This window comes from Lampetra fluviatilis, chromosome 27 (assembly GCF_964198595.1).
Source record: "Lampetra fluviatilis chromosome 27, kcLamFluv1.1, whole genome shotgun sequence".
Classification (NCBI taxonomy): Eukaryota; Metazoa; Chordata; class Hyperoartia; order Petromyzontiformes; family Petromyzontidae; genus Lampetra; species Lampetra fluviatilis.
The window spans coordinates 11,385,152-11,457,240 of record NC_136301.1 but is presented as its reverse complement, the minus strand read 5'-3'; the positions used below and the strand labels follow the sequence as shown (position 1 = coordinate 11,457,240).

General features: G+C 47.9%; 1 protein-coding gene across 1 annotated transcript; it reads right to left on the bottom strand.

The window, feature by feature from the left end:
- Positions 1-38,575: 38,575 nt before the first annotated feature.
- LOC144942492 (uncharacterized) lies at positions 38,576-44,182 on the bottom strand. Its single transcript, XM_078869352.1, has 5 exons — positions 44,156-44,182; positions 43,825-43,969; positions 42,805-43,032; positions 39,604-39,686; positions 38,576-38,806 (listed from the first exon to the last, which is right to left on the bottom strand). Exons 1-5 carry the CDS (start codon positions 44,180-44,182, stop codon positions 38,576-38,578), a joined length of 714 nt encoding a protein of 237 aa, XP_078725478.1.
- Positions 44,183-72,089: the final 27,907 nt, after the last annotated feature.

The following is a 72,089-nucleotide window of genomic DNA, read 5'->3' as shown; positions in this document are numbered from 1 at the left end:
TGTCTCAGCCGGTGGCTGGAGCCGAACTCGAGAACGCGTACAGCGCTGTCGGCGTTCAATGCCCTGGGTCAGTTGCAAATCTCTGCAGCGAGTAGTAGCAGGTTAATGCGCAAGGGAGACCTGGGGTAAAAGCAAATAATGCATAACGCAAGCTGAAAAGTGATTGACAAAATCTCGAAACCAACTAAAGGCACGAAACTAAGATGAAGTATACAATTATTAGAGCAAACTGTGTGTGTGTGTAATATGTCCAATGCAATGGGCATTTGTAAACGTGACCTTTAATTTTCAGATAATTGCAAATTCAATCTGGCTTCAGCTCCTCCATCAGTCGCGATGGGGAACGCTCCTGAGCTGGTTGGTGCTCAGAACTATGTGAGTGAGCTGTGTGAGTTTGTCAAACACCCCAGCGGGGAGAGAGGTCAGCTGGTTGTTGTTCAACCACAGCTGCTGCAGATTCACCAGGCGGTCAAACACCCCCTCGGGAAGAGCCTGCAGCTGGTTGTCAGCTGGATCAGAACGTGAATAATCGGAGAGGGTACTCATGGCTTACGATTATGCTAGATATCTCTTATTTAAAGTGATATCGGTTCATTATCATGACATTAGTTACGCACAGTGACATGCGTTACATCTCATTAAGATGTATTACAGCTCAAAGCGACCGGATAGCTATTCACATCACAGTAAAAACCGATTGATAACCGCCTTCAATCGCTTTCATAGACAAGTATATCGTTAAAGCAAATCCATTCGCTTTAATATGCCTGAAATAAATATAACTTCTTCCACTGTCATCTGTTAGTTAACACGAACTCAATTCTATTCACTTTCTTAAATAAATTTACATAAAGCTAGGCACATTTACATTTATTAAGAACTGCTAGTTTAAGTGACCTTGATTCAGAATCATCTATAAATATTTTGTTAAAGCGACCTCTATTCGTCCTTGACGCTGTCAAACAGCCCAGCGAATACAGCTGTCAGCTGGTTGCCGTACAAATGCAGCTCCTCCAGATTCACCAGGCGGTCAAACACCTCCTGCTTGAAGGTTTTGTTAAGTGACCCGGGAAATTAACTTAACGTAACAACGTTCGCTAGGGAGTGTCATTGTGTGATGTTTGTGTGCTGTTCTCCGCTTGCAACTTCATGCAGCGATTATGATGATGTTCATGAGGATGATGATGAGTGGTGGAATGATGATTGGTGATTAACAATATTGATTGTGTTGATGTATGATGCTGCTCCTATTTACGATGATGTTGCTGCTGTTCATTGTGCTGATGAGAGGCATTCCTCCATTGGGTCGCGCTCGAACTCAGTGTCCTCACGTTGGCAAGTGGAAGGGAAAATTCTTGAGCGTGGCTGCTGATTGTCCAGCTATCTGAGCTAAACTCTCTCGCCGTGACCACAGTGATCACCAGATCAACAATCGCTGTGTAGGGCGCGTACGAGGCACTGCTGCTGATCGAGGCAGCGTGCGGGGTTTTGCTGCTGAATTAGAAACCGGACTCCTTGTTTTTGTCCACGCAGCACAAAGCTAATTACAGCATCAGACGTTCAGCACGCTGACTCCGCCATCTTTCAACCACATTTGTTATTTCTGCTCTGGATCCATTGACTCTGCAGCCAAAGCAGAGGAAGCGCTGCTTAGATGGAGCGAAGAGAGCAGCTCGTGTGCAGCAGCGAAATGGACTTTGGCAACGCAGGGCCAGCAGTGAAGCTGGCATAGGGAAGCCTCAATTCAGCAGTGGATAGACCATGGCTCATGAGGATAATGATAATAACGCACAATAATAATCACACAGTGTAATTATATTTGGTAGGATATTCCAGGACTGAATTCCACAAATTCATGGTGGCGCGGAGAGGGCACACAGACAAAACAGACACAAATAACATAAACCTATCCTTATAAAAATTGTCCAAACATGTCAGGGCAGGGCCCTTTTTTTAAATGAGTCTTGAATCATCTCCCCATGGTATTTGTTCTAACTCCCGTTACAGCTATTGGTTGTATGAGCGGGGAATCAGAGTAGAGCACAGATCTCACTTACAGCATAAACAATGATACCGTCGAGCGAACGTGGTTACGTTAAGTGAGTTATCGCATCATCTAAGGCATCTTTAACCAAGGGGTGATTAACCACCTGGTGAATCTGAAAGATTTGTACAGCTGACAGCTCTACCTGCTTGGCTGTTTAACAGCCTAGCCCAGCTGACGATTCTGGCTTTTGAGAGAAACCAGCTGCAGACTTTGAGCAAGTGTTTGACAAACTGACGCAACGGATCGGTTTTGTTCTGCACAGCAAGCAGCTGAATGCCATTTTCACTCATGCCTCTCTGTGGGTTCACTGGGACCCGCGCAGTCACACAGAGAACTCGTGTTCCTTCTCGAACACGTGAGCAAGGAACTCATTAAAGAGCACTGAGAAAAACATCGCAAGGCTCGCATCAGCAGGAATGTGCTTTTGAATTTGGAGATTATGAACCAAGGCCGATCCTCTCGGAGTGTTTTTCATTGAAAATATGAATATGATGGCCGAAATATTTGATGATGATGAAGCTGATGATGACGACGATGATGAGAGACATTCCTCTACACAGTCGCATTTTAGATCAGTGTGAGTGCGAGGAAACCATATCTTGGGGTTTCTGTCAGACTGGACTCCAGTCCTCAAAGATGGATGGCGAATGTATAAGTCATTGCTGTCAAGTAGCACTTAGTGTATATAATGGTGTAATAAACGACTCTGTCAGGCTCTCTTGGTCTCCATTGTCGTTTATTTAGGTTCTTCGTATCGCACCCCGCTGGTCCCCACCTGGACCCGCGCCGCCTCCGCGCACGCCCCGCGCACGCTCCGTGTGACCCGCACCCGCTGGTGGCTGCTCCGTTCTCGCCGTGTGCCCCGCACACGCCGCCAGCCACACCGCTCGCTCCGTGTGCCCCGCACACTCCGCAAGTCACTCCACTAGCCACGTGTACCCCGCACACTCTGCTAGCCCCTCACACTCTACTAGCCCCGTCTTCCCCACGCACACCGCTGGCCAACGGTGTGCGTAGGTCTTCGACCACGTGGCAGATGGCGCTGCTCCTCCCGCACTGCCCAACGTGGCTTCCCCTATTCTCGCTCCGTTCCAACTCCCCGATCTCTTCCGGCTCTCTCCCTATATCCTCCCCATCACGTGACCCTGACTCCTCCTTCCCGTACTGCCCCCGTCTCCGCCCCCCGTTCACCTCGTCTCCCATTGGAGCCGAGGTGAGCAGTGGCTCCTCACACACGCTCCGCTGACCAGGCTCCGCCCCCAATACTCCGGGCCGTGTGATTGGCGCGGAGGCCAGCAACAACCCCGTTTATGCTCGCATTACAATGGTATGAGAATACTCCCATCAGAACATCAATGAAATCGCTGCACGTAGCACGTGTCTGATGATTGCGAAGCAAGTTGCACACATGTGCCAATTAAAATTAAGATTGCAATCTCAGTTTGTATGTACACGTGCTCCACATGTGTGTTTGTGTGCGTGTACAGGTGTAGTGTGGTGAAAATACGTGGCGCACACTGTTGGCCAAGGGCAACCGAGGATAAACACGTACGCGTGTGCAACATAACGTTGCACGGGCAACCCGCCACCTAATTACGGGGAGAAGCAGGTGCAGACCCGGTCGGCCCGGGGTTACACGCTGGCACCGGAGGTGTTGCCAGGGAGACGTGCGATAAGGGGTGATTGATGGCCTGACAGGCGCCAGTCTGTCTGGCCCTAAAGAGACACAAGGGAGGATCTGGACAATTGGGAGGGGGATATAAAGACGGCTGTGAGAGCGGAGCAGGGGTAGGTGTTACGGGGAGCAAGAGAGAGAATATGTCTCGCCGCTGCCGCTTCAGCCGGAATTGGATCTCAACCCTCACGAGTCGCCGGGTGGGTGACATTTCACCCCACGTTGCGATGAGGGGTCCCACTCAGCACCACCCTGGAATGCTCTCTATGTGACATATGGTCGACTGTAATATCAAAAGCGCCTTGCATGTCATCTAGAACGTGTCCATGTGAGTAGTATCACCAGAGGTGGGACAAAGTCATTGTTATGCAAGTCCAAGTCGAGTCGCAAGTCATCAAATTCATGACTCGAGTCTGACTCGAGTCCAAGTCACATGACTCGAGTCCACATCTCAGAGGTGGGACAAAGTCATTGTTATGCAAGTCCAAGTCGAGTCGCAAGTCATCAAATTCATGACTCGAGTCTGACTCGAGTCCAAGTCACATGACTCGAGTCCACACCTCTGAGTATCACTGTTTAATCCTCCAAAGTACTGCACGATGGTGCTAATGTAAAGGCTGTCAGGGAAGCCCTTCAAATTATGTTTCTACAGACTCAGTGTCATGAGCTGGCTGAATTTGTCAAGACACCCCAGCGGGGACAGACGTTAGCTGTTTTTATACAAATATATCTCCTTCAAATAAAAGATGCGGTCAAACACCTCGGCAGGTAGAGCCTGAAGTTAGTTGGTGTGCAGACTTAAGATAGTAAATTTTGTTATTTTGTCACAGATCCCGGCGGATAGTGCCTGCAGCTGATTCCTACTCAAATACAGCTTCTGCAGATTCACCAGGTGGTCAAACACACCCTCGGAAACGACCATCAGCCGATTTCCAGACAAATACAAGATGCATAAATTCATCAACATGTGCTTGGATTAGAGTTCGCCACAGCCAGACCACCAGTCCCATATTCTACAACCATGTATTTAATTAATTTATATTAGGAACATTCTTGCAAACTTAAGAAAAGGTGCAATATTAGGATTATATATTGGGGGTTTCCTCCAGTTTATTCTAATTGTCATATCAATGTCAGGTCAAGATGTGATGGTTCAATTCGAAATTCTCTCAGAGCCCTGCATCACACAGGCTGCGAGGCATCCTGTAAACATGTGTACATCTGGTAATACGACCAGTAAGCATTTTCACCATTGGTATCTCATTTGCCAGTAAAAAAATTATGATAATTTGTTTTTTACCCTTTAATCTGGAAACAAAACTGACACCATTTTTTACGAGGAGTCATGTTTGCATAGACCACAATACCTGCAGTCATAATGCAAACAAAAAACATAACTCTGATGGTGCATTGTCTTTGAGTTGTGCGCCTTTTGGCGTCATCTGGTCCAACCCATGTGAGACTAGGCTCTAAGGAAAGCTGTCTCGGGTGTGAACCAATCAACTTTAAGGACAGTGCATACATTATCAGAGTTATGTTTTTTGTTTGCATTATGACTGCAGGTATTGTGGTCTATGCAAACATGACTCCTCGTAAAAAATGTGTCAGTTTTGTTGCCAGATTAAAGGGTAAAAATACAATTATAATACGACCAGTGTTTGCTGACAAGCCCCAAAACGTGAACCTGGTCCAGAGTTTTCATGTTTAAGCAAATTATAGAAGGCCAATACACCGATAGACTGGAATATATGTCTGTTATTGTGGCGATATAGAAAGGAATGTGATTTACAGAAATTCCATAAGATGCAAGATGCAGCCATATCCAAATGGTGAGCACACTGGACATGCAATCCAAAGTAAGGCGCATTGATCTGATGCTCAGCAATAGAAATAATGGGCACGTTTCTTAAGACCATCGACTCTGTCATCCTAGTAGTGGGTTACCCATAGTTAGTCGATTTGTAAGTCACATGCAGTGAAGCGTGGACACTCCCAACTCGTTTTAAGACGTCAGACCAGCATGGGAGAGTAGGTCAAGTACTCTGTAGAAAGAAGCCATTTAGAATTTCCTCCACATGGCGGCCCTTCTGCCAGCAGTGGGGTGAACAAGAACTTGCAGGACTGCCTCTTTAACTTATACCTCGTGATCTTTCCCCTGCATGGATATCATCTATCTAAGCACGTGGATTATCCAGAATATGAATAAAGTCCATTGAGTGTGGGAATACGCTCCAGACAGTGATGTGTGCCAATGGCAAATTCGGATGAAACCAAGTTCGCCAAATGCTTACTGAATCTTGGAAATGGTAAGGCACCCGTGGATACACTACTTGGCCAATTCAAAACTCAAATTCCAAATGAGTATCTACTTCCATCTGAGAACCTTAGTGATCTATGCTATATGTCTTGGATGACCTGAAGGATAACTGCAATGATGCTACATGATCTGAAAACAGTGCCATCATTACTGCTACAAACAGTGGTGTTGATTTGATCAATTAGATGATGAATCGTTGTCCTGGTGAAGAAAAAGTCTACAAAAGATCAGATACAGTGGATAATGAACGAAGCTATCCTATCGAATTCATCAACCGGCTCAACCCTTCTGGATTTCCACCACATTTGTGCAAGCGGAAGGTTGGCTCCTGCATTGTTCTCCTTGGGAATTTCGACTCTGCAATGGAACAGGCTATGTCATCTTAACATTCAACAACCACATCTTAGAAGCCATGGTTGTAAGAGAATCTCATGACAAGAAGACGCTCTTTATCCCTGGATTCCTATGGTTCTAGCTGAAAGCATTTCCACTCTCGATGACATGAAAACTATTTCCAATACATCCCGCTTGTTTAGTCACCGCCAAGAATAGCCAAGGCCAAACACTGCAGACAATTGGAATCTTCCATCCTCATTAGCAGTAGGTTACATTTTACTATTGAATTTAAGTATCTTAGCTTAGCCTTTATAGGTTACAATTGAATCCCGATGGCCTCCAAGCCCTCCACAGGAGCTAAGAGATTAGGACCCGTATATCCCTCATCCTACATCATCATTATCAATGTCACGGATCAATCTCTGGGTATATAACATCAGTCGAGTGTATTTACAAATGATACCACAAGACTATAAGTCACATCATGAAATTACCATTAAAAATAAAGCGTCCTTTATTTAGCAGCACCACATGACACAGGGATCGACTTCTCAAACACCCATCGAGGAGTCTTTCTATTTTATTTCTGTCCAAATTCAGGATCTGGGTGTGATGCGCGATTACAGAGGGAACTGACCTCAGTCGTTTTACTTCAAAGTTCGTCCTTTGGAGTCCAGAACGCACGCCACATGGACACTCTGAGGGACTCGTGGCTCCACATGCTCCCAGTCTGAGCAAGACCCAGAGAGTCCAGCACAGACCTTGCCTCCTTCAGTACTAAATCATCTCTACTCTACCACTATCATCACCACCAACCCACTGATAATAACGCATACAAATTTTACAATTAGAATAAATATGCATTACATAGCACAGTATTAATATTCATAATACATTGATTAATAACACCTATTAATATATATGTACGTATAAAATCATCGGCGAACGCAACAATTTCTAATAACAGCAGTGCATTTATAAAAAGCAAACACATTTTTTACCAAAGAAGTATGAGGCGTACCTTTTTTGATTCTTGATTATTCAGAATTACAAGTGGTAATACGAGTGCAGCTGAAACGCAGCAAATTGTCTCAGCGGGGAGTACAAGTGGTTGTGTGCTTTAGCCGCATTCATTTGCCTAAACGCTTGCGTGCGCGCCATTCTGTAACAGTATAGGTTGCACTGCTCTACAAGGGTTCCGAATGGATGCTTTGTCTTATGACGTGATACGGCTAATAACCATATAAATTACATTGGTATAAATGACTACAAAAATCCCCAAAAAGGCGAAAAAAGTGATTAATCTGATGCATCTACCGCCCCATTTTCTTCTCCCATATATCTTCTCCCATATATCTACAAACTCTTAAAACTCCTGGTATACTTTTATCTTACACACTACATCTCTTCTAACTTCCGCTACCCTCAATTCCAATCTTGTTCTCATCCCTCTCATTCAACTGAAACGGTTTTTCTTTAGATTAAGAATATTCTGGCTAAGTCTGCTCATGCTGGTCTCTCTTCTATTCTTATACTCCTTGATCTGTCCTCAGATTTCGACACGGTTCCCAATCCTACTCTTCTCTCTACTCTCTCTTAACTCTGTATTTCCGGCACACCACTTTCCTGGCTACAGTCCTATCTCTGTCTGCGCACCTCTGCGGTCTCATTCAATCATTACCACTTCCACCCCAGCCCATTTCACTGTGAGTGTTCCTCAAGGGTCTGTTCTTGGTTCCCTACTTTTCTCTCTCAATATTTAGCAACTCGAATCTCTCCTTTCTTCGCTCTTTTTTCCCCATAATTTCATCGTGGTTGACATCCAGATGTTTTTCTCCTTTCCTTCCTTTTTCCCTATCATCGTTTCCCGCTTGTCAATAAGCCTGGTCTCCATCCAATCTTGGATGTAATGGCACTTTCTGTCCATCAACCCTTCCAAAACCCAATTTATATTTTCCCCTGCCTCTCGTTCCCCTTCTCCCTGTCCCAACATCTCTTACCCTCCTTTTCTATTTCTCCCATTCCTCAGCCCGCAATCTTGGTGTTATTTTAAAGTCTTCCTTTTCTCTTACCGATATTTCCGCCACTACCCGCACTTTCTCTTGTTTAACATTCGCTAATTCCGACCACTTATTTCAACCCCTGCTACAAATCCCATGCCTTCCTTATCCATACTCGTCGATTCCAGAATCGGTTATTGACTTAGGATTCGATGGCTGAACGATGTTAATTCAGATTCCGATTCAAAACATAAAACACGGTTGTTATTTTGTTATAGAATAATTATTACTGGATTAAACCAGCATGGATATTTAAAAATAAAGTAATAAAAACGTATTATGTATAGAAACAGAATGCACATTAACCGATAGCAATACAAGTGCAAAAAGATACTAATAATCACAACTGACACAAAATAACCGCTTTATCAAAATCATCACAGTTCCTTAATGATTGAGTATTTCAAGAGGCGAGGTCTGTGATGGAGTCTCTGAGTCTCGCTCAGAGCTGGGAGCACACGGAGCCGCGGGTCCCTCGCAGTGTTCGTGCTTCATAGGTTCTGGACTCCGTTATACGAACTGTGATAGCAAAGGACTGAGTTCAGTTCCTTCTGGGATCCCTGACAACACCCAGGCCCTGCAATTGCAAGGCAATCGCATAAAGAGGCTCCCCGATGGATTGTTTGACGCAGTGGGGTCTCATCCCCCCGCTTTATGCAGAACTCGATCCCTGTGTCACATGTTATGGTTAAATAAAGGACACTTCTTTGCAAATGGGAATTGCGTCTCCAAGTGGGGGGGGGGGGGGGGGTTAACCATACCTCACCACGCTTGTCAGTGCGGGCTGGAGAGGTGTGGCGGAGTTGGCGGGGATGACGCCTGATTTAGAACCTATTGCGCTAACCCCAAGGCCACGGCTGTTCCCCAATGTATTCTATTTGTGAGCAACAAATCACTCTTCACCTCATCCAGTATATGAGTATAACAGCCAAATTACAAAGGCTTAACACAATTGTCAGCTCTATCCACCGTGGTGTTTTATAAACTCACCCAGCTCACTATAGCCGAGCCATGAATGCTTTGTTACATGCTTTGTCTTCGTGTTCTTCACCTTTTGGCATGTTTTCATCTACCACTGTTGAGACAAGGCCGTAAAGGGAGCTGTCTCTGGAGTATGGCAAACAGTAGCCCCAACCATGGGGAGACAACCATCCGAAGACCCAATCAAAACCATCACCTTGCCATACATAGAAGGTGTTACCAAAAAGATTTCCAAATCTTAAACAAACACAAGATCCAGGTCCGACTCAATACAGTACACAAAATAGCTTGCGCCAGAGGAGCTACGAGAGCTCAGGAGTGAGAAGAATAACCACGTGGGTTTATTTCTAACCTCATGAGAGGTAAAGAGACAGTTACCTGATTTCGAGCGGATATTGTGGACACTGTGTAGATGTGAGTATGGATATCATAATCATAAAGTAGTATTTTACTCGGATATATTATGTTATTCAACTCAGTCACAAATATAGAATGCAATATTTAACGCAAAGGCTTTGATTTAATTACGGGATACGTATTCAATATTTCATTGGGGGTCGTGGTCAACATGTACCAGGGTGTTGAATGTAGCCTCCTACATTGGGTCGCGTACCCGCGGGATAGCCGCAGGTCACTCGCCGGGGGGGGGGGGGGGGGGGGGTCGAGTTCAGGTTGGAACGCAGCCGCTGCTGCTAATAGTGATTCGTGTTCAGGGCAAGTCCATCGCGGGTCATCAGCGGGTGACCCGCGATGATAACTTTCTAGGAACTGGGCAACACGACGGTTTCCTACGTTACTGGACCGTGTGGGCAGAGACGCGTTGCTCCAGCACGTGCTTCAAGCCGAAGCGACCACGAGGGAGAGGTAGAATCGAACCAGCCGCCTCTGGATGGCCAGTCCAGCATCCTAACCGTTATACCACAGCAGCTCCCTTAGGACGAACTTCTGGGTCAGTTTTCCAAGCACCCCGGCGGGCAGAGCCGACACCTCGTTGATGTTTAGAAACAGCTTCTGCAAATTCACCTTGTGGTCAAAAACCCCTCGGGGAGAGCTGTAAGCTGGTTGTCACCAAAGTTCAGATAAGTAATTTGTGCCAGACTGTTAAACACCCCAGCGGGGAGGACTGTGAGTTTATCAGATCACAAATCGCAGATAAACAGCACAGAGTTGGGTATGCTTTGGAATTACACAGAGAACTGATGGATGAGAAAACGGAGGCAAAATACGACCAAGTTTGGAAGACGTCATTCAATAGTGAAGCAACACTGGCTGATGATGATGATCAAAGGATACAGCTGATTATCAAAACGATACATATTTCAGAGGCGTACTGTACACCGACTCAGACTGACTCACACACTCGCTGACTGACACAACAACAACAACAACCGCCATTCGCCACTAAGTGGCGGTGACGTCACCACGACGACTGATTCACATTCTAACTCGCTGGCTCACACACCGATTCACTGACTCACACACTGACTCGCATACTGACTCGCTGACTCAAACACTGATTCACAGACGAACAATCGACGATTCCTACGATGCTGGTACATTCAGTAACATTCTGCTGGTGGAGTCTTTAAACATTTTACTTTTCATTATTTTTATTGTTTATTCTCTGGTGGGGCGGCACCTCATCCAGCAGTGGATATGTAATGAGAGCCTATGTCCGGCTCACGTGGTGATCGACTCTGCCGGTCCTGCTCTACAGCCAATGGGGGGAGAGCCTGGGAGCATGGCCCTGGCGTGATCGAGGGATGTCAGCTAGGGTGATTGGTTCTGCTGGTTTTGGCCTCAGCCAATGGGAAGACAAGTCAGGGGCGTGGTCCCGGGAGTTGATGGGGAATCTGGAACATTCAGCGCAGGCTATTAAGGATTGGCTGGAGCGTACCACGTGACCCAGGCATTAAATAAGGGAAGAGCCGAGGGACACGGGGTCAGACGAGGAACGAAGAGAGAGAGAGCCACGCGCGAGCGGGGCTCCGAGTGCCACGTGGCGGTGCGTCTCTTGCGATCTGTCTGCCCACTTCCCGTTGCCTGCCAGCAACGGGGAGTGCTTGTGAACTGAGATAAGTAAATAAAAGGACCGATTCCACAAGCCGTCTCCAAGAGTATTATTACAGATGGACAAGAGGGCCGTGCATGCACGTGCACGTGTTCTCTGGTTCGCACTCTCAGTGCTCGCACTCTCAAATCACTGAAGTAATTCCGCGTAAATGTGCGGACAGTGCGAATGACAACATAATATTATGCAAATAACTAGGCAGTGTATAACTGTCGGGTACTGCAGCAGTGAATTCCACAAATACACGGGTGAGCAGGCAGGACGCACAGACAAATCACATACAAGTAACGCACACCTCTCCTTCACACCAACATCTGCGAGTCGGTCTGCAAGTCAGTCTGTGAATCTGTTTGCAGGTCAGTAACCCTCACGCGATACGGGGTGCATGAGCGTGCAGATTAAACCACTACCGAGTCACTCCAATTATAACTCCAGAACTCTTCCACTCTCATGCCGCCTGCGTGCGCAATCGCCATCTCTCTTTCCGTCTCCCATCACTCACGTGTCCGTCTTCCCTCTTTTTTTACGATCAGAGGAAACAAGAAGATGCTCGGTGTAGTCGGCACTTTGCTTCGTTCATCATTTCGGTTTTTTTTCAATGCTTAGCTTTATGTGCCCCCCCCCCCTTTAAATGAAAGATTTCACAAAAGATGTTACGCTCTGCTCTCCTCCTTCTTACCCCTTCCCTCTCTCTGTACCCCCTCTCTCTCTACCTCCTCTCTCCCTCCTTTATGTCTATGTTCCCCCTGTTTTCTATGTAATTGTTTTCTTTCCTCTTTCACCACCCCACGCATCCGGCCTGCATTCCCCTGTCAGAACTATGTCTCCATGGCTACCCTGCCTCGTCTCTTTTCCTATCCTCCTCAATTATCAGTCTTTCCAGCTGCATTTACTACTATAATGAGCCAAGCATGTCTGTGTTCCGCGCGTGACGTCACTCCAAGTTGGCCAGCCTCCCTCAATAATCATGAATAGGTGACGTCCTTTACATGTACCACCCTCCCCCCTCATTAATAAAGGTGAGCAGGCGACGTCACTCCACATCGAACAGCCCCTCTCATTAAAAATCATGAAGAGGTGACGTCTTCCAAATGCCCCACGCCCGCCATGAATAATAATTAGGGGGTGACGTCACTCCAAATGGGGGGGGGGCGAGGAGCCTCCTCCTACCTCCTCAGCGTCAACTTACAACCCTCACTACAAAGGCAGAATCCTCACGTTATGTGATCTCCGTAACGTTGTTGAGACATAGAAGTAACAAGGCCGTCATGATGAACAAGGGATTATAATAACCTTTAAATGAAATCAGTCTGTGTCACCGCGGCCTTACAAATTGCACACGAATTGATGCAATGAACATCACGTCGCGGTCTGCTTTTTGCTTGCAAGTTTCAAATTTCCTGAAATACACCCGTCTTTGGACGGGCAAAGGGCTAGTTACATTATGTTTGCACAAATTGCGATATAGATGCATTGAGAGATATTTGTCACCATCATCTCGCTTTGAGAGATACATTGAGAGATGCGTGAGGCTCCGTGCACTCTCAGGTACAGACAAGAGGTAGTAAAAATGCGACTCCTTGCACACACAGTACATAATAGATTGCACATATTATTCGCATTAACGATTGTTATTGAGTGTGTTATGAGCGTTACAATTAAAGTAACCCATGAATCGATGCATCGGCACATGCCTGGATTCATTTTAAATCCACAAATCTCCATCTTCATTGTTGCGGGAGCTGGGAGTGTCAGGGATGCTGGTGACTGAACCTGGATTCAGTTCCGCGAGTCTTGCAGTGTTCGTGTGGCAAGTTCGGTTGGTCTGGTGAACTCCAAACAACGGACTGTGGCAGAAAAAGACTGAGTTCAGTTCCCTCTGGGATATTTTTTAACACCCAGGTCCTGGTTTTGAGTGGCAATCAAATTGAGAGTCTCTCCGAGGGGGTGTTTGACCCAGGGATGTCTCATCCCCCTCACTTAATTGAAAAGCCGATCGCTGTTTCGTGGTGTGGTTAAATAAATAACGATTTATTGAATTAGGAATTTCTTGATGTTACTGATAGCCTTGTGATAACATTTGCAATTTGACACAACTGATGTTTTATATAACCTGATATGGTGTCTTTACAATTGATGACGAGGTAAGACTTGGGTAAATGTAGTCAATTAATATTGAATTAATTTAGATGACTACATTCACGAAGCGATTAATCGATAAATTCGCTCACGAAATATCGTGGCAAATTGTGCGTGTAACGAATGTTGTATAGACGTGGTCGATAAAATGACAATTAATTCATGGGGTGGTCAGCAGTGGTTGTCCTTTGGAAAGACTCGCCCCCGGTTTATGAACGTGACATTTCCACCACTCACTCAGCGCTGTACACAAGAGATTAGCACCAATGCCGCAATCCTCATTTGAGCAGGAAATAACTTTGATTCGCAATACAATACATTTCCCTTGAACAACAAATGGTGGTGGTGTCTATTCTCGGTACTGCCATATTTACGTCTCGCCTGTTCTGACATCCGCACAACAAATTCTACACTACAAACTCTACACACGGGAACAGCTTAAACATATCAGCCATCTCAATCCACTGCTGGACCATACTGCCATTGTCGTCATCATCATCACCACCACATTATCATCATCATCACAGCCATCATCACCCATCATGGTACCCGTAGCCACCATTGGACGCGGTGCAGTCTCTGTGGTGGATCTGATCACATGCAGCTGCTGGGTGGATTGTTGCATCGCAGGGTCGTGGAAGATGGCGATAGCTACTGCCAGCACCACTACTGTACGAGAACAGACGCTCCCCGTTATATGTCTTAACGCGTTAAAGGGACACGGATTGCGCAATGACAATAAAAATGATGCACGAGTTGGTTTAAGTTTGGAAATTAATATGAAGAGTAGCTGATAACTTGATATGATGACTTTATCACTATAAACGTATTGAACGCCTCCAGGGCTGAGCGCTTTCCCGAGTTCGGCTCTCGCCACCGGCTGAGAAGCAAATGGCGTGGACCAGCGCAGTTCGACAAGATGGCCGACAGCGAGCGCAACTCCATCCACGAGGTCATGGAGCAGCAGACCATCTCCATTGCGCATGGTGCTCTGTGGAGGGGGCAGAGGCTGAACGGTAGCGGTGGGGTCGCGAGTCGAAGCCACGATTATATTTGGCTGGCAATCGCTTTGATGGAATGTCGATGTTCGGCTTAGACCAGGATTTTTTTAACAGTTCAACTAGTGGAATATGAGGTAGCTGTATTGTATTCGTTTGCTGGACATAGCTTAATAATGTATATTTACAGACATGGAAGACAAAAGCATGCTAAAAAGCGTAACTATCCACACGTATGTGCTGTTTTTACAAGCTTTTTTTCTCTATCCACCGCGCCTCCCTTCACCAGGATGGCATCATGACGATTATCAAGGCGTGCTGCTCCATCCTAGTGGACGCTAACCCTGCACACGGCTGCTCCAACTCCAAGACGTTGGTGGAGCAGAACTTGCTTAAAATTGCGATGCGAGTAGAGGCAGCTGCGTCAGTGGTACGCACCCTTGGGGATGCTCTTCAGTTGGTTGAGGTCCAGACCCAGATGAGTGAGCTGGGTCAGTTTGTCGAACACCCCTACGGATAAAGCCAACAGCTGGTTTTCCCCCAGATACAGCTGCTGCAAATTCACCAGGCGATCAAACACCCCGGCGGGTAGAACTGTTAGCTGGTTGGTACTAAGGTCCAGAACAGTAAGTTGCGTCAGTCTGTCAAACAACCCAGCGGGGAGGATTGAGTTCATCACTGAGCACGAATCGCAGATCAGCACCCTCCACCTCTTGCTGTAGAGGAGCCTCTACAAGAGAGCGTCGCTCTTCACACGGCAGTGGAGTTCAACACGGGTCCCTTCGTCGCGTTAGCAGCGTTGTGTTCACCTCGCATCTCGGCACCTCGCTCCATGCCGTGCGCAATGTCTGTGTGGGGCAGTACAGCGATCGGCAAGATGTTTAGAGCTCGCAAAGCATTCCCTCTGGAACATTTTGATCAGTGTAAATAATTCCCGCATTTGCCTGCCCATGGGAGCCTCAATGAGTCTTCAGACTCTGTCTTCAAGATGCTGCTGCTACAATCGGATGTGGCCAATTCCCGTGTTAGGAAAGTGACGCATAGTTGGCTCTCTTTGTTTATTTATTCTCTGTGAATTATCATGTGCTGTGGTTCTTGTGTGCTTTGTAATATGTCATTGTTATTTTTTGGTGTTTCGTTGTGTAGTGGTTATCGTTGTTGAGTTATTGTTGTTGCTGTATGAACGCAATCTCGCACAACACGCGTGCGTTTCTGTAACTGCTCAATATCAGCTTTCATTTTTAATATGATTCACTCATTTAATATTCACTGATGCACGAAGGCACAAGAGTTTGATGTTCTTGTATGGAGACGGAGTCGTCGTAGAGGCAACCCGGTTTATTTGCATTATAACAGGATACACTCAATCCCTAACACAAAGGGGTAGTGGTCCCTTTCACCCACAACCTGGGGAGGTACAGCCTCCGGGCTATCGTACCTAGTCACTTTAGCTACTCTGACTTCTCTAGCCCTCCGGCTGGCTAGACTTAGGGGAGGCTGACCCACAGCTGGTCCGGTGGGTCAATGACCACTGGCCCGTCCGGACCTGGCCCTCAAAAAGACATCAGGCCGAGGGAACCTCAGGGTCCTAACCTCCGACCACTGGCACCGCACTGAACCCCGGCCTTAAAAAGGACGTCGGTGGCTTGGGGTCCCGGGTCCAGTCTCCAGGCGGGCTTCGGCTTGAGGCGTACTGCCCTGCGCCTTCAAGAACCCGTTTTATATACCGTTTTTCACCGAGGGGCGGGGTTCTGTGGGATCGTACACTTCCCCCAGCCCCCTCCCCTCAAAGGGGTCCTGGCCACCGTTGGCCTAACCGGTCCGTACCGGTTTCTACCGCTCCCCACCGAGGAGCGGGGGTTCTGTGGGATCGTAGACACTGCCCACAGCCCCCTCTCCGCGGCGGGTCCCGGCCAGGAGTATATAACCACCCCGAACCGGTAAGCACCCTGGTTCTGGCGCGCATGTGTGTTAACATGACCACCACATGAGGATACCATGACGATGATCTCAATAACGCTGTAGCTTTATAAACTGAACATTACTCGTGCCGAACTTCATCTCTATTCCGGTACCCAGCGGCAAAGTAGAAACTGTTGCTGGCAGTGCTGGCTCCGTTTGTGAAACGCGCCCTGGGAACGCTCTTCAGTTGATGATGGTCCAGACTCAACTTCTTCAGCCGGGTAAGTTTGTTAAACACGCCACTGGGCATCTCTGTGAGCTTGTTGCAGCACATGTACAGCATCTCCAGATTCCCCAAGCGGTCAAACGATCCCTTGAGAATGGCCTGCAGCTGGTTGTTAGTGAGATACGGTATAGCAGATGCAGTTAAGATATCAACGTGTACGAAATCCATATTGTGTCACGTAAAAAAGTGTTCTCTAAATAATCTCATCAAAATTTCAAGAAGTATGAGTTATTAGAGGTGTTATATGGCAACCTGTATTTCCTGCATTCACGAAAGCTCCAAATTAAGATTGAACCTGTATTCCAGTAACCGTTTTCAGAATCGGTTACTGGTTCCAAACCGTCTACAAACCGCATGGCGGCCTAAATCACCACACGGTACAATTTGTCCTGGTCTCTCAGTTAAGAGGTAAAGGTGCATCCCTGCAGTTGCCTTCTTGCTCACGCAACTGCTAGCGGTGGAGCGTTTGGCTTAATTCCACTGCACGTTTCGAGGAGGGGTGCCACTAAACACTACCCGGAATGCCCAGGCCCAACTCCTTACGCGCGTCAATTCAGTGCGGCAGCTTCTGTAAATATAAATAAATAAACAATGCACGCCTCTTTTCCCCATACATCGTCCATTGCGGTCCTAATTGCTAGGCTGCCCTCTGATGCCTATGTAGTGTTGTAAAGGACGGACTTAATACACTTCTTTATGGCACACACTGTTTATTGTCTTATTACACAATCCCTATCACACAAAGGGGTATACGGTCCCCTCACCCGTTACCATGAGGAGGTACAGCCTCCGGACCTTGTACAGCTCCGCACTCACGCTTAGCTCCTATTCTAAGGAGGTACAGCCTCCGGACCTTGCAGGCTGTCTAATCTCCCTGCTATCCCAGCATCCTCTGGCTGGACCTAGGGGATCTCTCCCCGACCACTGGTTACACTGAGCCCTAGCCTTGATAAGGGCTGGAGGGCTTGGTCCAGGGTCCTAGATGTCTTTGGCCGATTTGGGTCTTCGCGTAGCAGAACTGGCCAAGAGTTCTCAGCGCTCTGGCTTTTATACCTGTTCGTGGCCGGGTTGTCCAATCCCTGGCCACCTTGTGGAACCCTCCGATTGGTCCTTCCAAATCTGGCGTTTGGATCCTACCTCACCCCATTTGACCCTGACCGTTTGATTGAGCGGGAAAACTTTGTTTACGATCCACTCTCTCGCAGCATGCGAACAGCGAGTAGTTATCACCACTACATCACCCCCCATTCGGAAGCCTCAGCCATCCCGGTTGTTACAAAGAGAAAAACCCCCCATCAATTAACCGATGTGTGTGCCAAAAAAAACAACAAGAACCACAAGAACAACAAGAACAACAAGAACGGCCAATATAACACAACATATGCACTCGGTGAGAGATAATCACCAATAATGACATTCGTGACACAACAACCCCTACGTGACTTTACCGAAAGAACTAAGAGTATGAACCCATGCAGCATTACGCTGCAGAAAAAAACGATGGCCAATCATGAAAACCGACGTGACTTAGCCCGTGTATATTTCGCGGGCCCATCGTAGGGGATGGGTGTCCTCATCCAGGTTGCAGGCTGGTCAGGCAGCCTGGCAAAAATGTCGGTAGGGACAGGGGGCCTCTCTGCGGAGACTCTTGGTGCAGACGGGTCAGGCAGCCTGGCAAACATGTTGGGTGGGTTAGGAGGTCTCTCTGCGGAGACTCTAGGCGCAGGCGGGTGAGGCAGCCTGGCAAAAATGTTGGGCGGGTCGGGTAGCCTGACAAAAATATTAGGTGGGTCCAGAGGCCTGTCTGCAGAGACTCATGGCGCTCCCCGGTTCCCAGCGGCAGAACGTGGCTCGCACGACTCCATCAGTCCCGCATCATCTGCGGGAGGAATGACACGTCTGTGCCGTGGATTAGGTACCAACGGGGTGACATCCGGCTCGTCGGACACATCAGACGCCCAGTCCTCATGTTGTGAGTTTGATGCAGAGCCGCGCAGAGCAACAAATGGCTTCAAGCGAGAAGGGTGCACAAACCATCGACGCCACCCCCAACAGATTTTAATACATGGTTTAAGGAGCTTTGCCGATGTAGACACTGGCACCTGGGAGCAATGAAGCCATGCCTTATCACCTGGAGACCACTGATGCATGGACGGCGAAAGGCTTGCAACCTCGAATTGGCCCGCTGGCGGGAGGCGGAATTTTCAATCGCCGCATCACGTGCCTCAGACAACTTCCGGAGATTGAAGCGTAAAAGATCAGCGAGCTTCGAAAGAGTTCAATTTACCAGAATGTGAGGCCGTATCACATGCGCGACGACGCAGAGACAACAATGACGCTTCGTTCATTTGGTGCTGACTCCATTCGTCCAGCGTTATCCTCAGCAAGTCGTCACCTGCTGGCGGACTGTCCTGGTCCGCTCCTGGCACAGAATTGGAGGGAAATGCATCAGAAAATGTTTCAGGAGGCGCAACCGGCTGTACCATTGGCGGCTTGCAGCGGCCAGAACCCGTAAAGCACGCGCATTTATTCCCTGGTGGAAGACGAGATAGCGCATCGGCATTGCTGTGCTGTGTATCCTTATGGTAAATCACCATGAAATTGTAGTCCTGGAGGACTTCAAGCCACTGGGAGAGCTGGTCGGAAAGTTGGTCAAAGCGCAAAGCGTATTGCAACACAGAGTGATCGAAACGAACGGTAAATCGTTGACCGTACAGGTATGGCCTGTATTGCTGGATAAAGTAAACAATGGCCAGCAGCTCGCATCGGGACATGCAATAGCGTTGCTCTGCAGGGGACGCCATTTACGGTTTGGGACAGCACCCCGCCGATCCCGGTGTTGCTGGCATCGGTGTCCAGAATAAACGGTTTCGCAAAATCGGGGTAAGCTAAGGGCGGTGCTGCTATGAGAGCATTCCGCAAGGAGTCAAATGCGGCCTGTTCAGTGTCTCCCCAATTAAATTTGACCCCTTTCGCCGTAAGAGCATGCAGTGGCTTGGCGAAACCAGCCACAAACCGTCGGTAATACGACGCGAACCCGATAAAGCTGCGAACATCTCTCGCAGAGGTGGGGGTAGGCCATTGGCTGACACATTTTGTCTTTTTAGGGTCGGTGGAAATTCCCGAGCAGCTGACTATGTGGCCCAGATAGCGCACAGACTCACGCAGAAGGTGGCATTTCTGCAGTTTGAATTTCAGGTTAGCAGCTCGCATCTTTTCGAAAACAGCGCGCAACTGTTCAATGTGTTCGTTGAACGTGCGGCCAAAGACGATAACATCGTCAAGGTAGATGAGACATGAGTCCCACTGGAGCCCAGCGAGGACGAGCTCCATGAGCCTCTGGAACGTCGCTGGGGCCGAGTGGAGACCCATGAGCAATCTATTGAACTCGAAAAGGCCCTGTGGTGTCCGAAAAGCAGTCTTTTGCCTCGACGCTTTGTCGAGGGGAAGTTGCCAAAACCCCGACAGGTCTAACGTGGAAAAATAACGTGCCCCTGCCAGAGCATCCAATGACTCATCCATACGTGGAAGAGGATAGGCGTCAGCCACGGAAATTTTATTTAGGCGCCGAAAATCGACACAGAATCGAAGACTGTCATTGTGCTTTTTGACCAGCACTATCGGAGCACCCCAGGGGCTGGTTGAAGGAGAAATGATATCCGCCGCCAGCATGTCGTCTACTGCCCATTTCACATGCTGTTTCTTTCCCGGGCTGAGCCGAAACGGGGTTTGGCGGATAGGGGCAGCATCACCAGTATCAATGTGGTGATACAGCAGCTTGGTGCAGCCAATATCAAATTGTGATTTGCTGAACACATCCGAGAATTCCCGCAAAAGAGCCCGCAATTTAATCTGCTGTGACCCGGATAAATCGCCGGCATCAGCGCAGAGAGCGTCTATCCATCCCTCGTCTAACTTAGGAGTTGGGTCGAGGTTGCCGACTGTCAGATACATGTCCAACAACCTCGGTCCCCAGAGGCACCACTGTTGCATGAGCGAGCACTGTCTCCTGTGGAATTACGGTTTCGGACAGACCAACATTTAAAACTTGTAAAAATGGCTCTCTGTCGCCCCCACTACGAGAGTCTGCGTGGCCACCAATGATAGGCTCTTAACTACTGTGTTGGAGGGCCCCAACAGAATGCCATTTACCGAGGCGGTGGGAGCGAGCGGTTTCTTTAACCGCAAGGGTACAAGCATTTGTGCCCCTGGCGGAATGCGTACAGCGCAAGCTGTAAAAGCCTGCACAGAGGCATTTGCCGTCCGTAACTGCGTGGCTGCGGGTAAAAATGCCATCCGGCGGCCCAACGGGAGTTCAATACATCCCTGGTCGATGAGAATTTTAATGGACATTTTGCGAGAAAATCAGTTCCCAGGAGACACGGCACCACGAGGGAAGAAGAGACCAAAACAGGACCGGACAATTTAATATCACCAATTGCAATTTGCGCCCGAATTTGCCCGATAATCCCCAGAGACCTTCCATTTGCGGCAAAACACAGAACAGAGACCTTTTGCAATGGTCGACATCGCACCGGCAGTATGTTATAAATCAAATTGGAAATTATAGTGGCAGATGCACCGGTATCGACAAGCACATGAAACTCTACCCGCTCGATCGAACCAACAACCGCCGAGGAACCCGCCATCGCTGCGACCACTCTATGGGCCAGCTCTGACCACTGCCCAGGTCGGAGTGGCCGTGAAGAGTCGCCCGAACACTGCGCGTCATACGCCGAATCCCGAGCGAAGTCAACGGTGCGTTGTGGTGTGTAAGGTGTGAGTGAGGGCCGAACATGAGGGGTGCTGCGACTCGCCTGTTTATGCCGCGGTGCACTGGGAGCCCTGTGGTCCCGGTCTTGGGATCTGGAGGAGCGTCGACGAGGTGCACGGCAGACGGAAGAGACGTGGCCTCGGCGGCCACAGTTGAAGCACGTCACGTCGCTGCGGGGAAAGGCACGTCCCCGCTCCTGGTCATCGCGGCGTCTAGTACGATCTGGTGATCGCCGGCCTGTCGCCCTGGATGTTGAGAAGACCCGATCTGGAGAGCGATCGTCGTCCCTGCTGGCAGGCCCCGATGTCGTAGCCGATGCGGTGATGGGCTCGTCCTGGTCGAGCATCAAGTGAGCATGGATGCTCCGGGCAGCTCGCAGCGAGCACATATCTTCATCATCCACGGCTTGGATGACAAGGCGCAGTTCCTGCGCCATCTCCACCAGCTTCTGTAGGACGAGAGCGTCGATGGCCTCATCGTCCATGCGGGGGTAAGCCGCTCTTGCCATGGCGAGTAGCGCGGTGCGGAACGCCAATGGCGATTCTCTTGGCTTGCACCGTCTCTCGTAAAACTGGTGGCGTGTGGCAGAAGGAGGTCCGTAGACATCGGACAGCCGCCGAAATGCCGCTTGTGGTGTCGCTCTTTGCCGCTTGGGAATAGAGATGAGCACAGCAAGAGCGTCGTCGTCCAAGGTGGCTGGCAGTGCACGTAGCGCCTGTGCATCCGACCAGCCCACCATCTCCTGGTGGCTGAGGAAGCGATGTTGAAACGCCGCCCAGTCGCCCCCTGTGGACGAGAATTCCCGGAAGACAGGCAGGCGTTGCTGTAGAGCAGCCGTGTTGTCCTCTTCGTCTTGGTCGGACTCGGCTCCAAACGCGGCAATGGCTTGATCCATGACATTCACTGTACGGCGTCACAGCCGTGATGACGTGGCGTTGTTGGAGCGGCTTGTGGAGGCAGCGTCGCACTCTGATGATGCGGTGTGCCGTGATTGTCCACCAGAGTTCCCAGCATGCACGTAGCTTCCGCTTCCGGTGGAACCACGTGACCCTTCGGTGGGAAAATATAACCCTTCCGGGTTTGTAATGGCGGGAACGTCCGCCGTCGGCAGCTCTGCTCCGCCCGCCGCCCCCAAGGTAATTTCCTCCAGGATGGCTGCTGCCGCATGCAGCAGCTGGGCAAGACGGACGTGAGCAGCCTGGATGACGCCGCTCGCAGCGATCGGCTGCTCCGCTGGTGGTGGGGCGGCCGTCGGCACGCCGGCGTCTTCAGCGGCGCCCTCAGCACCCACAGGTGAGTTGGAGCTTTTGTCGTCGGGACTTCCCGTGCGGTTCATTCGTCTTGTTTCCATCTTCTGACTTCAGTTGTAGTGTTGTAAAGGACGGACTTATAAACTTCTTTATGGCACACACTGTTTATTGTCTTATTACACAGTCCCTATCACAGAAAGGGGTATACGGTCCCCTCACCCATTACCCTGAGGAGGTACAGCCTCCGGACCTTGTACAGCTCCGCACTCACGCTTAGCTCCTATTCTAAGGAGGTACAGCCTCTGGACCTTGCAGGCTGTCTAATCTCCCTGCAATCCCAGCGTCTTCTGACTGGACCTAGGGGATCTCTCCCCGACCACTGGTTACACTGAGCCCTAGCACTGATAAGGGCTGGAGGGCTTGGTCCAGGGTCCTAGATGTCTTCGGCCGACTTGGGTCTTCGTGTAGCAGAACTGGCCAAGAGCTCTCAGCGCTCTGGCTTTTATACCTGTTCGTGGCCGGGTTGTCCAATCCCCGGCAACCTTGTGGAACCCTCCGATTGGTCCTTCCCAATCTGGCGTTTGGATCCTACCTCACCCTATTTGACCCTGACCGTTTGATTGAGCGGGAAAACCTTGTTTACCATCCGCTCTCTCACAGCTTGCGAACAGCGAGTAGTTATCACCACTACAACTATAACGTAGCCCCGCAGCTCTGTTCCAGCTTGGTTTGTGCTTTGTGGCCACACATCCACCCATGATCCAGGCTCAAACCGAGATGTGACAATGTCATGCACAGAACTGCGTGTGTGTGTTCATGCCTCTACAACGAGGGACACGCGTGCGTTCGTACACAATGTGTCCAGTCGAATGACTGCGCACGCACTGTACGTCCCGTGTGGGATAAGTCGAGTGCTAATGTATTGTCAGCATGTAGAGAGGCCTTTGTGTAACAAGAAGTGGCAATGAACGATACACGGGATATATAAATAGCACATCGTCTAATGTTGTCCTCATCATCATCATAACCATCACTTGGTAATACCTATTCATTATAATCAATTGCAAAATGTAATCATAATTATAATCTCAGGGTCTTTGACAAGATTCACAGTAATCATCATTGTTATCTAAATTATGACCATCGTCAAATCATCAACACCACAAGCATTGTCATCAGCAAGTGATTCTATGTTCAACAGTCAGGCTCTATGTCTGGCACACTCTTCAGTTGATTCTGGAAAAGACTCAACCGCCTCAGCTGGGTGAGTTTCTCAATGCCACGGGGCAGCTCTGTGAGCTTGTTGCAGCACATGTACAGCTCCTGTAGATTCCCCAGGCGGTCAAACGCTCCCTCGGGAAGGACCCGCAGCTGGTTTTTGCCAAGATCCAGAAGTGTGAGCCCTGTCAGTTTGTCAAACACCCCAGGGTAAATAGCTTGCGACAGGGGAGCTACGATGGGGCAGAGAGCTCAGGAGTGAGAAGAATAACCATGTGGGTTTATTTCTAACCTCATGAGAGGTAAAGAGACAGTTACCTGATTTCGAACGGATATTGTGGACACTGTGTAGATGAGAGTATGAATATCATAATTATAAAGTAGCATTTTACTCGGATATATTATGTTATTCAACTCAGTCACAAATCTAGAATGCAATATTTAACGCAAAGGCTTTGATTTAATTACGGGATACGTGTTTAATGTTTCATTGAATCAACTGATGAAATTACGTTAACTAGGGGGTCGTGGTCGACATGTACCAGGGTGTTGAATGTAGCCTCCTACATTGGGTCGCGTACCCGCGGGGTAGTCGCAGGTCACTCGCCGGGTGGGAGGGGGGAGGGTCGAGTTCAGGTTGGAACGCAGCCGCTGCTGCTGATAGCGGTTTGCGTTCAGGGCAAGTCCATCGCGAGTCATCAGCGGGTGACCCGCGATGATGACTTTCTAGGAACTGGGCAACACGACGCTTTCCTACGTTATTGGACCGTGTGGGCGGAGACGCGTTGCTCCAGTACGTGCTTCAAGCCGAAGCGACCACGAGGGAGAGATAGAATCGAACCAGCCGCGTCTGGATGGCCAGTCCAGCATCCTAAGCGTTATACCACAGCAGCTCCCTTAGGACGGACGTCTGGGTCAGTTTGACAAGCACCCCGGCGGGTAGAGCCGACACCTGTTGATGTTTAGAAATAGCTTCTGCAAATTCACCTTGTGGTCAAAACCCCCTCTGGGAGAGTTTTAAGCTGGTTGTCACCAAAGTTCAGATAAGTAATTTGTGCCAGACTGGTAAACACCCCAGCGGGGAGGACTGTGAGTTTATCAGATCACAAATCGCAGATAAACAGCACAGAGTTGGGTATGCTTTGGAATTACACAGAGAACTGATGGATGAGAAAACGGAGGCAAAATACGACCAAGTTTGGAAGACGTCATTCAATAGTGAAGCAACACTGGCTGATGATGATGATCAAAGGATACAGCTGATTATCAAAACGATACATATTTGAGAGGCGTACTGTACACCGACTCAGACTGACTCACACACTCGCTGACTGACACAACAACAACAACAACCGCCATTCGCCACTAAGTGGCGGTGACGTCACCACGACGACTGATTCACATTCTAACTCGCTGGCTCACACACCGATTCACTGACTCACACACTGACTCGCATACTGACTCGCTGACTCAAACACTGACTCACAGACGAACAATCGACGATTCCTACGATGCTGGTACATTCAGTAACATTCTGCTGGTGGAGTCTTTAAACATTTTACTTTTCATTATTTTTATTGTTTATTCTCTGGTGGGGCGGCACCTCATCCAGCAGTGGATATGTAATGAGAGCCTATGTCCGGCTCACGTGGTGATCGACTCTGCCGGTCCTGCTCTACAGCCAATGGGGGGAGAGCCTGGGAGCATGGCCCTGGCGTGATCGAGGGATGTCAGCTAGGGTGATTGGTTCTGCTGGTTTTGGCCTCAGCCAATGGGAAGACAAGTCAGGGGCGTGGTCCCGGGAGTTGATGGGGAATCTGGAACATTCAGCGCAGGCTATTAAGGATTGGCTGGAGCGTACCACGTGACCCAGGCATTAAATAAGGGAAGAGCCGAGGGACACGGGGTCAGACGAGGAACGAAGAGAGAGAGAGCCACGCGCGAGCGGGGCTCCGAGTGCCACGTGGCGGTGCGTCTCTTGCGATCTGTCTGCCCACTTCCCGTTGCCTGCCAGCAACGGGGAGTGCTTGTGAACTGAGATAAGTAAATAAAAGGACCGATTCCACAAGCCGTCTCCAAGAGTATTATTACAGATGGACAAGAGGGCCGTGCATGCACGTGCACGTGTTCTCTGGTTCGCACTCTCAGTGCTCGCACTCTCAAATCACTGAAGTAATTCCGCGTAAATGTGCGGACAGTGCGAATGACAACATAATATTATGCAAATAACTAGGCAGTGTATAACTGTCGGGTACTGCAGCAGTGAATTCCACAAATACACGGGTGAGCAGGCAGGACGCACAGACAAATCACATACAAGTAACGCACACCTCTCCTTCACACCAACATCTGCGAGTCGGTTTGCAAGTCAGTCTGTGAATCTGTTTGCAGGTCAGTAACCCTCACGCGATACGGGGTGCATGAGCGTGCAGATTAAACCACTACCGAGTCACTCCAATTATAACTCCAGAACCCTTCCACTCTCATGCCGCCTGCGTGCGCAATCGCCATCTCTCTTTCCGTCTCCCATCACTCACGTGTCCGCCTTCCCTCTTTTTTTACGATCAGAGGAAACAAGAAGATGCTCGGTGTAGTCGGCACTTTGCTTCGTTCATCATTTCGGTTTTTTTTCAATGCTTAGCTTTATGTGCCCCCCCCCCCTTTAAATGAAAGATTTCACAAAAGATTTTACGCTCTGCTCTCCTCCTTCTTACCCCTTCCCTCTCTCTGTACCCCCTCTCTCTCTACCTCCTCTCTCCCTCCTTTATGTCTATGTTCCCCCTGTTTTCTATGTAATTGTTTTCTTTCCTCTTTCACCACCCCACGCATCCGGCCTGCATTCCCCTGTCAGAACTATGTCTCCATGGCTACCCTGCCTCGTCTCTTTCTCTATCCTCCTCAATTATCAGTCTTTCCAGCTGCATTTACTACTATAATGAGCCAAGCATGTCTGTGTTCCGCGCGTGACGTCACTCCAAGTTGGCCAGCCTCCCTCAATAATCATGAATAGGTGACGTCCTTTACATGTAGCACCCTCCCCCCTCATTAATAAAGGTGAGCAGGCGACGTCACTCCACATCGAACAGCCCCTCTCATTAAAAATCATGAAGAGGTGACGTCTTCCAAATGCCCCACGCCCGCCATGAATAATAATTATGGAGTGACGTCACTCCACATGGGGGGGGGCGAGGCGCCTCCTCCTACCTCCTCAGCGTCAACTTACAACCATCACTACAAATGCAGAATCCTCACGTTATGTGATCTCCGTAACGTTGTTGAGACATAGAAGTAACAAGGCCGTCATGATGAACAAGGGATTATAATAACCTTTAAATGAAATCAGTCTGTGTCACCGCGGCCTTACAAATTGCACACGAATTGATGCAATGAATATCACGTCGCGGTCTGCTTTTCGCTTGCAAGTTTCAAATTTCCTGAAATACACCCGTCTTTGGACGGGCAAAGGGCTAGTTACATTATGTTTGCACAAATTGCGATATAGATGCATTGAGAGATATTTGTCACCATCATCTCGCTTTGAGAGATACATTGAGAGATGCGTGAGGCTCCGTGCACTCTCAGGTACAGACAAGAGGTAGTAAAAATGCGACTCCTTGCACACACAGTACATAATAGATTGCACATATTATTCGCATTAACGATTGTTATTGAGTGTGTTATGAGCGTTATAATTAAAGTAACCCATGAATCGATGCATCGGCACATGCCTGGATTCATTTTAAATCCACAAATCTCCATCTTCATTTTTGCGGGAGCTGGGAGTGTCAGGGATGCTGGTGACTGAACCTGGATTCAGTTCCGCGAGTCTTGCAGTGTTCGTGTGGCAAGTTCGGTTGGTCTGGTGAACTCCAAACAACGGACTGTGGCAGAAAAAGACTGAGTTCAGTTCCCTCTGGGATATTTTTTAACACCCAGGTCCTGGTTTTGAGTGGCAATCAAATTGAGAGTCTCTCCGAGGGGGTGTTTGACCCAGGGGTGTCTCATCCCCCTCACTTAATTGAAAAGCCGATCGCTGTTTCGTGGTGTGGTTAAATAAATTACGATTTATTGAATTAGGAATTTCTTGATGTTACTGATAGCCTTGTGATAACATTTGCAATTTGACTCAACTGATGTTTTATATAACCTGATATGGTGTCTTTACAATTGATGACGAGGTAAGACTTGGGTAAATGTAGTCAATTAATATTGAATTAATTTAGATGACTACATTCACGAAGCGATTAATCGATAAATTCGCTCACGAAATATCGTGGCAAATTGTGCGTGTAACGAATGTTGTATAGACGTGGTCGATAAAATGACAATTAATTCATGGGGAAGTCAGCAGTGGTTGTCCTTTGGAAAGACTCGCCCCCGGTTTATGAACGTGACATTTCCACCACTCATTCAGCGCTGTACACAAGAGATTAGCACCAATGCCGCAATCCTCATTTGAGCAGGAAATAACTTTGATTCGCAATACAATACATTTCCCTTGAACAACAAATGGTGGTGGTGTCTATTCTCGGTACTGCCATATTTACGTCTCGCCTGTTCTGACATCCGCACAACAAATTCTACACTACAAACTCTACACACGGGAACAGCTTAAACATATCAGCCATCTCAATCCACTGCTGGACCATACTGCCATTGTCGTCATCATCACCACCACATTATCATCATCATCACAGCCATCATCACCCATCATGGTACCCGTAGCCACCATTGGACGCGGTGCAGTCTCTGTGGTGGATCTGATCACATGCAGCTGCTGGGTGGATTGTTGCATCGCAGGGTCGTGGAAGATGGCGACAGCTACTGCCAGCACCACTACTGTACGAGAACAGACGCTCCCCGTTCTATGTCTTAACGCGTTAAAGGGACACGGATTGCGCAATGACAATAAAAATGATGCACGAGTTGGTTTAAGTTTGGAAATTAATATGAAGAGTAGCTGATAACTTGATATGATGACTTTATCACTATAAACGTATTGAACGCCTCCAGGGCTGAGCGCTTTCCCGAGTTCGGCTCTCGCCACCGGCTGAGAAGCAAATGGCGTGGACCAGCGCAGTTCGACAAGATGGCCGACAGCGAGCGCAACTCCATCCACGAGGTCATGGAGCAGCAGACCATCTCCATTGCGCATGGTGCTCTGTGGAGGGGGCAGAGGCTGAACGGTAGCGGTGGGGTCGCGAGTCGAAGCCACGATTATATTTGGCTGGCAATCGCTTTGATGGAATGTCGATGTTCGGCTTAGACCAGGATTTTTTAACAGTTCAACTAGTGGAATATGAGGTAGCTGTATTGTATTCGTTTGCTGGACATAGCTTAATAATGCATATTTACAGACATGGAAGACAAAAGCATGTTAAAAAGCGTAACTATCCACACGTATGTGCTGTTTTTACAAGCTTTTTTTCTCTCTCCACCGCGCCTCCCTTCACCAGGATGGCATCATGACGATTATCAAGGCGTGCTGCTCCATCCTAGTGGACGCTAACCCTGCATACGGCTGCTCCAACTCCAAGACGTTGGTGGAGCAGAACTTGCTTAAAATTGCGATGCGAGTAGAGGCAGCTGCGTCAGTGGTACGCACCCTTGGGGATGCTCTTCAGTTGGTTGAGGTCCAGACCCAGATGAGTGAGCTGGGTCAGTTTGTCGAACACACCCTACGGATAAAGCCAACAGCTGTTTTTTCCCCAGATACAGCTGCTGCAAATTCACCAGGCGATCAAACACCCCGGCGGGTAGAACTGTTAGCTGGTTGGTACTAAGGTCCAGAACAGTAAGTTGCGTCAGTCTGTCAAACAACCCAGCGGGGAGGATTGAGTTCATCACTGAGCACGAATCGCAGATCAGCACCCTCCACCTCTTGCTGTAGAGGAGCCTCTACAAGAGAGCGTCGCTCTTCACACGGCAGTGGAGTTCAACACGGGTCCCTTCGTCGCGTTATCAGCGTTGTGTTCACCTCGCATCTCGGCACCTCGCTCCATGCCGTGCGCAATGTCTGTGTGGGGCAGTACAGCGATCGGCAAGATGTTTAGAGCTCGCAAAGCATTCCCTCTGGAACATTTTGATCAGTGTAAATAATTCCCGCATTTGCCTGCCCATGGGAGCCTCAATGAGTCTTCGGACTCTGTCTTCAAGATGCTGCTGCTACAATCGGATGTGGCCAATTCCCGTGTTAGGAAAGTGACGCATAGTTGGCTCTCTTTGTTTAGTTATTCTCTGTGAATTATCATGTGCTGTGGTTCTTGTGTGCTTTGTAATATGTCATTGTTATTTTTTGGTGTTTCGTTGTGTAGTGGTTATCGTTGTTGAGTTATTGTTGTTGCTGTATGAACGCAATCCCGCACAACACGCGTGCGTTTCTGTAACTGCTCAATATCAGCTTTCATTTTTAATATGATTCACTCATTTAATATTCACTGATGCACGAAGGCACAAGAGTTTGATGTTCTTGCATGGAGACGGAGTCGTCGTAGAGGCAACCCGGTTTATTTGCATTATAACAGGATACACTCAATCCCTAACACAAAGGGGTAGTGGTCCCTTTCACCCACAACCTGGGGAGGTACAGCCTCCGGGCTATCGTACCTAGTCACTTTAGCTACTCTGACTTCTCTAGCCCTCCGGCTGGCTAGACTTAGGGGAGGCTGACCCACCGCTGGTCCGGTGGGTCAATGACCACTGGCCCGTCCGGACCTGGCCCTCAAAAAGACATCAGGCCGAAGGAATCTCAGGGTCCTAACCTCCGACCACTGGCACCGCACTGAACCCCGGCCTTAAAAAGGACGTCGGTGGCTTGGGGTCCCGGGTCCAGTCTCCAGGCGGGCTTCGGCTTGAGGCGTACTGCCCTGCGCCTTCAAGAACCCGTTTTATATACCGTTTTTCACCGAGGGGCGGGGTTCTGTGGGATCGTACACTTCCCCCAGCCCCCTCCCCTCAAAGGGGTCCTGGCCACCGTTGGCCTAACCGGTCCGTACCGGTTTCTACCGCTCCCCACCGAGGAGCGGGGGTTCTGTGGGATCGTAGACACTGCCCACAGCCCCCTCTCCGCGGCGGGTCCCGGCCAGGAGTATATAACTACCCCGAACCGGTAAGCACCCTGGTTCTGGCGCGCATGTGTGTTAACATGACCACCACATGAGGATACCATGACGATGATCTCAATAACGCTGTAGCTTTATAAACTGAACATTACTCGTGCCGAACTTCATCTCTATTCCGGTACCCAGCGGCAAAGTAGAAACTGTTGCTGGCAGTGCTGGCTCCGTTTGTGAAACGCGCCCTGGGAACGCTCTTCAGTTGATGATGGTCCAGACTCAACTTCTTCAGCCGGGTAAGTTTGTTAAACACGCCACTGGGCATCTCTGTGAGCTTGTTGCAGCACATGTACAGCATCTCCAGATTCCCCAAGCGGTCAAACGATCCCTTGAGAATGGCCTGCAGCTGGTTGTTAGTGAGATACGGTATAGCAGATGCAGTTAAGATATCAACGTGTACGAAATCCATATTGTGTCACATAAAAAAGTGTTCTCTAAATAATCTCATCAAGATTTCAAGAAGTATGAGTTATTAGAGGTGTTATATGGCAACCTGTATTTCCTGCATTCACGAAAGCTCCAAATTAAGATTGAACCTGTATTCCAGTAACCGTTTTCAGAATCGGTTACTGGTTCCAAACCGTCTACAAACCGCATGGCGGCCTAAATCACCACACGGTACAATTTGTCCTGGTCTCTCAGTTAAGAGGTAAAGGTGCATCCCTGCAGTTGCCTTCTTGCTCACGCAACTGCTAGCGGTGGAGCGTTTGGCTTAATTCCACTGCACGTTTCGAGGAGGGGTGCCACTAAACACTACCCGGAATGCCCAGGCCCAACTCCTTACGCGCGTCAATTCAGTGCGGCAGCTTCTGTAAATATAAATAAATAAACAATGCACGCCTCTTTTCCCCATACATCGTCCATTGCGGTCCTAATTGCTAGGCTGCCCTCTGATGCCTATGTAGTGTTGTAAAGGACGGACTTAATACACTTCTTTATGGCACACACTGTTTATTGTCTTATTACACAATCCCTATCACACAAAGGGGTATACGGTCCCCTCACCCGTTACCATGAGGAGGTACAGCCTCCGGACCTTGTACAGCTCCGCACTCACGCTTAGCTCCTATTCTAAGGAGGTACAGCCTCCGGACCTTGCAGGCTGTCTAATCTCCCTGCTATCCCAGCATCCTCTGGCTGGACCTAGGGGATCTCTCCCCGACCACTGGTTACACTGAGCCGATTTGGGTCTTCGCGTAGCAGAACTGGCCAAGAGCTCTCAGCGCTCTGGCTTTTATACCTGTTCGTGGCCGGGTTGTCCAATCCCCGGCCACCTTGTGGAACCCTCCGATTGGTCCTTCCAAATCTGGCGTTTGGATCCTACCTCACCCCATTTGACCCTGACCGTTTGATTGAGCGGGAAAACTTTGTTTACGATCCACTCTCTCGCAGCATGCGAACAGCGAGTAGTTATCACCACTACATCACCCCCCATTCGGAAGCCTCAGCCATCCCGGTTGTTACAAAGAGAAAAACCCCCCATCAATGAACCGATGTGTGTGCCAAAAAAAACAACAAGAACCACAAGAACAACAAGAACAACAAGAACGGCCAATATAACACAACATATGCACTCGGTGAGAGATAATCACCAATAATGACATTCGTGACACAACAACCCCTACGTGACTTTACCGAAAGAACTAAGAGTATGAACCCATGCAGCATTACGCTGCAGAAAAAAACGATGGCCAATCATGAAAACCGACGTAACTTAGCCCGCGTATATTTCGCGGGCCCATTGTAGGGGATGGGTGTCCTCATCCAAGTTGCAGGCTGGTCAGGCAGCCTGGCAAAAATGTCGGTAGGGACAGGGGGCCTCTCTGCGGAGACTCTTGGTGCAGACGGGTCAGGCAGCCTGGCAAACATGTTGGGTGGGTTAGGAGGTCTCTCTGCGGAGACTCTAGGCGCAGGCGGGTGAGGCAGCCTGGCAAAAATGTTGGGCGGGTCGGGTAGCCTGACAAAAATATTAGGTGGGTCCAGAGGCCTGTCTGCAGAGACTCATGGCGCTCCCCGGTTCCCAGCGGCAGAACGTGGCTCGCACGACTCCATCAGTCCCGCATCATCTGCGGGAGGAATGACACGTCTGTGCCGTGGATTAGGTACCAACGGGGTGACATCCGGCTCGTCGGACACATCAGACGCCCAGTCCTCATGTTGTGAGTTTGATGCAGAGCCGCGCAGAGCAACAAATGGCTTCAAGCGAGAAGGGTGCACAAACCATCGACGCCATCCCCAACAGATTTTAATACATGGTTTAAGGAGCTTTGCCGATGTAGACACTGGCACCTGGGAGCAATGAAGCCATGCCTTATCACCTGGAGACCACTGATGCATGGACGTGCGAGGGGCTTGCAACCTCGAATTGGCCCGCTGGCGGGAGGCGGAATTTTCAATCGCCGCATCACGTGCCTCAGACAACTTCCGGAGATTGAAGCGTAAAAGATCAGCGAGCTTCGAAAGAGTTCAATTTACCAGAATGTGAGGCCGTATCACATGCGCGGCGACGCAGAGACAACAATGACGCTTCGTTCATTTGGTGCTGACCCCATTCGTCCAGCGTTATCCTCAGCAAGTCGTCACCTGCTGGCGGACTGTCCTGGTCCGCTCCTGGCACAGAATTGGAGGGAAATGCATCAGAAAATGTTTCAGGAGGCGCAACCGGCTGTACCATTGGCGGCTTGCAGCGGCCAGAACCCGTAAAGCACGCGCATTTATTCCCTGGTGGAAGACGAGATAGCGCATCGGCATTGCTGTGCTGTGTATCCTTATGGTAAATCACCATGAAATTGTAGTCCTGGAGGACTTCAAGCCACTGGGAGAGCTGGTCGGAAGGTTGGTCAAAGCGCAAAGCGTATTGCAACACAGAGTGATCGAAACGAACGGTAAATCGTTGACCGTACAGGTATGGCCTGTATTGCTGGATAAAGTAAACAATGGCCAGCAGCTCGCATCGGGACATGCAATAGCGTTGCTCTGCAGGGGACGCCATTTACGGTTTGGGACAGCACCCCGCCGATCCCGGTGTTGCTGGCATCGGTGTCCAGAATAAACGGTTTCGCAAAATCGGGGTAAGCTAAGGGCGGTGCTGCTATGAGAGCATTCCGCAAGGAGTCAAATGCGGCCTGTTCAGTGTCTCCCCAATTAAATTTGACCCCTTTCGCCGTAAGAGCATGCAGTGGCTTGGCGAAACCAGCCACAAACCGTCGGTAATACGACGCGAACCCGATAAAGCTGCGAACATCTCTCGCAGAGGTGGGGGTAGGCCATTGACTGACACATTTTGTCTTTTTAGGGTCGGTGGAAATTCCCGAGCAGCTGACTATGTGGCCCAGATAGCGCACAGACTCACGCAGAAGGTGGCATTTCTGCGGTTTGAATTTCAGGTTAGCAGCTCGCATCTTTTCGAAAACAGCGTGCAACTGTTCAATGTGTTCGTTGAACGTGCGGCCAAAGACGATAACATCGTCAAGGTAGATGAGACATGAGTCCCACTGGAGCCCAGCGAGGACGAGCTCCATGAGCCTCTGGAACGTCGCTGGGGCCGAGTGGAGACCCATGAGCAATCTATTGAACTCGAAAAGGCCCTGTGGTGTCCGAAAAGCAGTCTTTTGCCTCGACGCTTTGTCGAGGGGAAGTTGCCAAAACCCCGACAGGTCTAACGTGGAAAAATAACGTGCCCCTGCCAGAGCATCCAATGACTCATCCATACGTGGAAGAGGATAGGCGTCAGCCACGGAAATTTTATTTAGGCGCCGAAAATCGACACAGAATCGAAGACTGCCATTGTGCTTTTTGACCAGCACTATCGGAGCACCCCAGGGGCTGGTTGAAGGAGAAATGATATCAGCCGCCAGCATGTCGTCTACTGCCCATTTCACATGCTGTTTCTTTCCCGGGCTGAGCCGAAACGGGGTTTGGCGGATAGGGGCAGCATCACCAGTATCAATGTGGTGATACAGCAGCTTGGTGCAGCCAATATCAAATTGTGATTTGCTGAACACATCCGAGAATTCCCGAAAAAGAGCCCGCAATTTAATCTGCTGTGACCCGGATAAATCGCCGGCATCAGCGCAGAGAGCATCTATCCATCCCTCGTCTAACTTAGGAGTTGGGTCGAGGCTGCCGACTGTCAGATACATGTCCAACAACCTCGGTCCCCAGAGGCACCACTGTTGCATGAGCGAGCACTGTCTCCTGTGGAATTACGGTTTCGGACAGACCAACATTTAAAACTTGTAAAAATGGCTCTCTGTCGCCCCCACTACGAGAGTCTGCGTGGCCACCAATGATAGGCTCTTAACTGCTGTGTTGGAGGGCCCCAACAGAATGCCATTTACCGAGGCGGTGGGAGCGAGCGGTTTCTTTAACCGCAAGGGTACAAGCATTTGTGCCCCTGGCGGAATGCGTACAGCGCAAGCTGTAAAAGCCTGCACAGAGGCATTTGCCGTCCGTAACTGCGTGGCTGCGGGTAAAAATGCCATCCGGCGGCCCAACGGGAGTTCAATACATCCCTGGTCGATGAGAATTTTAATGGACATTTTTGCGAGAAAATCAGTTCCCAGGAGACACGGCACCACGAGGGAAGAAGAGACCAAAACAGGACCGGACAATTTAATATCACCAATTGCAATTTGCGCCCGAATTTGCCCGATAATCCCCAGAGACCTTCCATTTGCGGCAAAACACAGAACAGAGACCTTTTGCAATGGTCGACATCGCACCGGCAGTATGTTATAAATCAAATTGGAAATTATAGTGGCAGATGCACCGGTATCGACAAGCACATGAAACTCTACCCGCTCGATCGAACCAACAACCGCCGGGGAACCCGCCATCGCTGCGACCACTCTATGGGCCAGCTCTGACCACTGCCCAGGTCGGAGTGGCCGTGAAGAGTCGCCCGAACACTGCGCGTCATACGCCGAATCCCGAGCGAAGTCAACGGTGCGTTGTGGTGTGTAAGGTGTGAGTGAGGGCCGAACATGAGGGGTGCTGCGACTCGCCTGTTTATGCCGCGGTGCACTGGGAGCCCTGTGGTCCCGTCTTGGGATCCGGAGGAGCGTCGACGAGGTGCACGGCAGACGGAAGAGACGTGGCCTCGGCGGCCACAGTTGAAGCACGTCACGTCGCTGCGGGGAAAGGCCCGTCCCCGCTCCTGGTCATCGCGGCGTCTAGTACGATCTGGTGATCACCGGCCTGTCGCCCTGGATGTTGAGAAGACCCGATCTGGAGAGCGATCGTCGTCCCTGCTGGCAGGCCCCGATGTCGTAGCCGATGCGGTGATGGGCTCGTCCTGGTCGAGCATCAAGTGAGCATGGATGCTCCGGGCAGCTCGCAGCGAGCACATATCTTCATCATCCACGGCTTGGATGACAAGGCGCAGTTCCTGCGCCATCTCCACCAGCTTCTGTAGGACGAGAGCGTCGATGGCCTCATCGTCCATGCGGGGGTAAGCCGCTCTTGCCATGGCGAGTAGCGCGGTGCGGAACGCCAATGGCGATTCTCTTGGCTTGCACCGTCTCTCGTAAAACTGGTGGCGTGTGGCAGAAGGAGGTCCGTAGACATCGGACAGCCGCCGAAATGCCGCTTGTGGTGTCGCTCTTTGCCGCTTGGGAATAGAGATGAGCACAGCGAGAGCGTCGTCGTCCAAGGTGGCTGGCAGTGCACGTAGCGCCTGTGCATCCGACCAGCCCACCATCTCCTGGTGGCTGAGGAAGCGATGTTGAAACGCCGCCCAGTCGCCCCCTGTGGACGAGAATTCCCGGAAGACAGGCAGGCGTTGCTGTAGAGCAGCCGTGTTGTCCTCTTCGTCTTGATCGGACTCGGCTCCAAACGCGGCAATGGCTTGATCCATGACATTCACTGTACGGCGTCACAGCCGTGATGACGTGGCGTTGTTGGAGCGGCTTGTGGAGGCAGCGTCGCACTCTGATGATGCGGTGTGCCGTGATTGTCCACCAGAGTTCCCAGCATGCACGTAGCTTCCGCTTCCGGTGGAACCACGTGACCCTTCGGTGGGAAAATATAACCCTTCCGGGTTTGTAATGGCGGGAACGTCCGCCGTCGGCAGCTCTGCTCCGCCCGCCGCCCCCAAGGTAATTTCCTCCAGGATGGCTGCTGACGCATGCAGCAGCTGGGCAAGACGGACGTGAGCAGCTTGGATGACGCCGCTCGCGGTGATCGGCTGCTCCGCTGGTGGTGGGGCGGCCGTCGGCACGCCGGCGTCTTCAGCGGCGCCCTCAGCACCCACAGGTGAGTTGGAGCTTTTGTCGTCGGGACTTCCCGTGCGGTTCATTCGTCTTGTTTCCATCTTCTGACTTCAGTTGTAGTGTTGTAAAGGACGGACTTATAAACTTCTTTATGGCACACACTGTTTATTGTCTTATTACACAGTCCCTATCACAGAAAGGGGTATACGGTCCCCTCACCCATTACCCTGAGGAGGTACAGCCTCCGGACCTTGTACAGCTCCGCACTCACGCTTAGCTCCTATTCTAAGGAGGTACAGCCTCTGGACCTTGCAGGCTGTCTAATCTCCCTGCAATCCCAGCGTCTTCTGACTGGACCTAGGGGATCTCTCCCCGACCACTGGTTACACTGAGCCCTAGCACTGATAAGGGCTGGAGGGCTTGGTCCAGGGTCCTAGATGTCTTCGGCCGACTTGGGTCTTCGTGTAGCAGAACTGGCCAAGAGCTCTCAGCGCTCTGGCTTTTATACCTGTTCGTGGCCGGGTTGTCCAATCCCCGGCCACCTTGTGGAACCCTCCGATTGGTCCTTCCCAATCTGGCGTTTGGATCCTACCTCACCCTATTTGACCCTGACCGTTTGATTGAGCGGGAAAACCTTGTTTACCATCCGCTCTCTCACAGCTTGCGAACAGCGAGTAGTTATCACCACTACAACTATAACGTAGCCCCGCAGCTCTGTTCCAGCTTGGTTTGTGCTTTGTGGCCACACATCCACCCATGATCCAGGCTCAAACCGAGATGTGACAATGTCATGCACAGAACTGCGTGTGTGTGTTCATGCCTCTACAACGAGGGACACGCGTGCGTTCGTACACAATGTGTCCAGTCGAATGACTGCGCACGCACTGTACGTCCCGTGTGGGATAAGTCGAGTGCTAATGTATTGTCAGCATGTAGAGAGGCCTTTGTGTAACAAGAAGTGGCAATGAACGATACACGGGATATATAAATAGCACATCGTCTAATGTTGTCCTCATCATCATCATAACCATCACTTGGTAATACCTATTCATTATAATCAATTGCAAAATGTAATCATAATTATAATCTCAGGGTCTTTGACAGGATTCACAGTAATCATCATTGTTATCTAAATTATGACCATCGTCAAATCATCAACACCACAAGCATTGTCATCAGCAAGTGATTCTATGTTCAACAGTCAGGCTCTATGTCTGGCACACTCTTCAGTTGATTCTGGAAAAGACTCAACCGCCTCAGCTGGGTGAGTTTCTCAATGCCACGGGGCAGCTCTGTGAGCTTGTTGCAGCACATGTACAGCTCCTGTAGATTCCCCAGGCGGTCAAACGCTCCCTCGGGAAGGACCCGCAGCTGGTTTTTGCCAAGATCCAGAAGTGTGAGCCCTGTCAGTTTGTCAAACACCCCAGGGTAAATTGCTTGCGGCAGGGGAGCTACGATGGGGCAGAGAGCTCAGGAGTGAGAAGAATAACCATGTGGGTTTATTTCTAACCTCATGAGAGGTAAAGAGACAGTTACCTGATTTCGAACGGATATTGTGGACACTGTGTAGATGTGAGTATGAATATCATAATTATAAAGTAGCATTTTACTCGGATATATTATGTTATTCAACTCAGTCACAAATCTAGAATGCAATATTTAACGCAAAGGCTTTGGTTTAATTACGGGATACGTGTTTAATGTTTCATTGAATCAACTGATGAAATTACGTTAACTAGGGGGTCGTGGTCGACATGTACCAGGGTGTTGAATGTAGCCTCCTACATTGGGTCGCGTACCCGCGGGGTAGTCGCAGGTCACTCGCCGGGTGGGAGGGGGGAGGGTCGAGTTCAGGTTGGAACGCAGCCGCTGCTGCTGATAGCGGTTTGCGTTCAGGGCAAGTCCATCGCGAGTCATCAGCGGGTGACCCGCGATGATGACTTTCTAGGAACTGGGCAACACGACGCTTTCCTACGTTATTGGACCGTGTGGGCGGAGACGCGTTGCTCCAGTACGTGCTTCAAGCCGAAGCGACCACGAGGGAGAGATAGAATCGAACCAGCCGCCTCTGGATGGCCAGTCCAGCATCCTAAGCGTTATACCACAGCAGCTCCCTTAGGACGGACGTCTGGGTCAGTTTGACAAGCACCCCGGCGGGTAGAGCCGACACCTGTTGATGTTTAGAAATAGCTTCTGCAAATTCACCTTGTGGTCAAAAACCCCTCTGGGAGAGTTTTAAGCTGGTTGTCACCAAAGTTCAGATAAGTCATTTGTGCCAGACTGTTAAACACCCCAGCGGGGAGGACTGTGAGTTTATCAGATGACAAATCGCAGATAAACAGCACAGAGTTGGGTATGCTTTGGAATTACACAGAGAACTAATGGATGAGAAAACGGAGGCAAAATACAACCAAGTTTGGAAGTCGTAATTCAATAGTGAAGCAACACTGGCTGATGATGATGATCAAAGGATACAGCTGATTATCAAAACGATACATATTTGAGAGGCGTACTGTACACCGACTCAGACTGACTCACACACTCGCTGACTGACACACAGACTGATTCACATACTAACTCGCTGGCTCACACACCGATTCACTGACTCACACACTGACTCGCATACTGACTCGCAGACTCAAACACTGACTCACAGACGAACAATCGAAGATTCCTACGATGCTGGTACATTCAGCAACATTCTGCTGGTAGAGTCTTTAAACATTTTACTTTTCATTATTTTTATTGTTTATTCTCTGGTGGGGCGGCACCTCATCCAGCAGTGGATGGACAAGAGGGCCGTGCATGCACGTGCACGTGTTCTCTGGTTCGCACTCTCAGTGCTCGCACTCTCAAATCACTCAAGTTATATTTCGCGTAGATGTGCGGACAGTGCGAATTACAACATAATATTATGCAAACAACTAGGCAGTGTATAACTGTCGGGTACTGCAGCAGTGAATTACACAAATACACGGGCGAGCAGACAGGACGCACAGACAAATCACATACAAGTAACGCACACCTCTCCTTCACACCAACATCTGCGAGTCGGTCTGCAAGTCAGTCTGTGAATCTGTTTACAGGTCAGTAACCCTCACGCGATACGAGGTGCATGAGCGTGCAGATTAAACCACTACCGAGTCACTCCAATTATAACTCCAGAACTCTTTCACTCTCCTGCCGCCTGTGCGCGCGATCGGCGTCTCTCTTCCCGTCTCCCATCACTCACGTGTCCGTCTTCCCTCTTTTTTTTACGATCAGAGGAAACAAGAAGATGCTCGGTGTAGTCGGCACTTTGCTTCGTTCATCATTTAGTTTTTTAGTTTTTTTCAATGCTTAGCTTTATGGCCCCCCCCCTTTTAAATGAAACATTTCACAAAAGATTTTACGCTCTGCTCTCCTCCTTCTTACCCCTTCCCTCTCTCTGTACCCCCTCTCTCTCTACCTCCTCTCTCCCTCCTTTATGTCTATGTTCCCCCTGTTTTCTATGTAATTGTTTTCTTCCCTCTTTCACCACCCCACGCATCCGGCCTGCATTCCCCCGTCAGGACTATGTCTCCATGGCTACCCTGCCTCGTCTCTTTCCCTATCCTCCTCAATTCTCAGTCTTTCCAGCTGCATTTACTACTATAATGAGCCAAGCATGTCTGTGTTCCGCGCGTGACGTCACTCCACGTCGGCCAGCCGCCCTTAATAATCATGAACATGTGACGTCCTTCACATGTAGCACCCCTCCCCCTCATTAATAATCATGAAAAGGTGACGTCTTCCAAATGCCCCACCCCCTACATGAATAATAATTAGCCGGTGACGTCACTCCACATGGGGGGGGGGGCGAGGTGACTCCTCCAACCTCCTCAGCGTCAACTTACAACCCTCACTACAAAGGCAGAATCCTCACGTTATGTGATCTCCGTAACGTTGTTGAGACATAGAAGTAACAAGGTCGTCATGATGAACAAGGGATTATAATAACCTTTAAATTAAATAAGTCTGTGTCACCGCGGCCTTACAAATTGCACACGAATTGATGCAATGAATATCACGTCGCGGTCTGCTTTTCGCTTGCAAGTTTCAAATTTCCTGAAATACACCCGTCTTTGGACGGGCAAAGGGCTAGTTACATTATGTTTGCACCAATTGCGATATAGATGCATTGAGAGATATTTGTCACCATCATCTCGCTTTGAGAGATACATTGAGAGATGCGTGAGGCTCCGTGCACTCTCAGGTACAGACAAGAGGTAGTAAAAATGCGACTCCTTGCACACACAGTACATAATAGATTGCACATATTATTTGCATTAACGATTGTTATTGAGTGTGTTATGAGCGTTAAAATTAAAGTAACCCATGAATCGATGCATCGGCACATGCCTTGATTAATTTTAAATCCACAAATCTCCATCTTCATTGTTGCGGGAGCTGGGAGTGTCAGGGATGCTGCTGACTAAATAAAGGACGATTTATTGAATTAGGAATTGCTTGATGTTACTGATAGCCTTGTGATAACATTTGTAAGTTAACTCAACTGATGTTTTATATAACCAGAGATGGTATCTTTACAATTGATGATGAGGTAGGACTTGGTTAAATGTTGTCAATTCATATGAATGTTGAATTAATTAAATGACTAAATTCACGAAGCGATTAATCGATTAATTCGTTCACGATATACCGTGGGAAATTGTGCGTGTAACGAATATTGTATAGACGTGGTCGATAAAATAAGAATTAATTCACGGGGAAGTCAGCAGTGATTGTACTTTGGAAAGACTCGCCCCCGGTTTATGAATGTGAAATTTCCACCACTCATTCAGCGCTGTACGCAAGAGATTAGCACCAATGCCGCATTCCTCATTTGAGCAGGAAATAACTTTGATTCGCAATTCAAAATATTTCCCTTGAACAACAACAAATGGTGGTGGTTCCTACTCTCGGTACTGCCATATTTATGTCTCGCCTGTTCTGACATCCGCACAACAAACTCCACTGCTGGACCATACTGCCATTGTCGTCGTCATTATCACCACCACATTATCGTCATCATCATCACAGCCATCATTACCATCATGGTACCCGTAGCCACCATTCGACGCGGTGCAGTCTCTGTGGGGGATCTGATCGCGTGCAGCTGCTGGGTGGATTGTTGCATCTCAGGGTCGTGGAAGATGGCGACAGCTGCTGCCAGCACCACGACTGTAGCGAGAACAGACGCTCCCCGTTCTTTGTCTTAACGCGTTAGAGGGACACCGCGCCTCCCTTCACCAGGATGGCATCATGACGATTATCAAGGTGTGTTGCTCCATCCTAGTCGACGATAACCCTGCGTACGGCTGCTCCAACTCCAAGACGTTGGTGGATTAGAACTTGCTTAGAATTGCGATGCGAGTAGAGGCAGCTGTGTAAGTGGTACGTACCCTTGGGGATGCTCTTCAGTTGGTTGAGGTCCAGACCCAGATGAGTGACCTGGGTCACTTTGTCGAAAACCACAACGGAATGAGGCACCAGCTGGTTTGCCCACAGATACAGCTGCTGCAGATTCACCAGGCGATCAAACACCCCGGCGGGTAGAGCCTTTTGCTGGTTGGTACCAAGGTCCAGAACAGTCAGTTGCGTCAGACTGTCAAACAACCCAGCGGGGAGAGCTGTGAGTTCATCATTGAGCACGAATCGCAGATCAGCACCCTCCCCCTCTTGCTGTAGAGCAGCCTCTACAAGAGGGCGTCGCTCTTCACACGGCAGTGGAGTTCAACACGGGTCCCTTCGTCGCGTTAGCGGCGTTGTGTTCACCTCACATCTCGGCACATCGCTCCATTCCGTGCGCACTGTCTGTGTGGTGCGGTACAGCGAGCCGCAAGATGTTTAGAGCTCGCAAAGCATTCCCTCTGGAACATTTATTTTCGATCAGTGTAATTAATTCCCGCATTTGCCTGCCAATGGGAGCCTCATTGTGTCTTGGAACGCTGCTACAATCGGATGTGTGGCCAATTCCTGTGTGAGGAAAGTGATGCGTTGTTGGTGCTCTTTGTTTAGTTGGTCTGTGTGAATTATCGTGTGCTGTGGTGTGGTTGTTGTGTTGCTTTGTTATATGTCTTTGTTATTTTTTCGTGTGTCGTTGTGTAGTGGTTATCGTTGTTGTGTTCTTGTTGTTGCTGCATCAACGCAGTCCCACACAGCATGCGTGAGTTTCTGTAACCGCTCAATATCAGCTATAATTTTAACACAATTTACTCATTTAGTATTCACTGATGCGCGAAGGCACAAGAGGACACCATGACGATGGTGACCATGACTGTGGATCTTAATAACGCGGTAGTTTTATAAACTGATCACTGTACTCGTTCCGAGCTTCATCTCTATGCCAGTACCCAGCGGCAAAGCAGAAACCGTTGCTGGCTGTGCTGGCTCTGCTCGTCAAAACCCGCACCCAGGAACGCTCTTCAGGTGATTCTGGTCCAGACCCAACTCCTTCAGCCGGGTGAGTTTGTCAAACGCGCCACTGGGCAGCTTTGTGAGCTTGTTGCAGCACATGTACAGAGTCTCCAGATTCCCCAGGCGGTCAAATGCTCCCTTGGGAATGGCCTGCAGATGGTTGTTAGTGAGATACTGTATAGCAGATGCAGTTAATATATGAATGTGTTCGATATCCATATTGAGTTACATTAAAACGTGTTCTTTCATACTCCCAACAAGATTTCAAGTAGCAATAGTTATTAGAGGTGTTAGATGACAACTTGTATTCCAGTAACCGTTTTCAGAATCGGTTACCGGTTCCAAACCGTCTACAAACTGCATGGCGGCCTAAGTCACCGCGTGGTACAATTTGTCCTGGTCTCTCAGTTAAGAGGTAAATGTGCATCCCTCCAGTTGCTTTCTTGCTCACGCGACTGCTGGCGGTGGAGCGTTTGGCTTAATTTGGTTAGAACGCGGATAAATGCCACTGCACTACCCGGATTGATCTCTACATGACATATGTTCTAGCGTGATGTCACAACCGCATTCCATGTCATCTAGAACGTGTCCATGTTCGTAGTATCACTGTTTAATTGTCCACAGTGCTGCACGATGATGTCGATATAAAGGCTGTCAGGGGCGTTCTTCAGATGCTGTTTGTGCAGACTCAGAGTCGTTAGCTGGGTGAGTTTGTCGAAACACCCGGCGGCGAGAGATGTCAGCTGGTTATTAGACAAATACAGCTCCTTCAGATTTATGAGGTGGTCAAACACCCCGGCGGACAGAGCCGAGAATTGGTTGGCGTACAGACTCAAGATAGTTGAGTCAGTTTGTAAAACACCCCCGGGGGTAAGCACACAGTTGGTTTTCATGCAAATACAGCTTCTGCATATTCACCAGGCGGTCAAACACCCCCGTGGGATATAACAATATGTTTTAACCTTTCTGGTGTTGGCTGTGAGCCGGAATCGAACTCGAGTTCCCGCGTTTGTAACGCAGCACGCTAACCGCATGCACTCCCGATCCCCATGGAATAATTATACTTTAGCTATATTGTTCATGTGACTAACTGGTAATATGTTAAATTGAAACTTGAAACAAATTAAAGCACACCACCTTGTGCCAGAGAACGACCCTGGAAGAAGTCCGTCAATTAATGACTAGAAGCCTCTTATTCTCACTCAGTGGCGCACTTTCCACCATGCCCTGCTAAGTAGGGCTTTAGCAGGCAAAACAAAGCATAGATACACTTCTCCAAGCTGGAATCAAGTGAAATCTCAAGTGCAACATGATTAGATTGGAATAGTATTTTCCGGGTTGTTTGTGTGTGCATGCATTGGTGACTGCGCTGAGCCCATCAGCTCAATACTTCAATACTTCTCCTGATGCCTCCTCACTTATCTTCGTCTCTTAAGGATTATCGACGAATATGTCGAGTTAGCTTCGTAATTGCGCTATTGCACCACAGGCTACGCAGCATCACTAAACGATGGGTGAACCGTAATCTCAATTCACAACGAACTGCAGAAGCTTGTCGAACACGCGGCGTTCATCCGAGCATTGAATTCGATTTCACAACCAGTACGTGGTCGTTACAAAAGGAAAGAGCCTCACAGATGTTCGTGCTGTCCGTGACGTTAAATTCGCCCGCTGATGGTGCCACCTGAAAAATAGTGAAGACGCGGGGAAGCCCCCTCGCTCATCCCCCACCCACCCCCCGGTTGTGGCTCAAGAAACGGGTGTGGAGTGCGGTGTTGCGATGTGAAAAAGGGGGGTGACGGATGCGATGGGTGGAGTGAGCTGGAGCCATGGACCTGCGCTTCGATATAGGAATCAAGCTTGGAACGAGATTTCATGGGTTTTAACTTAGCCTCAGAGTCTCGCGTATCCCCCGTCAGACTGCCAATCACCCCAAGCTTGAGCTATGTAATGCAATTGCTCTACAAATACAGAATCTGCGTGTTGATGGGGGATTCACGGATTCATGCAGAACTCTATGGCATCTGATGATGCCTTCTGTCTATCTGACCCATTGGGTCTCTGGTAATTTCATGGAGACGATGGTTGATGCACTCCATAGCTGTCGCGTGATTCTCGGCATGTGCCTCCAACTCCACCGCCAGTCGCACCCCTGGGAACACTCTTCAGCTGATTATGATTCAGATACAGGCGCTGTAGATTCACCACACGAGATGCCTCTTCCTGCAGATTTTCTTAAAAATATTTTTTTCTCAATACTTTTAAGAGTGCTTCGTTTATACTTATATATGCTGTTAACACTGATCGCTTTCGATGTGTTGGAATTTGTGTTATATTTGCGTCTATAGTTACATTCTTTGTAAATATATTGGATCATTAGTTGATGTAATTTAAATGTTTCCCTTGAGAATATAGGTATATATTGCAATAGGCTCTCACCTACTTTATATAACATGTATAAAGGGGTATCAATTTGGTGTTCGAACATCTTAATACCTGTTTTATTGCCAGAAAGGGTAAAGCCAAGAGGTCCCATAGATATAAAATGTATCTATATCAACTATCTTCTGTAGGTGCATTGGAATGTTATGTTTCATTGTGAAGATTAGCTTTGCAAAGCACTTCAACCAGCTCTTGTTCGCTTCTTCATTTGCATTGTTTTAGATTCCTTATACATTTTTGTGAATCCTCGCATACGGACACAATTGTCGCTCAAATTACAGCTATGGCTCGTTGGCGGTGATTTGTAAACTTATACAGAAGGCGCGCTGAGAATGTGAGTGATGCATTGAGGATAGACTCGATGCGTCACGATCTCTGTGGGACTGTAACGTGTGTAGCCACCACCGCTCGCGCCCCTGGGAACGCTCTTCAGTTGGTTGACGTGCAGACCCAACTGCTGCAGATTCCCCAGACGGTCAAACACTCCCTCGGGAAGGACCTGTAGCTGGTTGCCACCAAGAGCCAGATTGGTGAGCTGGGTGAGACATTTAAACACCCCAGAGGATGGGCTGTATTCTTATTATTAACATCGCCACAAAACCTGCAAAGGTTTGCACTTTTAAATTCTGATCGCACGCTGATCCAGCCCTTCTTCTCTCTGGCTGGAATAAATGAGGTATTTGTGGAAAATCAATAGTGGGTGTTTTATGGATGAAGTGATATAGAAATGCGTTGCCATCGTCACTGTTCTGTTTGTCGTCCAGCCAGGTCACTCGTGCATCGGCCAGGCGGTGTCGTGTGGGCCCTGGCCCAACTCTTCACAGCACAAGGTGCTACAAAATAAAACGTCCACTGTTATTTTTTTCTCTTTTGAAATCCAGTTTTATTGACGAACGTTGCATTGCCTTTATTTATGATTGTGCACCGCTGCCAACACAGCAGCATCACTACCAGATAATTTGTCGCATTTAGAAGTCATCTGTTTAGAGACGGCAGATCTCTGTTCAGGTGCATGAAGTTCGTTCTGCGCAAAGAGAGCTCTGTGAAATTAAATAGAGTTTGGTGTAATAAAATGTAGGAACCTACGAAAAAGTGCAGCCACTTATCCAAGACAATGAACGTAATTGATACATATTTAAAACGAAGCAATTTTAAAAATATTAAGAATATTGATGGAAATATTGATTGGCATCCCTTGAAAGTGTTGAGTGACACGCGAGACCGCTCACGTGCTCTCAATGGACGCCATTGACAGCAACCTCTATCGAGTCGCCCGTTCTACACAGTGTTCGTGCCCAGGTACAACTGTGGACTGCATTTCAAAAAGCCTCGCGTCTGTGCCTGCGGGAATCCCCACCACTATGCAAGTTCTGTATTTGTTCAATAATCAGATCACTAAGCTCGAGCCCGGGGTGTTTGACAGCCTGACGGCCAGGTGGAGAAGCAAGACCATGCAGGGGCTCCTGCTAAAGCCTCTGTAGTCTTGCACCGAACTTGAATTGTCTACCGAAGGACAGGTCCGTGGTCCATGCTTCCTCCATTTAATCTGAGCCCCCTCCACCATCTCCTCTTTACACATCGCAACACTGCACCAAGGGCTGCGTGCGAGTTGAGATCACGGTAAACAAAACATTTGGTGATGCTGAGTTGGCAGTATTGCAAAAGCACATTTAACAAGAATATGGGCATTCGTTAATAACCCTTCAGAGATCAGGGTAAGTGAACAGAGATCAAGCGAAGTGTTGAGCTAATAGACGGTATCAGTCCAGGAACAAATGACTTCGCACAAATAAACAATGTAATGTACCCAAGTACCTTTCCGATTTCACTTGACGTGGATTATTCCAGCTTGGAGAATTACATATGTGTTTAGATTTCCACGCGAGGAACCACCAAATGAGAATACGAAGGCTCATAAGAATTCAATAACGTACCATTTCAGGGCCATTCTCCTGCACATCCTGCACAATGTGTTGCAATGTTCAGTACAAACGTTCTGATTTAAATTCACCAGTCATTAATAGGAAGTGAAAAACATAGCTCCATGCAATACTAAGCATGGGAGACGCAGTGTTTCTATGTGCACTTGTTAATCGCTGTGCTATATGTTGCGTTATAATCACCGTGTTTATGAATCACTCCGAACCACCTGCCATGGGGCGCCATGGTGGCAAGATTTCAACCAATTCGCCGATCCCGACCCTCCAGATCCTCTGGTTTTTCCCCTCCACATTTATAACATACGTTGAGAGCATTTGGCTGCAATACATTTCCACATCAGCCACTTCCTTTAGCTATCAGTTGTGGCCAGGTCGCTTCTGAAAAAAACTATATAGCTCAGTAGACCTTACCATGTAAAAAAGATATATTAAAAAAAGATATTGTTTTTGTAAATTTGGAACGTTCAGTGCAGCAGGTACACAGCAGAACCTGTATACCTGCAGATGTCCTCGAGGCTCCTGTATTCGAGTGTAATAACGCCGGTACAATTACACTCTGGACAGCTGTCCACTCACCACGGTGACTCAGTGCCAGCCACCCGTGCCACCTCGACCGCTACCGCCGCAGTTCGTCTCCGAGCCGCCACGCTGCGCCCGCAGCTGCAGCCGAGGCAGCGCGCAGCTCGCGCTCTCTGTGCGCGCGAGAGACACTCGGCCCCGCTCCTGGGAGGCGAATGTCCGTGCTGGGTCAGTCCCAGGGGTTGGTGTGGAGCCAAACGTGGGTGAGGCTCGAGAGACGAGCGAACGCCCCGTCAGGGACGCTCTTCAGTTGATTCTGTCTGGCGAAGCCGTCCCCTCCTCGCCCCCACGAGAACCCACATCGCTTAAAGAGAGACGTCTCGTTTTCATTGTTACTTTTTCTCGTTTGTACCGTCTGCCTCATTTGTATTTACTAATTTGTCAATGTTGCTTTTACACTGTCTCATTCGTGCCGTATGTGTTATGTGATTGTCCAATGTAAACCGTCTGTTTATCGTGTTATCTGTCCTGAACGCCATTTGCACTCCTGCCTCTGTGGTGTCTGCGTCAAGTCTAAATATTCTGCATATGCTGTGTGAATAGTTCATCCTTGTGTGTACTGTCCGTATCATGGTGTACCGTATGTCTCGTCCATACTGCCTGCCTCGTATGTACTGCCTGTATCATGTATACTGCCTCTTCTCGTATGTTTTCCGTGCTGTGTGTACCGTCTGTCTCATGTGATAAGACTGTCCTGCTGTACTGTATTCGTCGTATGCTCAGCCTGCATCTTCTGCCTTCTCTGTGTCATTACGCATTGTGACTCGGATCGTCTGCTTCGAGTGTTCTACCTGTCGGAAACGCGGTATATTGTTACTGTTACGTCCTATAAACGTTTCAAAAATAATCATCAGCAGCAATAGCCATAAACAATCCACTGCTAGATGAAGACCTCCCCAAGCCATCAGTATCCGTTTACTGCACGTATATATGTGCATGTTTACATTTATATGTATGTGTCTATATTAATCTGAGAGAGCTGCTTCTGATAGCAAACAGAAGCTGCTGTGTTTCTCTCAGAGATTATATGTTTATATATCGAAATCTCACTGCTCGGGGAGTTTGTTTGCTAACCAATGGCAAACTGGGTTCATGAAGCAACTTCAGATTCTCCAGGGGTTTCATGGCCCCTCAACGTGGGACGTGGGCTTCAACCATACATCAGTCAAAATGCCCTCTCTCTCTCTGCTCTAAAGATGTGCTGTTGCAAGTAACGTGAACTCTTGATTATCCGCACTGATGTTGGGGTAAGGGGGGCCGCATATAATTTGAAATCACAGGTAATAAAAAAAAATGAATTTTCCGCGGGACTCTATGGCAAAAACAACTAATATATGTATAAGGTAAGAAAACACAATTTCCTGTTTCCACGCAGACTCCGGCCACCAAGTGGACAGCAGAGCCAAGCCAATCAAAATCAATGAAACTCTGCCCACTGTACTGTAGAGACAATCACGTATATTTAGGATTAATCAGAGCATATTTTTGATCGGTTTAAGCACGTGGCTTGTTTTAAAAAAATCCAAGAATAACAATGTATAACTGTACTCTTTGGTTATTTCGGTAAAGTCACGTAGAAATAAATAAAATTAAATAATAATAGAATACAACGTTTCGATTGCAATACAAGCAACCATCATCAGGTATAAATGAATGAGAAAATAAACATAGTAAACTTGGAAATATAATGCAATGCAACACAGAGAGTCGGCCAAAAAACAGTCAAAACCCCACCTGGTTGATGACGATCTTCCAAAAAATTGCTAAATTTGAGAGAGATAAACATAAACACGGAGACAACCAGACAGACACACAAGCAGAGAGAGACTCACACAGAGACAAACAGAGAGAGACACACACGTAGGCACACAGAAAGACAATGTCTCTGTGTCGAGGCCTTAAATAGAGAGAGAGAGAGGCGGTTGGGGCAGAGGGGGAGTTGTGTGGAATTCCTGCCCATAGGGGGACGGACGAGCTGGACACTCGACTTCTAAACAAACAAGCACGGAACGTTATGTGGAATTACTACCCATAGCGGCCGGAAGAGAGAATGGACCCATAAACAAGCACGGTAGAAAGCAAATTTAGTAAAATTAGGAAGTGTAATGCAATGCAACACAGAGAGTCGGTTAGCACACAGTTAATGCATATCCTGGTTGATTACAACTCCCCCTCTACCCCCCCCCTCTCTATATTTAAGGCCTCAACACAGAGAGTAGTATGAATGAATAAAAGCAGTATGAATGAATAAAAGTCAATTATTCAATCAGTTGAACACGTGCGATGGGGAGAATTTTGGGTACTCTCACTTCTGCCAAGACGTATGACCAGCGTTGTTGACGAGTATGCCGAATACACTCCAGAAGGTCTCGCTACAGCGTCCTCGAGTGGAGGCCTTTCGCCATCAGTGACATGAGTTCGATATCGCTGGGCTGCACCTGTTGCTGTGAGTCAGTAGCAGCAGGTGGAGGCAGCAGTGACTTTGGGCCGCCAGTGGAGGTGAGCGCCGCTGCGCTCGTGAGCACCAAATGGCCAAGACAAATCCTCCGTGCGCCTCGCTCTGTTGTTGCTGCTGCTGGCGATGGAGACGTCGATGGAGTTTTCTCCACAAATCGGATACGAAGGAACATTCGCAAACAACAACAGCACCATGCATTTTGTCTAAGCGGCATCTCTCGGAGATGCATCATAAAGGCCACGATAAAATGACTCTCTCTGAGCTGATGAACATTCAGAACTAAGCTAATTGCCTGCATGGCATGCAAGGAGGGTGTCCTCCAACGTTTATAACACGCCAAACGTCCCAATGTGGGGACCGTCTTACCATGGTCCAGAGACTCGGTGAAACTTTCCTGGATGACTTACCTTCACGTTGGTTATGCTATTCGGAAGTATCCTGCTACTTATCAATCTCGCTGGTCTATTCCCTGAATATCAGCCCTAACAGCAATGGTCGACAACTGCTTCCCATGCAAATACAACTTATTTAAATTCACCAGGTCAAACACCACAGTGGGGACGGCCGTCAGCTGGTTGGCATGCAGCTGCAGACGCATCAGCTTCCCCAGTTTGTCAAAGATCTTTGATGGCAGGGACTTCAGTTGGTTAGCTTCCATATCCAGTCGCGTCAGTTCAGTCAATTGGTCAAACACAGCGTGCGGTATCGCCTGCAATTGGTTATTGTCCAGATACAACTCATTCAGATTCACTAGATGGTCAAAGACCCTGGTGGGTAGAGCTGACAGTTGGTTCTGATTCAAAAACAGATTTTGCAGATTCACCAGCCGGTTAAACACTTCCTCAGGAACGACCATCGCCAAAATGTGCCTGGATTAAAGTTCACTGCAGCCAGATTGACGATCTGAAATTCCACAAGTATTTGCTTTCTTATTTATATTTTCGAGGCATTTTTATACCAAATTAAGTAGCAGCGTAATATTACGACGTTTATATGTGGGTGTTTTGCTCCAGTTATTAAATTTGTTATATTAACGCCAGGCCATGATATGAAGGATAAATCGGTAATTATCAAACATCCTGGTGTTTAGACGCGACTTGGTATGAATAGAATCATATGATAAAAAATACACGTTCATTAAATTTTACGTTAAATTGCTTTACAGCAATTACTTTTAGTGAATGTATGCCCGGTATAAAAATAACTCACTTTCGTCAATAACACTATCTTGAGTATATTAGTGTATATGTAAATATGTTAAACTCGGACTACAACATCTTTACTAAATCCATCGCAGCACGTCTGGGGAAAGTGATAGGGGAGGTCGTAAGAACAGACCAGACATGTGCAGTCATGGGAAGGCAAATTTTGGACAACCTTGTCCTACTAAGGGAGGTTCTGGAATCTACGATAGAGGGGGGAGGGCCCCTGGGGCTCCTTAGCTTAGACCAGGAAATAACTTTTGATCACTTTTCGCGTGATTTTCTTGTTTTCAGTGCTGGCATGCATGGGGGTATAGAGGAGTTATTGGTAGGTTGGATCGATAACTATATTATAAACTCTCTTTCAGACTATTGATAAACGGGATCCTTTCGCAGGCGATACCAGTTGGGTCGGGAGTGAGACAGGGATGCCCCATGTCGCCGGTCTTATTCATCATGTACATGGAGCCCTTTGCCCAAGCGGTCAGAAATAACCAGAGCACCAGAGGAGTGTACTTCCCGGGGTGCAGAGAACAGGCAAAAGTAGCTATTTACATGTGTAGTGGTGATACGCGCTGGGGTAGGGATCGTGTGCCAGCGCGTAGTGATTGGCTGTGTGTGTTGGTGACGCGCGCTGACGGTGAAGGATCAGGGGTCAGCGCGGGGTCGGGGGTTATGAGGCAGTGATTGGCTGGGTATCGGTGACGCGCGCTGACAGCGATGGGATCCTGGGGCAAGCGCGCGGGGATTGGTCAACTAAGGGGGATGCTCACGTCGAGGTCCGCATACGCTCCGTCTCCCGTGAGCGGGGGCTATATAAGGTGGTGCGCACAGGCGCACGGGGAGCGAGTGACCAGCGAAGACTGAAGACGGAGGAGGAAGAGATAGGGCCCTGCGGCACCTAGTCCCGCTGTCATTATAGGGGCCGGGGCTCTGTGTGACCCAGAGGCGGAACCCTGGAACCCGGGGCCGAACGTCCGTGTGAGGGCCGGCCCTTGGGACTCAGAGGTTGTGGCCCACGCCCAAGCTGTTGTGGGCCTGTAGGCTCCACGGGCGTTACGGGCTGGGGTGCAGTGTGAGCATGCAGTGTGAGCATGCAGTGTGAGCATGCAGTGTGAGCCTGCAGTGTGAGCCTGCAGCGTGAGCCATAGTAACTACACGTGTCAGGTGGAGTGTGTAGTGGGAGAGGTAGTAGTGGGAGAGGTAGTGACCACACGTGTCAAGTGAAGTGTGTGTAGTCAGAGGAATAGTGACCACACGTTGTATCGTGACAAGTCAAGGTTTAATAAAAAGTGTGCTACCCGTCAAGTGGTTTCCTGCCGTCATTCCGAATACTTCACATGGATGAGGTCGTGGTTTTCTGTAGGGAAGTGTCCTCGGTGTGGGAGGTACTAGAGCTCGCAAAACGTTTTCTTTTGGCCTCAGGATCAAAGATTAATGAGAACAAGAGCGAGATGATGATCGTTGGCGACCCCAGGCTATTTGATGGCTGCCCACCAGAAATAAGAGTGCAGGCAGAACAGATTAGGGTCCTGGGGGTCACCTTCTACCGGGAGGACTCAACAAAGAGGAATTGGAAAGAAAAGATAAAGGCGATGAAGGGCAGGCTGGCCAGGTGGACGAACAGGAGCCTTACAATATAAGGAAGGATCCTGATTTTGAAGGTAGAAATACTACCCACACTCAATTATTTGGCATACATTTTCCCGCCGGGCACGCAAATGGTGCAAAATATAGAGACACTGTTCTTTAAGTTAATCTGGAGAGGGAGGATGTGTGTCTCTCTCTGTTTGTCTCTGTCCCGGAGGGATTTCCATCTGGTACAGATACAATGGGAGGCTGATCGATGCCCGGGTGCGGTCAAGGAATGGCTCCCTATTGGTCAACCACGTTATGTATGCCGATGACCTGGTAATTGCGGCTCATTCAGAGGAGGAGCTGGAGGTGCTGCTGTAAAGTCACGTAGGTAAAAAATAAAATAAAAAATTACTAAAAGTAAAAATAAAATAATAAATCACGACGTTTCGGAGGCAACAAAAGTCTCCGTCATCAGGTGGGACCGTCACACATAGATTTGCTGTATCAAGTGAGGTAGAGATTCCAAGACACAAGTTCTTAAATTCAAGTTAAGGGGGGGAGGAGGGAGGGAGGGGCTTATCTGAATGTGGTGGTCAATGAAAGAACGTATTGGGAGGGGGGGGACTAAAAGAGAGTGAATGTGGAACTGTTGGACCTGTTGGTGCACATGCTAGAAGAGAACGAAAATGCCCATGTTGTTTTACCCAGTGTTGGTTGACAATCAAATACAAAAAGGAGAGTACTGTTAAACGCTGGGGATGTTAACACTCGGTAAAGTAAAATAGTGCCTGTCAAATAAGACCGTTGAAATTAAGGTTTGTACACGAAGCCATCCAGATTTACAAACACAGACATAATTTCAACCGTGATGATGGGTACAAACTGAGTAATCATTGGAAAGATGTTATTAACCATGCAAAAAAGATTTAACTACACATATTTGGACCATCTTATTTGACAGGCACTATTCTTTAGTTACTGATAGACAGCCAGTTTTGTTTTATCATGTTTAGCTTCTTTGTTTCACACGCTGGTTGCCTGCTTTACGTTTTACCCACCCAGCAACATAGCAAGGGGCTGCTTGGTCTTGGGAAACATGAAGATATCCAGCTTTTACTCCACGATACGCTACCCATTAATCATGATGATGTCGATTGTAACGATATGATGCTTTAACACTCACTGTATCAGTTCATATTTGTGTGGAGTTCTATTGGTTATTGCTTTGACGCCTGCAAAGCTAATGCGGGCGGGGCATCACACGTGGGTTAATAGTAAACAGAGGGGGTCATTGCAAACATGATGCCTTGAATAAAGGTGTCAGTTTTGTACCAGTTAAAAGGGTAAAAACCTACCATTATATTTTGCCACTGGTAAAAGAGATCTCATAGTGTAAATGTTTACCCCGAACTCTCAATACTCTGATATTGCACTGTTTTTGAGTTGTACGCCTTCTGGTGTCATCTGGCCCTACACCAATGGGGACTAGGCTCTAAAGAAAGCCGTCTCGGGTGTGGGCCAATCAACTTCAAGGACAGTGCATATTATTATCCTTATCAGAGTTGCTTATTTTTGTTTGCTTTATTGACTACTTGTGTTGTGGTCATTGCAAACATGATGCCTTGAATAAAGGTGTCAGTTTTGTACCAGTTAAAAGGGTAAAAACCTACCATTAGGACAAGGTTGTCCAAAATTTGCCTTCCCATGACTGCACATGTCTGGTCTGTTCTTACGACCTCCCCTACTACTTTCCCCAGTCGTGCTGCGATGGATTTAGTAAAGATGTTGTAGTCCGAGTTTAACATATTTACATATACACTAATATACTCAAGATAGTGTTATTGACGAAAGTGAGTTCTTTTTTATACCGGGCATACATTCACTAAAAGTCATTGCTGTAAAGCAATTTAACGTGAAATATATGAACGTGTATTTTTCATCATATGATTCTATTCATACCAAGTTGATATATTATTGGGAACCAGAGTCGCGTCTAAACACCAGGATGTTTGATAATTACCGATTTATCCTTCATATCATGGCCTGGCGTTAATATAACAAATTTAATAACTGGAGCAAAACACCCACATATAAACGTCGTAATATTACGCTGTTTCTTAATTTGGTATAATAATGCCTCGAAAATATAAATAAGAAAGCAAATACATTTCGATTTAAAGCTTTCATGACTGCAGGGATTCATCTTCTTGGTTCTTTCGGTAAAGTCACGTAGAAGAGAAGTAATAAAATAATAAAAATAAAACATAATAAAATAATTCTCACGACGTTTCGGCCACACGCTGTCGCCTCGACAGACCTGGTCTTCACCTGAGGACGGCTGCTTGTGTTGTGGCCGAAACGTCGTGAGAATTATTTTATTATGTTTTATTTTGATTATTTTATTACTTCCCTTCTACGTGACTTTACCGAAAGAACCAAGAAGAAGAAGGCAAATACTTGTGGAATTTCAGATCGGCAATTTCCACATCTTGTATTTGTCTGGGCATCTGCTGATGGTCGTTCCTGAGGGGGTGTTTAACCGGCTGGTGAATCTGCAGAATCTGTTTTTGAATCAGAACCAACTGTCAGCTCTACCCACCGGGGTTTTTGACCATCTAGTGAATCTGAATGAGTTGTATCTGGACAATAACCAACTGCAGGCGATACCGCACGCTGTGTTTGACCAATTGACTGAACTGACGCGACTGGATATGGAAGCTAACCAACTGAAGTCCCTGCCACCAAAGATCTTTGACAAACTGGGGAAGCTGATGCGTCTGCAGCTGCATGCTAACCAGCTGACGACCGTCCCCACTGCGCTGTTTGACCTGGTGAATTTAAAGAAGTTGTATTTGCATGGGAAGCAGTTGTCGACCATTCCTGTTAGGGCTGATAGTCAGGGAATAATTCTAGATTTGAAGCTTTCGTGACTGCAAGGATTCATACTCTTAGTTCTTTCGGTAAAGTCACGTAGGTAAAAAATGAAATTAAAATTAATAAAAAATAAAAACAATAAAATCACGACGTTTCGGAGGCAACACAAGCTTCCGTCTTCAGGTGAAACTGTCACAGCAAAAAATCTGTATCAAGTGGAGAGAAGTCCCAAGAGGTACGACCTTATATACTGGTTAAGGGGGGAGGAGCCAGGAAGGGCCGCGGGAGAGGATGAGTTGTGAGATGGTCAGTACTGCTGCTGGAACTGAACCTTTGTAATGTAGGATTAAGCCGCCTTTTGTTATGCTGCTGGGTGGGTAAATTAATTAAATATGATTAAGCCGCCTTTTGTTATGCTGGTGGGTGGGTAAATTAATTAAATACGAAAAAGGAGAGTACTGTTAAACGCTGGGGATGTTAACACTCGGTAGAGTAAAATAGTGCCTGTCAGATAAGATGGTCCAAAAATGTGTAGTTAAATATTTTTTGCATGGTTGATAACATCTTTCCAATGATTACTAAGTTTGTACCCATCATCACGGTTGAAATTATGTCTGTGTTTGTATATCTGAATGGCTTCGTGTACAAACCTTTGATGGTAGCCAGACGGTTTGCTCTGCATCCGAAACGTCGTGATTTTATTGTTTTTAATTAATTTTAATTTCATTTTTTACCTACGTGACTTTACCGAAAGAACTAAGAGTATTCAGGGAATAGACCAGCGAGATTGATAAGTAGCAGGATACTTCAGAATAGCATAACCAACGTGAAGGTAAGTAATCCAGGAAAGTTTCACCGAGTCTCTGGACCATGCGAAGACGGTCCCCACATTGGGACGTTTGGCGTGTTATAAACGTTGGAGGACACCCTCCTTGCATGCCATGCAGGCAATTAGCTTAGTTCTGAATGTTCATCAGCTCAGAGAGAGTCATTTTATCGTGGCCTTTATGATCCATCTCCGAGAGATGCCGCTTAGACAAAATGCATGGTGCTGTTGTTGTTGTTTGCGAATGTTCCTTCATATCCGATTTGTGGAGAAAACTCCGTCGACGTCTCCACCGCCAGCAGCAACAACAGAGCAAGGTGCACGGAGCATTTGTCTTGGCCATTTGGTGCTCACGAGCGCAGCGGCGCTCACCTCCACTGGCGGCCCAAAGTCACTGCTGCCTCCACCTGCTGCTACTGACTCACAGCAAGAGGTGCAGCCCAGCGATATCGAACTCACGTCACTGATGACGAAGGGCCTCCACTCGAGGACGCTGTAGCGAGACTTTCTGGAGTGTATTCGGCATACTCGTCAACGCTGGTCATACGTCTTGGCAGAAGTGAGAGTACCCAAAATTCTCCCCATCGCACGTGTTCAACCGATTGAATAATGGACTTTTATTCATTCATACTGCTGGGTGGATACGGGGGGTTGGGGAGGCTGGGGGGGGGGTGCAGGGAGGATTTAAGAAACGTGCACCATGGTTTTGATTTCCGCACCGAGAGACTGCACCGGCGACCTTGGGATTGCAAGTCCAGTGTGTGGACCACTACCTTACAGCAGCACCACAGTTACTAAGGTAGTAATTGTGTAATGGGTTCCGAAAACACTTTCCGTAGGTAACTTCTTTATTAAAACACACCACTGCAACAGTACTTACACTGTCTAGGAACACAGCCTACTTCTAGCGTGCCTGACACTGCCTACGCTCTTGGGTCCTCCGGCTATGATTACCCTAGGGGAGGCTACCTGACCCGACCCAGCCAAGGTGCTGGTCTCGACTCTGGATTCCTCGGACCTCGCCCTTACAAGGGCGAAGGGCCGGGAGTCCCAGAGTCCCACCACTGGCCCGCACAGCGCACAAGGACAGCGGGGTGATGGGGTCCAGGGTCCTATTAACGATTGTTTAGAAATTTTCGTGGAAGTGAAGTCCAGTTTGAGCTGTGTGTACTTAATTTCGTCATTTTCTTCGTCTATTTGACTTAAGTTAGACAATTTTAGTTATTCAATAGTGTCGTGAAATATGGATAGACAAGGGGCTAATTAATTTTATATATTTTTTTAACAATGCCAATCCACTGACAAGCTGGATCGGTGAATAAAATGTAACCAGTGCTCTTTGTGGTCGTATTTACATTCACTTTGCTAGAGTCTTCGTGGACCAGCAGATAGCGGGTGTCTGAGGTTCATGTGCAGTGAGGAACTCGTCTCTCCCTTCACTGGGGTGATTGGCCGCCTGGTGAATCTGCAGCATCTGTATTTGTATAACAACCTGGGGCGCGTTTGACAAACGGAGTTAACACTGCCAGAAACGGGCTCTGCTTTGTCGCTGGGCAATATCAGCTCTCATAATTCACACGATTCTCCATTTAAAATTCACTAATGCTCAGTGACACTGCAGATTACACCATGACGATGGTGATGATGACTGTGGATGCAAATAACGCGGTAGCTTTATAAGCTGAACCCTACTCGTGCCGAGTGTCATCTCTACCTAAGTGCCTAGCGACAAAGCAGAGACCGCTGCTGGTAGTGCTGGCTCCGTTTGTCAAACGTGTCCCTGGGAACACTTTTCAGCTTGTTGTTGTTTAAATGCAACAGCTGCAGATTCACCAGGCGGTCAAACACCCGAGCGGGGAGAGCTGTGAACTGGTTGTGGCTTAAATCCAGTTGTGTCAGTTGAGCTAGACGGTCAAACACCCCGACGGGGAGATACGCGAGTTCCTCAATGCTTAGACACTCGCGCTCCTCTGTTATATGAAGACTCTGGCACAGTGAATGCAAACACGACTATTAAGAGCATTGGTTATATTTTATTGACCCATCAAGATTGGGAGCGGATTGGTATTGTTAAAAAAGATATACAAAATTAATAATGCAAATTCCTTTGTCTATTCGCTGCTGGATGAAGTGACCTTATTTCAAAACGCTGGCTGGTGGAGGGGGAGGAATAATTATTTAAATTTGGATGAAAAGACGAAGGGAATGACGAAATTAAATAGAGATGGAACTGGACTAAAATTCCGCGAATAAATATATTAAGGAAACATATAATAGGCGACGTTGCGGGGACGTACATTTACGTGCTATGAAGAAGGGCCATCGCCTGAAACGTCACCCAATATATTCTTACCCGCTAGGACAGTGTGTGTTGTGTTAAGTTTTGGTTAAGCGGCTGGTTGAAATATAAGATCTCTGAACAGGCGCAGTCCCAGGGGTTACTGTACAGATGGATGTACAGTACGGGATTGCGTCTCGCGATTCACAGTTTACGACAGGGATTTCGGACAAATCAGTGATTTAGGATCAATTATATACGCTTCAAACACATAAAGTTTTAATTTGTATGATAAACACTCACCATCAAAGTGTGTCTACGATGCTTCAAGTTTTCCATTGATGTATTACTATCATAACTACTGCTACAGCGATTTGGATTCAGTAATTAAACTGTTACTCTTGCTTCAACTCTGCCTATCACTTATATGTATACCCAACGGTCTATTAACTCCACGCCTTATTCGAGAAAATGTATATTAAAAACAAGCCAAAGTTTTGCGCAATTACCCTTATTCAATGCAGAAAGAGCGGCTAAACATTTCAACTGATTTGTAGTTGTAGACTGCAGTTCACTCTCAGCTGATGAGACAGCCGTGGCCGGGAATAGAACCCACGTCACAACCTCGACATCATGCTCATTCTATATATACTAGCTTTTTGCCCGTCTTAGGACGGAAGCTGTAATATTAAAGATGTAAATTTACGTGTTCTTGTATATTGTAAACTTTTTTTAGGAATTGTTGCGCATAAATACATTTTTCTTAACTAAAAAAGTTAAATTAAGGACTTTGGAAGATTCTCGGTACGCAATATTTTGTGTGAATCTCTTTTCAGAAGGTTTCCCTGCAGTTGACTATCCTTGATGAACACTTTGATCCGCTGAGGATTTTTTAGATCTAGACAGAGCACATACAACTGTCCATGGGGAAATATGGGTTTATTGAGATAAATTCCCACGTTTTCAAAAGTCTGACCCTGGCACTTGTTGGTCGTCATCGCATACGCAGGAATTATCGGAATTTGTCGCCGATTCAATGTGAATGGAAGAGTGACATCACTTGGAACTAGGTAGATTTTTGGGATGAAGACGATTTCGCCTCGGTTGCATTCCGATACAATCTCTGCGGTGATTAAGTTATTTTGTAATGATTTGACCATCAAGCGCGTTCCATTGCAAAGACCGTTCCTCGGGTTCAGATTTCGCAGCAGCATGATGATAACGCCTGTCTTCAGTGCCAATGTGTGTGGCGGCATTCCTGAAGGCGTTTGATCGTGAAGAAATTCTGGAGGGTAATTCAATGCGTCCGCAGGATCTGCCGACACAATCGAGTCAGAGCTGTAATTATTTGAGCACTGACTCGTGTGTATCTTGTGCAATTTTAAAAGGCAAACAATATCTGTCTCAAAATAAATTGAATAAACACTTCACGTAACTTTAGATTTGCTTTGAACTCACCTGAAACTTTGAACTGACACATTTTTCTTCCCCGATGGACGATTGATAGCGCAGAGTGAAGTAACTGCTGATACTGTCAGGAGTAAGTTTTTAATAAAAAAAAACATAACCACAAAAGTACCTACATTTTTTTTTACCAGAGTATTATTGTATCTTGTGTCAATTTAATGGCAGTGAATCTTGCACAACACGATGTAATCAAACACTGCACTGCATTTCACTGTATTAATGGCAGTGATTCTTGCACAAAACTACGTCATAAAACCACGTAACTTCATGTCACTGTAGCACTGTATTTAACTCACCTTCAATTAGTTCAAAATCACTGCTCTGATACTTTATTTTCTTCTGCTTTCACTCGCTGGGGTTGAAATCAATTTGAATTCGATAGAATATGTATATATTTTATCATAATTTAGAAGCAAAAATTTGACTTACCTTAAGTTTCAAGTGCTGAAGAAATAAATAAAGACACCAAAAGCACTTTGTTGCTGCGTATAATTATTTATTTGATTTCAAAAAAGAAACGTCAAATTTTAAGCGAATTTGCATAAAAAATGTTACTTCCCTCGACCTGGGGGAGTGTAAAAATCCACCCGCTCATGATTATTATTGAGGGGGGGGGGCTCTTTTGCAGTGACGTCACGTACGGATGTAGCACTGTGCTGCGTAAATTTATTTTTGACCGTAACTTTCTGTAAAGAAACGTCATATTTGAAGCGAATTTGCGATATCTTTCCATTCGACCTTCTTCCGCGTGAGTGTAAAAATCCATTCGCTAATTAACGGGCTAAATGTCTCACTAACAAAGCCAACGTTGCCCCTTTCTCTCGATGTAACTACTAACCCACTCTTAATAGCGCATATGAATAGTATAAATTAAAATTATACACTTTATATAGCACAATAGTAATATTAATAAAGCGCAACTAACACAATTAATGTATAGTTACAGAATATCTCATCAGCTACATTGCGACTTCTTATGGACGACTGTGCATTTATGCACAAACAATACATTTTGTACAATAACTAGTAGATACGCAATAACTATTGTATAACCCATATAACTTGCGTGCTAATTACAGGAATTGTCTGTGCAGTCATTACCCATCTGTGCCGGCCAGGGTCCGGTCTCATAGAAACTCCGAGAGAGATTTTCCCCGTGTTCACGCTTATCTAGAGTGAGGCTACATGGAGGAATGTCACCTTCTCATCATCAGCATCATCATCATCCACACAAATATACAGGGCATCATATTCATATATTCAGTGAAAAATACTCGGAGACGTTCGGCCCTGCTTTGTAATCTCTAAATAGAAAAGCGCATTCCTGTTCATGAGAGCTTTGCGATCTTTGGCTGCCTGTTCTTTAATGAGTTCCTTGCCCATGTGTTCTAGAAGGAACATGTGTTCTGTTTGACTACGCGGGTCCCAGTGAACCCAGAGAGAGGCTCAAACGTAGGAATGCGCTTCAGCTGGTTGCTGTGCAGAACCAAACCGTCCATAATAAAGGTTTTTGGGTTATATTGCGTAAGTATAAATGTGTCATAACCCTTCACCACGACACAGACAGCAAGGTCTGTCACGTAAACAACGCGTCAATCAGTTACTCCTTCAGCCCACCGGTGTGTTGGAGAGTAAAGCCAAACATTTACAATTCGAATACGACGTTTCACTGGTAATTACTTCCAGCATCATCGGGCGATTTGCCAGAATAGTGAAGCAATCCGCCTGTTTCCGGTATTAAATAGAGCAACATGACGGCATCACTGATCCCATCATGTGCAGACATCAGAGGCGGAGGAGGGGGGTTATTGTAATTACATAAGAGATTCGTAATCAGGTAATTAGCATGTGTTTACTCTATAAGGAATTCAGTTGTAAGATATATTACTTGATAATACGCGTACATGTAACATTTAGCTTGTAAATGTCAGAGCGTTTAAAATTATTTATATTTCTCTCGATTTCAATGGATTCTCGAATTAGTTTTGGCCAGTATTAATTAGTTTTACACAACGTTATCAAAATCAATTGAGTGTCCGTGTTCTCAAGCATGTTCTGCAACTTCCGACAGATATGTTTGAGTTATTCAATATTTATTTGGTGCTTTTATTCTTATGCTGTTACAACCCGTCTGTCCAATATAGCATCTGCCACATAAGCAATTAATCCGATACACACATTTTCTTGATAGCTTAGGCAATTCATCATTAGTAGAAGTGTAATGTAGCTCTCAGAGATGCCGTCTTGTCTTCTGTATATTTATTAAGAATAAAATCCAAAAACAACTCAACAAGTAATCGCGAGTGACTCCGTACTCTTGGGTGATGAGACAGCTCTATTCTGAGACACACAGCTTCCTATCTCAAGACAACTCGCAGACGATGGAGACGGCCCAATCCAAGGTGACGACGACAGCAGTTCCTCTTCTTGGTTCTTTCGGTAAAGTCACAAGCAGCCCCAAGCCTCCGCTCACGCAACTATTTATCTTCGCCCGGTCCGGCCACACCCTATTCCTAAATCTTCCTCACCACACCTGGCCCTGCTGCCCCCCCCGCCCGTCTCATTAATCCTCATTAGCTCGTCCATTCCCGCCATTGGATCCTTTCTCATTATCCTCATTAGCTCGTCCATTAGTAACCATGGTCCCGGTAGCTCGTCCATTAGTAACCATGGTCCCGGGGAGCCACACTGTCCCGCTATCGCTCTGCACTGTCATTTCATCACCCCCCCCCCTCTCTTAAAAAAATAGCCATCTTTGGCTAACACAATTTCAGACAATTTCCTTCTAGGCCGAATCACCCATTTACCACAACGCATACCGATCGTAAAGACTGTGTCAGCAAGTCTCGATGTGAAGACTGGATGTCGGAGAGGCTGGAGGCAAAGACAAGGTGCCAGCAAGTCTGAAGGATCTTGGTTGGAAAATTCCCCAGAGTGTGGCTGGATGCAAAAAAAGGAACCAGCAAGTCTGGAGAATCTTGGATGGGGAAATTCCCCAGAGGTCCTTGGTTGGAAAATTCCCCAGAGTGTCCAAGAGAGACAGCTGGAGAAATTCCCCCAGAGAATCTACGAGGCTAAAAGCAGGGCAAGAAGGCATATTCGGGGCTGTTTAGAGGGAATTGGGCCGTCGTCGCTGTCTTCACGTCGTCGCTGTCTTTACGTCATGACTGTCTTCACGTCGTCACGGTCTGCTCGGTCATACGATCTCCATGTCGGCATTATCTCATGACGACGTGATCCTAAGCTACAGTATGTGCAATAAAATAAACCTCTAAAGTTCGAGTCCGGAGTCGTTACACAAGATACTAGTTTTTGAATTTTGTGTACCGTGTCAAATCTTACTCAAGATATGGTATTTTTGTTTTGATAACCTGATCGCTTTTAGCAGTATTGCTGCTCCATCTTGGTTTGGCATTCAACGCTGTGTTAATTTGAGCACTATTGTAGGCATTTAATCGTATAACCCCCCCCTCCTACCCCTCTGATCTCTGCACCTGATGGTTTCTGTGGTGATGTCATCTTGCTCTTTTTTAAGACCGGAAGCAGGTGAATTGCTTTACCATTCTGGCAAATCGCCCGATGATGCTGGATGTAATTACCAGCAAAACGTCGTATTCAAATTGTAAATGTTGTGGGTTTACTCTCCAACAAACGTGTTGGCTGAAGTAATAACTTATTGGCGCGTTGCTTACATTACAAACTTTACTGGCTGTGTCGGGCGGTGGAGGGTGACAACACATTTATTCTTAAGCGATCTAACCCAAAAACCTTCATTATGACTAATATTGGCCACGAAAGCCTACATGTTAAACAGAACCAAACCGGTCCGTTGCGTCAGTTTGTCAACACTCGCTCAGGAAGAGTCTGAAGCTGGTTTCTCTCAAGGTTCAGAATATTCAGCTGGGTAGAGCTGTCAGCTGGTTTCTTTGCAAAAACAGCTCTTTCAGATTAACCAGGCGGTTAAACACGCCCCGGTTAAAGGCTGTGTTAAGAGATGAGGTAATTAATTTAATGTAAACTAAGCAGCTAAATTCTGCACTTGTCTGATGATTTATCATGAGAAAAGTGCACACTTTTCAGTGTGTATGTGTGTGGACACGTGTTCCGCGTGTGTATGGACACGTGTTCCACGTGTGTGTGGACACGTGTTCCACGTGTATGTGGACAGGTGTTCCACGTGCGTGTGCACACATTCCATTTGACGCAGGCAGTGTTACCTGTTAGAACAACACGTGGGGCGTGGGAAACAATCATCAGGTACGTGCAGCGCGTAACGACATAGTTGGCATGTGAATGCAGGTAAATTGGTAACCGGGAAAGAAGTAGTGTAGTGGGTAGCGGGATCTGGATTTTGGGACACTGACTTAGAGTATCTATATAAATGAATATTAATGTTAGTAGTCAATTCATTATTCATATCACTACTGTGCTGAATGTAATGGACACTTGTTGTAGTTCTATAATGCGTATTCGTTATTATGAGTGGGTTGGTCGTAATGGTAGTGGCTAACTAGCAACGATTGAGCACTGGTGGAGGCGAGGTCTCTGATGGAGTCTCTGGATCTCTCTCAGAGCTGGGAGAACGCAGAGCCGCGTCCTTCACGACAACACCACCATCACGACTAATTCGACTATTGAACTATTACTCGTAAAAAATGTAATGCATCAAACACTAGGCTGCTAAAAATGTGTATATATTGTCATCATTATCAATGGATTTAAATACTCATACGGCTACTGCCACCATCGCTACTTGAGCGAGAACAGCAGATCCCTGCTTTGTGTTGTTACGCGTTGCATGGACACAGGCAGCTCTACTCAAAAATAGCGCGTCGTGTTGAAACGCTGACTGCGGTTGCCATTGCTTATATTTAACGCTAAACACGGAACTAATGAGTGCTTATCGACGGAAAAGTGGTGGCAGATTGTTATCAAAAGAGCCTGTGGTTTCTAAATACTCATCATAAAAGTGGAGACCGCATTAACGCCGTTTGCATAAAATTATCAAATGTGTAACACAATGAGCACGCCTATGATTTTCTGGAGAGGAAAACATACGTTTTTATTAAGTACAAGATCCTGCGCAGGGTTTCTCTCTTTGACCCACACTGATTTTGCCCCTAACCTCGTGAAGACCTCCGATTGTTTCCATCTTGACGCAAGCTGACCATGCCAAGTGAGCACTCTTATTCAAGACTAGCGGGACGTTCCCGGCGTTGCCCGGGCGAAAAAGACACACAGACATCGACCCACACACACAAAGACATTGACTTACACACACACAAACACATCGACTTACACACACACACAATTGGACTCAAACACATACATCGACTCACACACACACATCGACTTACTCACACACATATCGACTTACACACACACATAGCGACTGACACACACAACAATAACAACAACCGCCATTCGCCACTAAGTGGTGGTAACGTCACCATGACGCTTGTGCCAGGCTATGTGCACCTTGAGGCCACATGAAGTGTCGAACGCCTGCTGGCAGGAGGTCACGAGGTAGACCCAGATGCCACAGGTAGACTGACTGAGACGACTGGCCGATGCACCACCTGTGCCCCCTACTGTGCCAACTTGCTGTGCTATAGCCACCCGGCGCTCCACTCGTTGTTGTGAGCGTCGCTTCTCTGCCCTCCGGTGTTGTTGGAGGGCGATTGCCTCCAACTGCCCAGTAGCGTCCTTCACGAGCCTCCTCCACAGAGGCTGATCCTGACACCGCTGGTTCCAGTCATCGGCAAGGCCACTCAGCTCAACGTCCTCCTGTACCACATAACTCCATCTCTTCTTTAGCCCATGCCGCGCCCGTTTAGCCCCCTCGATCCGGCCGAAAAAAATCTGTTTAGGCATGCGGTGGCTGGGCATGCGGGCTACATGACCCAGCCAACGCAGCCTTGCCTGCCGGAGGAGCTCACCGATGGGACTTTGTCCACATCTTTCAAGTATTTGTGAGCTCCTCACACAATCAAGCTAGTTAAACACAGGATGGATTGTAGGTAGGCCAGCCTAAATGTTTCTAACCAGCGAAGATGTTCCTTTAGCGGTGTCCACCTTTCGCAAGCATAGAGAAGGGAAGGAATGACTGTGGCCGAGAAGACTTGAAGCTTCGTGCGAAGTGATAGACCAGGTAGCTTCCACACAGCGTTACGCAACTGATGAAAAGATAATGCCGCTCGACTCATTCGGAGTGAGACCTCTGCTGTTAAACCGGAGCCTGTCATGAGCACACTGCCAAGGTATGGGAAACTCTCCACTCTCTCCACAACTGCCCTATCACCAATTGGGAGTTATGGGGGTGGAGTGTCCAATGGTACAAAATACCCAGGGGGCTGATGGTAAGGCCTGGGTAAAACTACGTGGCCGGGAGTCAGAGCCATTCCCTGTACAGTATGGGGTGCGACAGGGATGTCCTCTGGCACTGCTGGCTCCTCTCGGTGGAGCTCCGCAACGATGGACGCCGCGGCTTGGAGGAGCTCTGCGCGGCGGGAGTGTGCTGTACAGCTCTTCCTCCCCGACGGCAGGGAGCTGTCGCATGGATGGTCGATGCGCTGCTCCGCCGACAGTGCCTCACTTTCCTTCTCCGGGGTCGCCATCCCCGGGGCAGTTTGAGGGATGAGTTTGTCGTCCTCATTGTCCGACGTCCTAGTACGTGGTCTGCTTTGCGTAAAAATAACCTAAGACGGCTAGCTTATTAAAGAACGTTTGGCCACTTCCGACACCAGTTGTAGTGGGTTCAACTGAGTCGCAGACGTACTCTTTAGAGGCAACACATTTATTAACACCAACACACGGGGTAACTGCCCCTTTACAGAATAACAATTTATGGTGGTGACCACCAGGCTAACTACACTAATTACACCGTAACTAGCTACAATGTACCGGACCCCAGCTTGGGTCCCGGTCCGCGTGTTGGAGACTCTGTGGGACGTAGAACGTAGACGAATGTTTCTTCAGGATGAACAATAGCGCCGGTCTCTCTGGGGGACCCGACTTATATCCTCTGTGGCGTGGCTGGCTCCGCCCTTGGCCACAACCACCTTCCAGAATCCTCGAACAGGATCTCGACCCTGACAAGTGACCAACCCTAGCCCCCACTTGGGGCCCCTGTGTTGACTTAACCGGTAACGTGTCTTCTGGGGTCAACCAGAGTGCCACGTAACCCCATCTCCATGGCCGGCACTCCCACACCCTATCCTGTAGGGGCCGGCACTGCACGCCAAGCGTGGTTCCATCCAGCACTATCGATCAGCGCTCACCAAGCCTCTCTAAGGCCGGTACTGCACCCACATCAAAGTGGTGTCCGCGATGTGAATACATCGCACGCCGTGACTCTCTAGGGCCGGCACCACACAGTGACATCCGCGAAGTCACTACAAATGTTTTAATGGAGCTGAAAATCTGTGTCTGTGTCCTTGTGACACACGAATGAGAATTGTTCCCTCCCACCCACCTAACGTGTGCATTTTGTAAATAACAATTTAAAAATAGCACTTAGTAGTCGGGGAGAAAAATCGTGTTGCTTAGATGAACTATCATCAAACATTTGGTAATTCCTATCATTTAATATTAAATAACAGTTATGGTAATGAGTAAACAGCAATGGTAATAAATGTTTTAAGGGAGCTGCAAATGTGTGTGTGTGTTGCCTTGTGTCCACACAATGAGAATTGCACCCTCCCCCCCACCCAACGCGTGCGTTGGGATGGACGTGCATGTGTAGATGTGTGCTTTGACGCGCAAGGAGGCGTAAGGTAATACATAATTAACAAAAACAGCACTAAATTGATAATTAAAGTACTTTATAGGCGACGGGCGCGGAATCGGAATAGCGCTTGCTCACCACGGGGCTTATGCAGTGCTACCTGTGCACTTTTTAAAAACATAAATCCCACGGTTCACGAGCCAAATCCTTCGCAAGTTTCATCCACACAGACACACAAATAGACAGACAGACAAAAATGACTTGTAGAAGTAAACTATTGATTTGACTGTCAATCGAGATACATTACTCTCATAACCAGAGCGAGTGGGGAAGTGCTGCCCTCTACTATGTATAGACCAGAGGGAACTTGAATGGATCTTAGAGGTAGCTGTGGTATCCGCTTGCTCGTGCCGTTCTCCAACATGAAGGGTTTCACTGAGTTCCAAATAGATTATTTCACGTGACACCGATTACAACCATACCAATGAAATGTGGATAAAATGACAAAAAAAAGGAGCGCCGGAGCTGATAATCCCAACTGGGTGATGCATGTGATGCATCAATCTCATCTCTATTTATTACAACAATAAAAATGTTTAGCATGCACATGGCACCATCTTAAATTTCTCAGAAACTCAAACGACTAACCTCTCAACCGATCTCAAGTATTTGAACACACCCCCATTGGCAGTTGTCCCAAGCGGGCATTAGTCGTCAAGTAGTGGATGATGCTGCTATGTGTCATCCCAATTGAGTAATTTGCGGGATATATTTTTAATATGGTAAATGTGGATCGTGGCCCTGGCAACAAATTACCTACTCGTTTTGAATGGAACTACCCGACACAGAGCGTCCGCTGTAAAGTAGACGGTGTGCAGTGTTTAAGAGTTACTACTCTGGGGGGTGACAGCTTCCAATATTTTGGAGGCGACCACTGAATCGGTTCTTGTCTTATGATTCGATGGCAATGATGCTTCTTTTGATTCCGATTCCAAACCTTCCAAACCTTCCCCCCCACTCAACAAAATCCAAAACACAGTTCTTATTTTGTTGTAGAATATTTATTACTGGATTAAAATAGCATGAAAATGTTATAATTAATTGCTAAAAACGAAATACATACAGAAACAGAATAAACATAACTTGAAAGTTCGAAATATTGTGTGGCACCTGAATGTTAATCAAATACTTTGAGATGTTATGTATACAGATGTAGTGACATAGCGCTGTCCAGCAGCAGCAACAGAAGGTGGGTACTGAGAGCACATGCCACTGAGAATATACGCGGGTGTGCCCGCAGGGTGGAGGAATTGGGGCAAGGGTCATGGTAGACCTCATCTGGAAGCCCCTGGAACCCTCTAGAGGATTCGAGAAGGGAGGTGCAGCTAGGGCGGAGCCAAGCCGTGCCAAGGGGAATATAAGCAGCAGAGAGCGAGAGCTCTGGGCTGCTGGTTCTGGGATTGGACTCGTCTCGTTATCACTGTCGTTGTCGCCGCCCTCGTTGCTGCCACCTTCGCCCGATCATTGTGTAGCCAGACAGTAGTTGGCTGCCCGGTCGACGCCGTCAGTGCAATGCAGACAGGGTCATGTCTGGGACGGGTCATGCGGCAGCAGGGTCGTGTGTAGGAGAGAGGGGGGGCCTGAGTGGTGGCGTGAGCTCGGCAACAACAATGAAAGGAAAGAGCGGTGCCTCCTGTGACCACCTCATCTCTGGCTGACTGTGTGTGCGACACACGCCACCCACACGCATAGACGACACTACATTTGGTGTCAGAAGTGGGGTATAAAAACCCACCAGTAGTGTCGTAGGGACGAGAACGGCGAGAAGGTCGATCCCCCGACAGCACCGGGATCTGGGAATCTGGTTAAGAAACCCAAGGCTGCTGGGCAGCAGATTTGCGGGACAGCTGCTGCGCGAAATTGCGGGGTGGGCAGCTATGCATCGCCTAGGGGAGAACGGCTGGGCGTTGATGGTGGGAGTGGCTACGCAAAGAGGCGGGAGCGGCTGCGCTTCGACCGAAAGAAAGCTGCTGGGCGTCGACGGAAAGAGAAGCTGCATGTCGATGAAGAGAGAAGCTGCATGTCGACGGAGAGAGAGAAAGCGGCTGAGGTGTTGACTGTGGGAGTGGTTACTCATCGATGGAGAGAGAGCTGCTGGGTGTCAGCGGAGAGAGAAGCAGCACATTGATGGAAGAGAGCAGCCGAGTGTCGACAGCTAGAGTGCTACGCCAGGTGGCAGGAGGCGAAGAGCGTCGACAGAGAAGGAGGCTGCACATCGACGGAGAGAGAGCGACTGCATATCGATGGAGAAAACAGGGGCTGTGCATCGATGGAGAGAGAGTGGAAGCCACACGTCGATGGTGAGAGCGGCCAAGATTACCCATGGTCAAGTGCCGACCAAGCAGCATGGCGGGAAACTGCCATGTGGAGAGAGGTGCGGGCTGACATGAGGCGTGGACCCCAGGGGACGGCACAGAGGAGAGCGGGGAAAATTGAGCCGGACCTACTGTCGGAGCAGGAGCAGAGGGCTCTGGACATGGGACCACGCAAATGGTGGGTGCTATTTTGTTATCGGATGATCTCCCGTGTCCGAGGAAGGACAAGATCAAAGGGCTCACATAATGTGCATGTATAATATATGTTGACTCATTACTTCTCGTTGGCTGTCGCCTGATGAAGCTAGTTGTAATTACTGGCGAAACGTCATACTCAGATTGTAAATGTTGTGTCAGGAAGGACAAGATCAAAGAGCTTGCATAATGCGCATGTATAATGTACGTTGACTCATTAATCCCCTCCCCCCCCCCCCCATTTTGCGCAAGAGCACAGAAGTGTGGTTACGACATCTATGCCTCTATATAAGAAACGGAACAGGTGGACTTCACAAATCTGGCTGTCGC

Excerpts from the sequence above, each read along its gene's own strand:
- LOC144942492 (XM_078869352.1), bottom strand. The coding sequence starts at position 44,182 with ATGCAGTTTGTAGACGGTTTGGAACCG. Across the intron at positions 43,033-43,824 it reads GGACCAGAATCACCTGAAGA|CTCTCCCCGCTGGGTTGTTT; the intron begins GCGTTCCTGGGT and ends ATGAACTCACAG. Across the intron at positions 38,807-39,603 it reads AGCTTAAAACTCTCCCAGAG|GGGGTGTTTGACAAACTGAC; the intron begins GGGTTTTTGACC and ends GCAATTTACCCT.